Here is a 70,905-nt window from a genome sequence, read left to right on the forward strand (position 1 = left end):
GTAGGTCGATGAATGCGTACATTTAACTGACTAGTCAAGGATGGCAAGTTAATTGTTTTTAAATGTATCTGGTCAAAAAAACGAAATAAATTGCTCCACTCTAAGCATAGCTATAAACGTGATTTCCAATTCAATTGCAAGATAATTGAATAGCCGTTTTATAGTTAGCATTTTTGAATTTTTTAACAAATGCATTGCCAAATGTTGAATAAGATATGTGGTAAACTGTACTGGAACAGGGTATTGATTTGAGGTAGGTAAATTTAAAATATAACTTTTTGTTGCGTTATTATTAATATAAGAATGCCAATGTCAATACATAAGCAATGACCTTAATTTGTGTAATGCAGACTGAGCCCAGTAGGTGGCGCAGTCTGCAAACCTGGCCACCATTTGGAACCTTGCATTCACATGGCGTAACGATTCTCGGATCGTCATTATTTGTAACCATAGAGCATGAATTACCCCTTGAGGTCATCAGTGAGAATTTACGACTGGTCAACAAAAGCACGTGATTCCGACTCGCACCCCCCATATTTGGCCGCATACATAGAAGCGAACGAAGTACAGTCATTTCTATAATTCATTAATATATCATAAATCGTGCAGGACTGGGTTATAACGACTAACAACCACAAATCAACCCAAAAAAACCCAAATGAGCTCTTACTTTGTAAACTCATTCTCCGGTCGCTATCAAAATGGCCCGGATTATCAGTTACTTAATTATGGGACGAGCAGCTCCGAGAACGGACCATACAGGGATTCAGGCACCATGCATTCAGGCACTTACGGCTACAACTACAATGGTATGGACCTTAGCATCACCCGTTCAGCCTCATCTAACCACTTTGGAGTGGTTAATACAGAAAAGTCCAGAAGCTATCCTTCAGCTACAGAAACCAGGTTCAGACAAGCAGCGAGCTGCACCCTCTCATCTCCAGAACCCCTTCCTTGTTCCGGCAAAGACAGTCACGGAGTCAAGGGTTCCCCATCCGATCCGACTACCTCCTCTAGTTCAGCAAGTAATTTTACAGAAATGGACGAGGCCGGAGCATCCTCGGATGCCGAAGAGGGCACTCCAGCCAACAACAACAACCATCCCAGGGCACAGCAAGAATCAACACAAGCAACAACACCAGAACAGCAACCACAAATATTTCCTTGGATGAGAAAGCTGCACATTGGCCATGGTACACTTTCATTTTCTGTTTATCACCCTAAATATTGCTCTGTGGTCAGGTAATTCATGGCGTCCTATTGTGCAATCTGAGTGACACAAAATAGGAACAATTTGTATTTCTCTGCTTTACAGAAACTAAGCTAATGATTTTTCGGCAAATTTAATGCAACTCATTTAACAGCGATTTTATAACGTGCATGCAAAATAATATGCAATTCGACCAAAAAAAATCAGTAAATTTGAAAATCTGTTATATTTAAAGCAGATGGGCTGTAAATATTATATGATATCTATGATATTAGTGTATTGAAAGCTATGACTTTAACTGCACGGTCAGCATAATAACAAAGAGAACTGTGCACTAACCCTGGATAATCAATGTTGCTGTGATCCATTTTCTGTGGATCTGCTTGCAATTTCAGACAATTCTTTTTAAAAGAATGCATGTGTGTATAACTGTGCATGTCTGGTGTGTATGTGTGTGTGTGTGTCTGTGTATGTGTGTGTGCGCAGATAATTAGAAGCACAGCCGTCAAGACACAGGTTACATGCTCAGACAATGAAAAGGAAAATGATAATTAATAGCAATTCAAATTGGGACAATATACTTTCGTTTTGACATACGTGGCCGGAGAGGCCCAGGGAAGAGAATATTCCACTTTCAAGGTACAAAATTGTATTTTTTTTAAAAATGATGTTTTTCAAAGGAGATGGATAATTCAGCATGGTTAAAAAAAACTTCCTGTATTTATTAGCAGATGGCATGGGTGGACCCGACGGGAAAAGAGCCAGGACTGCTTATACTCGTTTTCAAACGTTGGAGTTGGAAAAAGAGTTCCACTTCAACAGATATCTAACCCGACGGCGGAGGATAGAGATTGCCCATGCGCTGTGTCTCTCAGAACGGCAGATCAAGATTTGGTTCCAGAACCGGAGGATGAAATGGAAAAAGGACAACAAGCTGAAAAGTATGAGCATGACGGCCGGAGCAAGCGCCTTTCAACCCTAACACATCAAATAGAAAAATAACAGACACCGTGCACCAGTACTGTACAGCGAGGCACATTTTCCCCGCGTGTTGTTAAATATTAAAGATGGATTAAACTTTTCTGTGGTATTGCTAACATTTTTCTTTTAACCTGTGTTGTTCTTTCGCTGTTAAATCTTGTTTCGATCTTACATATGTCTGTGTCAGTGAACTATTGGTGCTTTCTTGAAAAAGTAGCATGGTTTTTTGTGGATTGTAAATGGTATAACTTATTTATAATTGACGCAAGTTGTACAATTTGATCTTCCTCTCCCCCACCCCACCCATCCAATGCGCTGATTAAGTGCGAAAACCTTTGCTGTTACTCTATCTTCTCTCAAAAATATAACCACCTTCCTGTAGCTACTGTCCTTGATACTGTCGGTGAATTTAAGCAAAGTATGTATGTCGAAATACCATGTAGAATTCTAATCTTTCGTAATACATGTGGATAGATACTGAAATCAACGATGATTGTATACGATTATTTAGTGAGTTATAATGGTTGTAAATAATTCAAAAAAGTTTATAATGTTGCCTATAGCTAGACTGTAATGGGCAGGGTGATGAATGGCATATTTTCTGTGGGAAAGAATGACAACTATGTTTAGTCCCTACAGTATATTGCCACCAAGCTTTTTGTATTTGTTTGTAGCTTAATTCAAAATAAAGTTAAAGTTTCTCGTAACTACCCCTAATCTCCGTAGTGTAATATGTTGACTATAAACAAGCTGACATCCTATTACCTAGTGAAATGCGTTCTACTATATCTGGTGAATATACATCGTAGTATCTAGCACATAAAATATTATTAGCACTGACATATTTAAATATTGCTACGTGTTTGGTCGTAACTCCATGTATTGTGCATTTTGTAAAGACATATAAACGATGCACAGAAGGAATTTTTCATCGACATCTATTGATTAACTCTGGGTTTATCTTTCAAAAATAGTTCTATAAGATATGATTAGAACGTGACCTTACCTAGCTGTTTTAGTTAACCATTTATGCTAAGCGCTAAAGCTCATCTGTTACGCGCGGCTTTGAGTTGCTGGTTGATGTTTAAAGGCGATATTTATGTGATTTGAATTTTTGCATTTGGTGATTTCTGGATTTAACTAAACCCGCCATCTTCTTGTTAAACACTTTAAAAGGATTTTTTACTATTCACTTTTGTTGTGTATGTTCGAAAAAAACGTGTCTCGGACTTGATTTCTGCGCTGTGCCCCGAGAGATTTATACAGTAACAAGATGTGTTGTTCCGAAGTTTGTCTAAATAACAAACTACACGCATTTCTTTTGTAAATCTGGCTTCATTTTTGTGCAACAGGTAACTCTTAGTTTAGTTTAAACTCAACTTACCAAAAGAACGTCCAAGTGCTTATCGGTAGTTGATAAGTCACACAGCAAATGCTAGGTCTATCCTGCAAAGTGCATGCTCCCCTTGTGAATATAACAAACTACGTATACAAGAAGTCGGTATGACATGGGGATGTCAAATGAATTGGGTATTTATCTCAAAGTTAGATCGTAAAAATCGCCCATACCGCAGTCAGATACCCCTACTGGCTCTCAAAAGTCACGTGGGGTCGTTAAAGTTAGTTTTATGGTTCTGGGGAGTTGACAAGGTACAATATATTTCACATTCTGTATAATGTTAGTGACGCTGAACTTTATCTGACTGAGTTTGCAGACTGTAAGCGTATAATGTGACTAGTCTTCCAGAGGGATCGAACAGGACTCCTTTACCAGACCCGTAGGCTCCAAACTCTTTACTGACTACAGTTAAAAATCTGATGAAACTGTACTGCTCAAGGTAAGTTACGTCGAATTATACAACAGGACGCGTATGGCTGTCAGCAGGGCGCAGCGAAGATTTCAAAATGGGGGGGGGGGGAATCTTGATAAAATGCTTAATTAACAATAGTACAATAGTTTAATCTCTTCGAATATGTGTTTTACCTTTCCTTTAACTTGTGCAGTGGGCCCAAACTATAAAGAAATGTCAGCTACAATGCTCGAGATTAATAGGCCTCATTTCTGGCGACTGATTATCTTACTTAAATAGACTTAAATGTACTTCGTGTTTTATCGAGTTGACATTGAACTGGATTAGATTTTCCATATATAAGATACACTGGTGCTGTTTTTCTGGTAACCTAGCGTTTTGCCTTCTGCAAATTCATTGAGTGTTTGAGAATTCGTTTCCTCCGTCTATTTAATACAATTATAGCAAGCTTCTTTCATTTTTAGCGCTTGGTTTGTTAATCTATGATTCGGAGCAAAGATTAAAATAAATATGAATTTCAATTGTTTAACATTGAGCACGGGTGGGAGTAAGGGTACTCAAACATGTTCTAGTGGCCAGTCTTATGCAAAGTTTACACTCGTTAATAATCCAGATACCAAACATGGCTCATCGTGCATGCAGTTTCTTCGTTTCTACATTAACTTAATTTTATTTTTAAAATATTCAAAATGTTTTTGCAATTTCCTGAAAAAAAATCACTCTACAGGAAAACGGACAGTTCAACACTGTCCCGTGAAGATAAATGTCATTTATTTTGTTATCTATTTACATAAATGCTTTAAGGAGGAAATCGGCCTTTTTGAGGAAGGCCGTGTATAGTCAAGGACATCTTCATATTATTTTAAGCACTTCCTGGGACGATTAATTTTCCAAACCTTGACTCCCCCTCTAACTGAATGTCGAAAGAATGATCATTATATATCTTGCTAAATGAGGAGTCAAATTGGTTGCCATTGTTTCAATATTTAAGTTAAGGCACATCCAAATGTTTATTTGCAACTATATCGTAAGACTTTGCAAAGATTAAAGAAACGTAGGACGCGATTTAACATCAGACATGTTACAGTGGAATCTAATCTCAAATGACCCTCAATGATATTTTGTGATTCAATTATCACCCCTCTCGCGGTTTCCCCCACAATCTCACCTTCGGTATTTCGCACACTTGTTTTCAACACTCGGTCAGTTCGTTTGTTAATCTGAGGTACTGAACCTTTGCCCACCTGAACTATTTTAGAACTTAATGTTTTCAAGGTGAGCAAGGGGGCAGCAAAAACCTTAATGTCTCTTAAAAACCCCAAGTTATATGTCTAAAAGAAGACAGTGGCGTATTTTGCATTCATCACAATAGACTAGCACTAGGTGTGCCATGCTTTCCACTACAATTCAGAATTCAGGCGTGAGACCCAATGACTAATGTTAAATTGGAGATTTTAACTTTTCCCTCACTGCTGTCAGTTTTGAATTATAGTCTTTTAGCGTCTATAAATGTCATCGTTTTGAAATGTGACTCTTAAGTACAACTAATTGAACGTTTTGCAGAGTTTTATACGAAAATTTTTCCTTTGGGATTTCAAGTTGAAGTGAGAGACGGGGGAATAGGTGCTATTTGTTAGGCTAAACCATTCTTAACATAAGTAGATATCCTTTGAACCTACACGTAAAGTATCACTGAAAGAAAGTATAGACTGAAGTTTTATAATTTAGTGAGCATTTTATTTATATACTGCACTTACTGTTTATTACAGTACTTGAATATTGTTGCCATATGCCTTTATCAAGTAACGTTGGAAACAAATCTCCCTTACTGTAATGGACTTCCTGTCATGCTAATATGACGATTGTCTACATATTTTGATACCCATTGTAACGATTACTTGAGCAGTCACAAACCAGTCTAAGGAGAAATGTAGATATATAAGACGAAAATTATACTTTGACATTTCTCATCAGTAAATGTCAAGTTTCTCACCCGTTGATAATCATTTGTTGTGACACAGTCCTCGGATCCGTCAAGTTTTTAATTCTGGCCGCTTCCGGTGTGCAGTGTGAGGGGCTGGGGAGGGATCTTTTAAAATCATTGTTAGGAGTCAGTTTTTTTTCTCGCAGAATGCCGAAATGTTTCTGTCATCTTTTTTTTAATTGCCTTTCCGCGCTGATATCTGAGGAAATCCAATGTGTAAACAGGAAAACACATCCCTGATGGAGGAAGTACATTGTGGTCTTGCGTTTCGTTTCTCATTTTATTCAGAGTTTTCGGTGTAATTGAATGAATTTTCTTCAGTGTTCTGTAGTAAAATGGAAGATGGCAACAATTAATGCTATTCTTTTGTCTTCAATTCCTAAATACACGAGAGAGCATTAAAAGAAAATGGATCAATGTTTTCAGTTTAGAATGAGGCCGTCATTCCCAGAAAAATACTGATTTGCAATTTTTTCATCGTTTGTTTTCAGGAACAAAATAATCTGTCAATTGGCTTCAAAGCTAAAACCAACTTCTATTCTTTCAGCCTTGTTGGCTTCTACACTTGGCCCTTCACTTAGGTTCTTCAGTCTGATGTAAAGGATGGTCAGGAAATACGTTAGCTTGATAGTTTTTGATTAGAGTAAGAAATAAACTATTAGAGTATAAATAAATGCAGAAAGTGGCTACAATCTAAGGGCTGCTGGTAGATACTAGGACAAAAGTAAAATATACCAAAGCTGACTAAAAATGATAGAGTTAATGTAAGGAAGTGGATATTGAATCGCGCCATTTGATTAGAACGCTCCCTAATGTAGAAAAGTACTGATTGAATTCCAATTGGACTCAACTCTCCGAGGGAGAAAATTCATTGTAAATATTTCACAACTAACTGTAAAAACAAGTAACCATTCCGCTCATTCCCAATCTATTTAAGGCTACCTAACGGCCCGCCTTTGCTGTCTGTAAATCGACTCAGGCACAAATGTTTATGGTATGAATCAATAGCCAACTGTAACATTACTAATTTGGTTTCAGAGAAAGTGGTGTCGTTCCTTGCCCCTTCTAACACAGATGTATTTGCTCCTGATACTATCACGAGCGAATTATCTATTCCATGGAAAGGTTCGGGATCGATAACCATTCCTATCAGGTTAACGGCATGGTCTAAGGTGATGCATTTTCTTTGTTAAGGTTTTTAAGTGGTATACATCTGCTGCGCTTATAGGCTCTGGATGGATAGTAGGACTAGGTTCAGGTTGTAATTTAGGGGAAACGGGAACAAAAGGCGGTCACACAACGCGCGACGGAGTCATAAATATGTCAGATGATTATATCGCCATATTAAACACCTAGTTGCAGCCACATGGATAAAAGCATTTATATCTCATACGTTATAATTAACTCTTCCCCGTGGTTTCAACCGTCAGTAACTAGGATCACTTTAGGCCATAAACCGGCACCCTGTTCCAGAACATGCGACCTAAGTAAGGCCACTACACATATCATAGTCTAATTAAATGCAACACGGGCATAAGGTGAGATTTTAAATTACACTGCACTATTATTTTCGATGCATCTCCTCCTCTTAATATATTGTAAAATGAAAGAAAAACTATAAACCATAATATAATTGGTATCAGGCAACATTTTTTTATACTTCAAGAAAGGATTAACTTTTTTGATGGTGCACAGGACTTGCACATCTGTTAACCACCATTGACTTAAACAAAAACGGGTTGATAACTGATATTGCTGTGCAATTGAACCAGTTATTTTCACAACAGAAAACCCAGTTGGTGTAATTTGAAAGAGTAACACTAATATCCCAGACTGATTTATGCAGTGTTCGGTTTTTTTTAGCATTTACAATGCAATATTATAATTTAATTGAATTAAATTTGTTTAAGGTTCCGAAATTATTACATAATCTTATGACAAAGATAATATAAAACCCTTGTTAATGCCTCATTCCTTAAGGGATTCTTCTGATGACCTGCTTTCCTGTTTAAATTTACTCCGTTCTCATTAAATAAGACACGATTACTAACAGTCTAACGTCACCCGGAACGCACAGAACTGACAAACTGACAATGGTTTTGGAAATTAAACTTTTGCTATGAACATCTTAAGATACTTTTCGTAATAAAACCGAACTTAAAGCAGAATTTCAAACAAATACGAACATAATTTGGGGAGTTATTTTGCACGTGTAACGTGTCAAATCCGCCACCAGAGCCCGCTTCAGACCAAGTTCATAGTCATTATGCGTCTCCTTTCTGCCACATCCTCACAAGCTTTCCATTTCAGTTAATCTGGCAGGACAGAGTCGGAGGAGTCTGTTTGATATCTCCCCAAAATGTTCTACTTATGCACTATCAGCAGTTTCTAAGTGCTGTGGTCATTTGTCTCTTCAAAACTCACCCTTTCAGTTTGGACATTTTTCCTGACGAATAATGATATAAATTCATTCAAAACAGTGCCGGTTTAAAACAAATTGTTCTTGAAGATTTCAAACCAACTTTCAAGGTATTCCGGTGTCTCAATGAAATCTTTCCATTTCTAGATTATATGTCTTAATTGAAGCAGGACGAAGCTTGAAATAAAATCGAGCCTCGTGGGGGGAAAAGCAAAACTGTATAGCAATACTGTCTGAGGATGCGATGTTGAAACTGTTCATGAGGGCTTGTTAGTACAGCATTATAGCTAAGAGGTCAAAAAGTGGAGGGTCAAAAGTTTACGTCGTGCGTGACTTGGTGTTGTCTGCTTAGATAGACTCAGTTCGATGTCAATGGTAAAAGGGATGATCTTGGCTATCGGCACAGATGAGAAAATGATACCGAGGTAAGATGTGGAAGTGGAAGTAGGCTTTAGAGATTGTCAGCAATCTACAAAGTACGCAAAATAAAACAGGAGAGACAGAGGGAGACAGACATGGAGAAAGGTGGGGGAGGAATGGCTAACTATCCTGATCAGGATCTGCACAAAAACAGGGAGGATTAATTGATCCCTTTTATAGGACACACTGCACAATAAATAGAAATCAGCAAATCGCCGACGGAAGTAACTGTGGTGTCGGTTAAAAGAGACTTTGAAAACACAAATAGATGGGATAAATATTTCCCGCCAGATACAATCAGCTTTTAAAAATATTAATGAGTCAAGTAGTATGGACGTAGGAACGGTTATTTAAACTAGGTCGTACAGCGAAAAAGGATGAATAATAAATATCTGTATTATATCTGGACAAGAGGCCATGAGATAAGTTGAGTACAATATGACAATGGCATATAAAATAAGAGTTCACATATACATTTATCAGATTTTTAAACATAGTCGTGGCGTGAATAGGTGTAAATGGAGACAGCTGAGGAAAGGATTCAACAATAGAGAGTCTTTTCAAATTAATTGACGAATTACTGTGCTTTAAAGTATCAGGTTAAGCAAACAAATCGCGAGATACGGGAACGTGAGACTCCAAATTTATTTTCAATATCACAAAAAGGAATAGATCAACTTCTTCAAATTTTCTATGCATTAGTTTGAGGGGGCTCCTCCAGCAATCGGTTTATAGATTCTCAGAACATAAGTTTGTTTCTCAGCGCCCATTTAGGAAGATGGTTTTATTACATTTTTCAAAAGCGAGAAGAAAAATCTAACATTTTGCCAAAGATCTAAAATCTATTTCAAATTATCTGGATGTCAGTCTCATTTAATTACTATTAATGCTAGCTCAAGCTAAAGCACATTTTTTTAAAGTTGCCGCAAAAATCTGCAAACCATGGTCCCTAGTCTGACCACTTAAATAAAGTAAGACATTTAAATCTGTCTACGACGTAGTGCGTTCAGAGTCGTTCTGCGCACCGAACCCATTTTAAATCTGTTTATACTATTGGTACTCTGCATTAAATCTGTTTAAAGTAAATGTACAAGTTCTTAAATTTTGACTGTTTGCATGAACAATTTGTGTAGCACAACATTAAACGTATTGCGAAAAATGCATTTATAGACAGCAAGGAAGCTTTGCGGTTGACAACGCTTCAAATCACTAATTTTTTCATCCTTTAGCATTAGCATCAAAACAAATGCTTTTGTATAGTAAAATATAATAACTTAAGCATGAAATCAAAGTGCACATGGCAATTTTTCTTATTTTAACAAAGGCAGAGATGTACAGTTATTCTTTTCAATTGTCATAGCTGAAATTTTCACTAATCGAATTCAATAAACTTTTTCGTCATGGTTAGATTATGTTAACGTCTCACGTAACTTGCTTAATACTTATAAATATAAAAACACTTTGCATCATTACAACGTTTCCTATGTCCTCGGATCTTCCCAACTCTTTTTTTACATCCAGTGAAGCACTTTTGAAGAATGGTCATTATTATAGTGTAGGAATTAAATATTTAGTTTACACTCTGATGTAAAGTGAAATCAACGTTCCTTTTTTGCATATTAAATGCTTTGCCTCGGTTTAAATTTGGCAACAAACCAAGCAAATCTTCGCAACTGGTGAATTACATTCACCTTCTTTTGTTATTTTTCTAAAAGAAATTGATTGTTCGTACATTTTAGGTGTTTTACATAAAACGAATTCATTTTGTTCCTTGAAACCATTATTTCTAATCAGAGCGGCTTCTATAACGGGTGGGCTGGAAGGGGGTGGAGGCGTGGTGGGAGAAATCGTCAACACGATTTTTATGATGTTTATATCATTTAATGGCGACAACGACTGTGTTACAGTGTCCAAAACCTTTCACTTAAACAATGCAACGTCCCGAAAGTAGGCTTCGAGAAACTTGCAGTTTCCTCAAACTTGATTGAAACATTCACTCGAAAACAACAGCCATCAGGCCTTCGCATGAAATTAAAATTTCTGCTTTATATGCGAAACAGTATGTTGGAATTGGAAAATGTTTGTACCATTTTTATATTTATGTCTCAATATCGTACGAGGGTTGCCAAATAAAAATTCACAGGAGTCTTACAGTGAATATTTAATAGTGCACTGATACGTTTCACCATTGTGCAAAACTGTAGAGATTGCTTGGGGCGAAAATGGAGGAGAAATGAAATATAGTTTAAGCAAGTTTGAATATAAGTTTTTCGAGAATTTTGCTGACATTTGCCTGGAGGGGGTTATGTGGAGTGAGGGTATTCTCTTTAGTTTTAATTAGAAAATCCTCTGACGTGTTAAAACAATCGTTTTCAACAGATTAAATTAATTTGCTGTTACACACACATGCACACATATAAAATGTGCTGGGACTTGCTTTATCTCTTGATGTTATTCTCTAACTAAGCCAGTGTAATAACAGGTGAAATATGTTACTGTGAAAAAGATAACATTTTATATTAATGCAACTAAGCATGCACAAGAAAACAGATCAATTAATTACTTTTGTTATTCAAATTGGATCTGGGTGCATATCGGCCAATGGAAGACTAGAGCTGTGATTTCTATAATAAATATTTGATGCTAATGGAATCACAAGACATGCAATGCTTGAGAGAATTTCCAGAGCCTTAATGCTGTTTTGGGTAAACTCCTGCCTCGCTATGTTTCTCAAACGTAATGACCTGAGCAAAATTCAATATGACTGAGAGACCTATCCATACTATAGAACTTGTAGAGGGGGAGAGTCCAAGAGCGGGGTGAAACTCAGGTCAAAGCGTCTAACAAATATTAAAATGTACTCGGACGCACGGCACGCCTTGGTGTTTAACAAAGACTGTCAGTGTATGAGATTAATACGAAAACTGAAGGAGAAAACAAAATGTTCACCAGGCCGGTGCTTGGCCACTTCTTAAAAAGCTGCTAGGCATTTCGAATGAGGAAAAAAAGAGGGCTGCTGGAAAGCCTTACTCTAACTAGATGTTATCAGTTCAAGAACAGACAAAGGAGAACGAATATGTTTATGTTGAAGTTGGTACTTCGACCACTCGGTGCGATTTTATTTTTTTGCAAAGTCCAAACCGACGCGTCCTGTAATGTATAATTTGAGAATGTAGAGAAAGATATCACAAAGGGTTTTGTGTGTGCGTCTGTGCATGTGTATTTGATTTAACGTAATCGGAAAAACTATGCTAGGATGTAGGAGTAAGTTGGTGACATGTTTAGCCTTGAACTAACCTCAACATGTGTATGTAGCTGAACGGGTGGGAGCACGATGTCGAGAGAAGTGTATGTATGAAGTTACTTAATAGAGAACATTACATATTAACTTTGCAAAAAAAATCGGAATATGTAATTTAAATTCTAATAATGCAAAGTAACTGCAGTCTTTAACTATCACTGTGTTTCTAAAGGTACAAACAATGATGGCACTAATGTTAATAGTTGGGTTTTAAACGCTTCTGGTGGAGATAGTGATTGCATGTTCACTTGTTTACGTCCATATTATTGGCTGTGTTGTGTCCTATTCTACAGTAAGATTGAGGCCTGCTTTCACTTATCCTATGGCAAGCTCCAAACAGGAGGGGCAAAAGGCCTCCCCCCATCCCGCTGATGCTCGCATCCTCTGTTAGGATAGCAATCTATAGCGAGATTCTTTTGAAATGCAGAGCAGATAGGGGACAGTAAATATATTTATCTTCCAAACTTCCGAAATGTCGACATTTTTATTACAGCGAGTTAAACAAGGCACAAGGATTATCTTTTATGAAAAGGCGCCTTTGAACAGGCTCCATGTTTCCTTTTTAACTGTAGTAACAGTGAAAGCTTGTTAAAAAGATACAACTGTAAAGGCAAAGGATATTAGATAAGAGTTAACATTATACAAAATTCTGCTTCTGTTTGGGAGGTTGGAAAGATAGTGATCAACCTAACCGTAAAGTTAGAACTGTAAAAAAGTTTTTGCTAATAAAAAGCCATAAACTCAATTCACATACGGATGCTCTGCTGAGTGCAGCCTCTGCATCATTTTTATGCTTTGTTACTACCGGAAATAAGATTCTTTGGAACAGTTTACATGCCCGAAACAATACACTGTCCTCATTCATTAAATAATTGTATGCTGAAACCTTTTGATATTTCTAATTCATCGTTGTAAATGTATTTAGATTGGCAAAGCTTTTAATATATAATTTTATGGACAATTTATGGCAGTTACTCTATTTAAGAAAATACGTGTTGTTAAATAAGAAATTACAGAGGTCATTTTAGTTGGTCGTTCAGTTTCCACTCCAACCACATGTCACTTCAAATCAAATCAGCCAAATACATCACAGTAACGCTTTTTTATTTTAGGAGAATTATTCAGAATGGAGGATGCGTGATTTTCGCAATGGCTGCTACAAGATTCATGCAACCGCTGCGTGGAGGCTTGCCCACTGCTCTTGAATAAATTAAATATTAAGAAAAAAATCTTTGCTCTGTGCAGCTGGTGACAAACTTTTGGGAAAGCATCATATGTGAAGCGCCCTCTAAACTAGCTGAGTTATATAAACGTAAGGGTATTTATTTGGGCAATGGTTCAAAGTTGGCCCTGAAAATTGATTTAGTGTAATCCTGAATACTTTGATTCGAATTTACTGACATTGCTTTCGTTGCATTTTCGAAACTGCAGACTTCATAGTCCAATATCTTAAAAAAATGCACAGCTGCACTACAAATCACTGAAAGAAGTCGGAGTAAGGGTTTCTCAATAAAGTTGTGTAGCTACATTTAAAACACAGTTGGTTCAATGGTACATGGATGCTTTTGAACGTCTCTGAGCTACAAAAATGCTGAAATCTATGTCTGTCCTCTATATATACCCTGTAGATCCGAATTTGTGTTGACAAAGTTGTGGTCACAAATTCGTATCTAGGGGAGTATGTAGTCGACACAAACGCTACAACATTCACTCGGAAGACAGAAGAATGTATTCACGCCTAGAATTTTCTTCGTACAAATCGATAACATATCTGAATAAATAAAATCGAAGCGTAGTGTTCATCTACCTGATTCTGCGGGTCAGACTGCTGTCTGGAATGGCGAGCTGTCCTCCCCCTCTGCACACACCCCCCACCCCCCCCCCCCACCCCTCCCTTTTCAGTCTCGTTGTAAGAACTCTCAGCACTCTCTGGTGCTGTATTTGTTACGTCATTTAGATATGAAATGTAACTGTTACCTTTTTCGATAACCCGCGCATTCCTCCGTTAAAATGGTCAGTTTTTGAAGACTTGATATAACTTAGAAATTAATCAACCTGAACCCCCCTGCGCATGTCGTTTGCTGTCCATGACATTACAGTACATCAAACATTACGAGATTATGAGTACCTCCAATTATTTAAATCCAGTTATTTGTGGCATTTTCCTTTAATCTTATATGTATCATTTTTAATAAAACGTTGTAGTTATTTTTATCACTTTCTCAGGAATTGGTAAACATACGATTTCCAAATTACAAGGATGGTGCAGCCCGTTTGCATAAGGCGACTTTCTAATTAAAGTCAACGAATGCCATTCAATACAGCAAGAGGCAAACGTGCATTTACACTCCTCCCACAGTTTGCGAACATGCTTTTAATCGAACATGGGCAACTTCGTTTAGACCTGTGTGTGGTTGCTACCTGTGAAACGTTTTTATGTTGTAATTGTGGTATTCTGGATATGTTTGAAGTGGAGTCGTTTCACGAAGAGATATTCTGGGTGAATATCGCCCGTCTACTGCATTGCTAAATGTAATTTGTTGACTTAGGTGTCCTGAATTAGTTGATGAATTTTCTATTGATCCAAAGCAGCCCGATTTATCTTTGCCAGCCATAACGCCTGCCCCCTTCCCCAAGCTTTGCAAAGGCGTTAGCATCACGATTACAAAAAGATTTACAAGCCACGGACAGATTCCAATATATCGGATCTTATTTTATGCTTTTTAAAAAAATATAGGCTGACTCATTTTTGAGGTGATATCGACTAGCAGGACATCATTGATGCGTATAAGAGGAAAAAACTTGTAGACGAATTTAATCTTGTTTAACGGACTTAAATCAAAAATTGCCTATTTAAAAAAATATCAAGTTTTAAGAATGAAAAAAAGCAGCTCACTAAATTCTGCAATCAAAAACTGTTTGGAGGAAAAGCTTGGGAGCATTCAGCGTCCAATTCTATTTCCTTATCCGGGAATCGAACGGGACCTACCATTGGTTGTCAGTGTCACATGAACGCCTAACTTTGTTCACTTGACAGTAAAGTAGGAGGGTTTAGGTAACAGGAAAAACGGCTGGGTTAGAAAAAATTTTGAGTTATTTTGCATTTCAGATATTAAAGGTCATGAGTTCGTTTTTGATTAATTCTAACTATGTGGACCCTAAATTTCCACCGTGTGAAGAGTATTCACAGAACAATTACTTACCAAGCCATTCTCCGGAATACTTTACCCGGGCACGGGAGCCCGGGTTCCAGCATGAGGCGATGTACCCGCGGTCAGCGTACAGCGAGCAGCCCTACTCCTCTTGCAGCAACCTCCAGGGCTCGGGCGAGCAAGTCGTGGCGCCCAGGGGTCACGTACAATCGCAGACCGGCCTGCAGAACCACTTAGCCAAGCATGGCCACCAGTGTGTCTCGGTGACTCCAAGCCCACCGCCCTCTTGCAGCCAGAACTTCAGCAACCAAAACACTCCTTGTTCCAAAGAGCCCGTGGTTTATCCGTGGATGAAGAAATTGCATATAAACACCGGTGAGTCGTTTGCCTGGGCTTTTTACTACCTGAAAGTCCGGGATCTATTGCACCCACTGTAAATAGCCATTCTTTAGATTTACGATCGCCTATCTGGAGGTCAGTAATCACATCCTCCATAAATTTTTATTGCAGTACAATTACACTTCTGGCCATGTGCCTTTGATGTGTAGTGTCCTAGCCGCTCAGATTTCTTTGAACAGCAGTTAATGTTAGAAGTGAACGTTTACATTTTTCTGACTCTAATGCTTACTTTAAGTACACTAGTTCTATTCCTTGTGAGATTCGTGGTGTTCAGTCAGTTATTTCTGTGTTGTTGCTTTTTGTTCAGTGAACCCTAATTACAAAGGAGGGGAACCCAAACGCTCCCGTACTGCTTACACGAGGCAGCAAGTTCTAGAGCTGGAGAAGGAGTTCCATTTTAATCGGTACCTAACCCGGAGACGAAGGGTGGAAATAGCCCATTCTCTTTGCCTGTCAGAACGGCAAATTAAAATATGGTTCCAGAACAGGCGAATGAAATGGAAAAAGGACCACAAGTTGCCAAATACCAAAATCAGGTCTACTACTGGCTCTTCGTCCTCTGCAAGTCATCAATCGCAAGGAAGCTCTCAAAACCAGGATCCAAGTGGACCATCAGCCACATTATAGCTGCTCTTATGGGAGAGAAATTGGTAGACGCGCGCATAAGCATATAATTTTAACTGAAAGACTTTATTTATAATGGCAAAGTCTAAACTGTAAATACTCCGATTTTGCCCACTCCTCTTTCCCCTCCCCCATTAGTAATATTGTAGATTGCAGTTTTCAGAAGAGATTGGCAAAGATGAATCCTCGTTTCATCTTTAATCACGCCAAAGTCTCCCCATTTGTCATGTTTACTTGGTGGTACAAAGGATGAACTCTATGCCTACGATTACCTCGACAGCAAACGAACACTTTAATAAATGAGGCTCCGTTTCGCCAACCTGGGATGACAAACTGTCTTTTATTCACACAAAAACAAACCCACAACAAGAATGTTGAAGCATTTCAACAAGATGGCCCTTGTGGTTTTTAAGCTTGGAGTCATTTTCCGTTGGGGTTTACAAAAAGAAACATTTGGGGTATTTGCTTTGGAATATTACACCGACATGTACTCAAACGTTTTCCTCAGACGTTTTGAACCCAAATATATTGCTTTCGGTGCCAATAAAATGTATGTAGTTGAACTTTAAAGACAAACGTGTAAAAAATCATATGTAGGAATAAATTATGTCAACAAAGTTATTTAAAGTGATTATGAAAATATGTTGCATGTGACTTGTACAGCCACGATATAATACTTGCTTCTGGCCTCAGTATTAGCAGATTGTACATTAGCTGAAAGAAGTGGAAAGTTAGAGAGAGGTGAACTGTTTTAATTTCCTTACAATTCTTTATGACATTCCAAACTTTGAAGTTTAGCAGCTGCTTCGTTCGGGCCCACAGGAGGATGTATTTTCGTTAGCAGTCTGTGTCCTTGCATTGTTCTCTATGTATTGACTCTCATCCAGACCAAAATATGTGTAAATAGTAATAACTGAAATAAATTTTTTCAAGGTGTATCTTTTCCTTTGTTTATTTATATCTAGTCTGCTGGTCCATTTTCTGCAGAAATATGATCTGGTAGCATGACTTCAAATTTCTCTGTACTCATTCATCTGTATGAGTTGGCCAGGGTGATAACAAAGGACATAGGTCTTGGTGGAAAAAAATGCCAGTAAAGTACACCTCTAACCAAATGCAATGCTCATCCTGCCATTGTTAGAGGCCTTTACACCTGCTTGTGGATACAGATGAATTGTGCAATAATTTAATAGGAGTAATACGTTTGGAAAGCACTCCTTGATGAAGATTTGTTCATTCACGACAGTTGTCTGTTCTTTCTTGATTGTTTACGTTCATCACCATGCCCCCATTTTCCTTGTAGAACACTCAATCTTGTTAAGTTAAATCCATCTGTATCATTTTTACAGAACCTCTTAACATTTTCTTTCTTTGTGCATGTGTATTGGAAAGGGATTGGAAGGTGTAATGGTTCAAGCTTTGACAAGCAAATAGATAATCAAGAAGACAAATGACCTCTTTTGTCAGATGAAGCTTTGTATTAATTTTAATTTTCTTTCTTATAACACATTGCATATGCAACCTGGAATCTGAAACTTCACCATATACAGAAAGAACGTTAACTTCAGTGCACAGTATTGCGTAACACAATATTCAACATTTGAGTGTAATATTTGCTGATTCAATTGTTCAGTTTACTGATGCACGTGTTTTGTCTTAGAACTGTAATTTAATAGATGATGTTACAAAACTGCATTTAGATGTCATAACTAAACGAGATGGTGATCTCACTCTACTCTACCTCCATCGTTCAAAAATATTCACTTCAAACACAACCTGTAAAACATCATTGATTTGAAGACGATATAAAATGTCCTTTCTGATGATTCTTTGCAACGTGTTTTACAATATGATGAGATTTCACATATCCGGTTGTTACAAAAGAAACTCGAATAAAGTTTGATTTTCTTAAATCACGTATTGCTTTTGGAGACAGCAGAAAGATTTACAATTTGTCGCTTATACGAGAAAATCCTTTCTAACCAATGTATATGTGTTTTGTGCTTCCCCCACGGAGGTCTCACGAAACCGAGACGATTTGAAATGCAGCCTTTCCAAATGTAACATTTTCGTTTAGGTATATAATTCTGAAGTGTTTTGATGAGTAATTACTTTAGTTAATAATATAAGAATTATTCATTGAATCTCGCCAGTAGCTGTTCAATTTTCTCCATTCAAACACAGATAACAGGCCAGTCAGTCCTACACCCTCTGCCAGACTGTTGCCAAAGGCTCTGAATGCAAGCTATACAACTAAAGTTCACAGGCATTATTTGTACTCGGAGAGGTTCTGAAAATGCGAGAATTAACTTGAAATCATTAATCACTGCTTTCTTTAAATACTTCTCCCATTGTTGCTCAACAGCAAATCTGGATGGCTGGTCCCGGGGAAAAGTGGTGAGCGACCTGGAGAGTTCTTTAAAAATATGAACAGAGCGTGGAATTTTTCAGTCACATCGGAAGATTGTCTCTCAACCATGCTTAAAAATCGTAAAAATGTTCAGAATTGGAGAACGGAAAATGCTGAAAGGAAAGGTAATAGCAAACAAAGTCAATTGATTTCATCACTTTGAATCGCTTTGTTGTTCTTTTGACAATTAATTGGCAATGCATACTTGCTATGTGCAACTTGAAATACACACCGCCAACATTTTGGCTGTAGAATCTTCTTATGGTTTGTGTTTTGGTGTTTATCGTTTGTTAAGTTTTTAACCATATTTGAAGGTTACAGAATAAAATCAGCATGTCGGTTGGTCAGCAGGACAGCAGAAAGGGTTCACGGAAAGGACAACTTTTCTATCCGATTAGCTGTTTTTATACTAACAGTCTGACCTCTGAAACCCTTGACCTTTAAGACATGACTCTGTTCTATCTGAACATTCTCAATACTAAAGGATAAAAAAAATTCAGGGTTACCCCTCGTTCACTGAGTTTAAAATCTGTGGTACGTCGGTGAAACTGTCCGTTCTGTTAGCCTTGCTTGACTGTTCCAACTTGCATTAGTAAAGATAAACGATCTTGAATGTTTGTTTTGAAATCCTGTTTTTAATATTCAGCAATGGCTAAGAATAGGCCGTGGGATGAATCTTAGATGTATGCACACATGCCTGTGTCCGTGTATGTGTGCGTGCTGCTCTTTACAATTGCATATAAGGATGGTCTCTAAAACTCAACCATTGAGAAGAAAAACCATTGTTGTGTTATCAGGCTGCATTTTCTCTATACAAGATTCAATAAGATTCAAAACCATTCAAAATTGAATTGCCTTGCAAATTTATTGATACTTTTTTTTGTATTTGTGATAAGAAATAGATTTTAGCTTGACTTTTAAAAATTATGAAATGCGGTTTGCTTGCGGACAATGGACATCGAGCTAAACTGGGAGGTAGAGAGGGACAGAATAGAAAGACATTTCGTGCATGCAACGTGTTGGGCTTTGCAGACTAGCTTATTCTTATCATAGCTCCGCTAGATGCGGACGCCCTAATTCAAACCTTATTGTTATTCAGGGTCTTTCTTCGCTAAGAGCATAAAATCGATATCACCTTTTCACGATTGAAGAAACAACTACCATGTAATGCAAATTGTATTAAGAGTGCGTGAAACTGAAGCCCAATTTTTCCGCATCTTTTCTAACTCCAGTTTATTAGTGCAACGTGTTGTGTTTTTCAAGGCAATAAACACATGAACGCAATAATCCATCATGCACTTTAGAGGAAAAAAAAGTTTCAAATGCATGTTAAAAAGAAATAAACGAAAACGTTGCCTTTGTTGGTTGAGAAGTCCCGCCCCTCAATCCACGTTTTCCCCCCCAAATTATTTAGATGGCTCTTATAACGGAACATGCTTTGTTCTCTTTTATAAGCCTCTGGAATTTTCTAACATCATTTTAAAATGCAATAAATATGACGGATGAGCTTTATAAGGATATCATTAAATTATATCATTATAATTTCCTGAAAACGGTAGGGTTTCTGAAGAGAACAAAGGCTGAGTTGCAGGTAATATTCTGGGCCACTTAGGACGGATTCTTTAAACTTACAACGAAATAATCTCTGGTGCTATTTTAAATAAACCTACCGCAATGTACATTGCTGGTGTGCACGTGAGGAAGCACCCGCAGAGAGAATATCGAAGCAAGGCCAAGTTAGAAAGCTCTGTGTCAAATTGGTCTCCCGGAGCATGATTCTCCCTAAGGTTATTGTTATTTTAAAAAAAAACATCGCTGATACCAAAAGAAAGAGGGTCTCCCACCTTATCCACACCTCTTTGATAATAACTGAGATTCAGCATCCCTTAGCACAGATTTTATCCGAATCATTATCATGTCTCCAACGCAAAATACATTGGGTTGAATTTTTTTCAAAAAGGCGTATCATTCTTCTAGTTGCTCGAAATTTTTCGGAGGCGTTTATGTTGCTAGTAGCGACTGGTTGCCAGATTTATTGCAGGGGGAGTAAAATTGCCCTTGTGTAGTGAAAAGGGATCTTCCTTGAAAAATATATTTTGATTCCACAATAGTACAAAACCAACTGTGCGACAGAAAACATGGATATGAAAGATAAAATGGAGAGTTTGAAACTTAGAAAGACAATGCATGAGAGAAGTAAACTTGTGGTGAAATAAAACAGGCAGAGATGCATGATTCTGGCAACATGTCCCCATTGGAATATCTGTAATGAATAAAGAACGCCATTGAGAATGGACATGGTTCAAAGTCTAAGAAGCGTCCTAGAATGCAAAGGATGAGACTTAGAAAGCCCTGAATCCTTTGATATAGCCACACTTCCTTTTTATTCCCGCCCGATTGAAAACCTCTTGAATCCCACTTTTTAGCATGTGTTGTTAAGAATGCATGAATATCATTTTGAGAACAAAAATCATTTAGAATAGAAAGGAATATGAAATATTTTCTTCTCTCCCAGTGGAAGGTGACACTTCTCCTTGGAGTATGAATTTGAAATCCCCCCTTCCCCCTCGATCACGTGACTCATTAAATAATTAATGCAGCTGTTGCAGAATAGATATGTATTCGTCGGTAAATCGCCGACATGGTCTCCCTGTGTCTGACGTGAAATTCTACTGTCCTTTTAAAAACAAGCCTATAACTTGAGAGAGAGGCTGGAATAAAACAATTTGGGAAGAGACACACACCGTGGGTTGGATTATTGTAAGTACAGCTGCACTGCCTCGTGTCTCTCTATGTAAATATTATGTGTTATTTATGTTTTACAAGACTGTCATATAATTTGACAAATAGTGTCTTTCCTTCTATTTCTCAATTTACCACGGTGGTATATTTGTTTATTTCTCCATTTTCTTTGATTTTTGTGGGAATGTTTTCCTTCTTGCTTTCTTGATTTATTGCAAAATATGTCAGCAGCACTATGGATGCCATTGTGTGTAAGTTGTGTGTTGTTTATGTTCGTCTGTGTGATAAATCATGCTCTTTGAGAATGATGTGCAAGTGATGATATTCAGGAATGAGGAAGGCTGTAATCCTCTCCCCAGAGTTGATTATTGCGGGCCATTTGTAGCAATAGATCAGAGGATAATATGAAAGCTATAGCTGGGGGTCTTAAATTACAGCATCCGTGATTACCAATTATGGATAGTTTTGTATGAATTCTTTAAAACACAACGCCTCATTGGAATAAAAACCTAGTAAAGGAGGCGCTTTGGGTGACCAGAAATGAATTGCGAAACCCAATTTTGAAAATGAGCGAAGACTAACAGACTTCCACAACGCCTCGGTCCTTTTATTCTGCGATTGGACGCCAGCCAGTCAAATTGAAGCCATTAATAGCAGCGTAACATTTAACACCGATCGTTAGTGCAAACCTTTATGTAGTAAAATTAGAATAACTTAGTGATTGGCATTAAATATTAATGGTTGCAGCAGGCAAAGAACATCAGTATTGAAACACGCGTGCCTTTCAAAATACCATTATCTGTCAGTTGAATGGTAATCTTTTTCTTATTGAGAGATATTTAATGGTCGTTTTTAATTATGATTATGTGTAGTCCTTTTAAGTGTTTGTTTTGATAATTACACTCGGCGTTGGAATTACAGATTGTATATTCTATGTGGTAACCCAACAAAGATTTTAAAAATCTCAAAATACCCATTAACCATTTAACTATTTAATATGCAAGATGCAGAAATTAAAAAAATAGACACAATTGCACGACAAGGAACGCCAAGTACATGGAACAAATTTGGAATTTGTTTATGATTTAATACATTTCCTATATAAAAAAATACTACGTCCAGCTTTGTTCTTTTGTACTGGTTAGATTTATACATGTTCTATTCATATGCATTGTTATATGAACTAAGGGTAAAACGCCATGGAATAGTTTGACAAAGTTTATATGGCTTAAAAGAATGTGGCACATAATCTGTTTCCTTCATCTCTGAATATTGGTTCTATGCTTGTAAATGAAGAGGGGAAAGGACGAAAACTCGCAGTTGCTCTATGATTGGCAGGCCTTTGGGATGTCGATTTTCTTCATTTGCCAAAAAATGCTCCTGAGAGAAGAGAAAGGGGTAAGGCATTAGCAAATCGATATCAGAACACAATTGGATATTGCTTAGCTTCCACAGCAAAGATGTGTAAATTTCTTTGCAAGTCTGACCCTGGATTCAATTGAGGCTTTATTAATTGATAACTCCCAGCACCAAAATGGAAAAATAATGTGACTCTCTGCCCTCAACACACATGAATCATGCTCAATGGCACAGTGTTCGTTCAGAGGAGCTGAGAGCAATGTGTATTCTTTGAAAAAAATACCCGGAGAGGCAGAATAAACTCTTATATTCCAAAAAATGTTAAGGATTGAAGCCTATTTGTTTTATCTTTAAACATTACAGGCTCTTATTTACATATGATTATTGTGCTTTATAACCAAGCTGACAATGCCTTGCCGAATCACTCAACGAAAAGCCCCTCCTAAAGGCTTTGTTCGTGTGCCTGTCTTTAACAGCAGTGGCGACTTCAATAGAAAGCATCGCATCAAGACTAGGGTCACTGTATTTCAAAAATAAGAAAACGCCGAAAACACAGCATTCGATACCGTGCCGAGATATCGAACAACATTGTTTATCTTGATCCTTCCTGTTTTTGTTATTTGTTTTGTAAACCAAGTTGTCTAATTTTTCTCTGCTACAGATCGCATTCCACTGCATGAGTAACAACATTATGCAAACAAGAAGGAAAATTGCTCAGCTTTTCTGATTTCTGCACTCTCCTTCCACCCCCACTCTTTTTTTCTCCCTTTTTCTGTTCATCAGCTGACAGAATTAAGTTTGCGAACCAGTTTTTAGATTTATTTATGGTGTCTCATTTTATAATTGGTTTGATCTCTCGCTTATCTACATCGTTCAGTTGCGTTTACATCCTTCAAACTGAACAGATATAGTTTAAATAAAATCTTTTTAACGGAATGATAATATATTAGGGGTTATAAGGAAGTATTCCTACCTACTCCCAGAATAGCCGTTGCTCTTATAGGATGGCTATTTAATGTACAGGTAATTATACTACTCATAATAAATCATGTCTCTTCTCCCCGTTAATATATTGTGCTAGCCTGTATGTGGCTGTTTAAAATTACTGAAAAAAAATGATATTTCTCTGGAAGCGAGCGTGTCTGGGACAGCGCACAGAAGAGTGGGCGAGGATGGCAATGCATTTCCATTTCCTAGTATTTGCACAATGATAGGAAACAAAATGAAACAAACTAACGTTACAATGTATAAACAATTCACCTTTTTCAAAATAGTCAGATCGTTAAAGGATTTATATTTTGTTCATACACAGGATAGTTTACAAGATGTGTTTAATAGAAAATTAATATAAAGAATGGAGCAGAGTCAGACAATAAGATAATCGATCACAAATAAAATTCCACAAACATGCATCATTTCGCTGCTAATCTTTTGTAAAATAAATATGTAAGCATAATGCAACATCCGACAAAGATTGCGAAGCAAAGTGCGTCAAATATAAATGCACATAATTTCTTACATAAAGGATATATAATTAAACGGCAGCATTGTAGTAGGTATGTAAAGTTCCTGACTTTGCAACTAATGGCGTTTCAACGCATCTCAATAACCGATAAAATTAGCTCCCGTAAAAACAAGGTAATAAATTATATTGATGCTGTTCCATGCTCCCAGACTGGCTATTAGAAAAGTGAAAATGCAATAACTATAACCTCTGACCTTTCCCTGATAATACAAAACGAAACTAATTTTGAGATGCAATTTACTTGATGGCTCCGGTAGTATAAATTTCCCTGTTACGAACGGTGACGATTTTTGATTTTTCTTCTGTTCAGTGAAGGCGTCAAATCACCGAAAAGCTAATGTTTTTGGTGCTAAATTTTCCATGCCCCCCCCCCCCCCCCCCCCGCCCCCTCCATTTCTTTGTGTTGAAATGTGGTCGGTCTCTGAGGAGCAATTGTCCGAAATTGTTGCAACTGGAGGAACAAAAATAGGATAAGGTGATGCCCTGTTCACACTCCGTAGAGATTTGAGGTTTATTTGCTTGAAAGTAATGATTGTAATCATTTTATAAATCACATGGATATTGTTGGGGAATTGACATAGTCAGTCTGCAGCAGTGAACTCAGGAACTGGCATTGCTTCTTTTGGAATCTCTCTCACTAAGGCTTTCTCATATTCTGTGCGCATTTCTTTCACTCTATTTCCGCATCTCTTATTCACTCTCGACCACTGCTAAATATCACAGCACATTTAGCTGGCGGGTCCGGTATTTTAAGGAGTCCGCTAATGTTGCTCTGCGTATTCTCAGCGATTTCTGACATCCATCCACGAGACCAGTTCCCATTGGACACGTTACACGCATCTATATTTCATCTTCTGTTTATCATTCTGGCCTATATCTTGGCAATAGCCTATCCCTTAAATCGAGTTGAGTGTACATTTGTACTAGATTTTTTTTTAACAGCATGTGCCGATATAAGCTTCCGGTATAAATAAACTGCTCAGATTTTTGTAGAAAGTCCGTTCACTTATAAGGCTAGTTGGGAACCAGCCGTTTGTAACTTCACAGTCCAATTGCTATTGAATCCATTGCTGCCAAACGAATGCATGCATCTTTCGATGACGCTCCCGAGATCTTCTAGAATGCATTTCTTTTAAATCCACCAGGGTCCAATAAATATTTTTCCTCCCGTGGGGGGTATAACTGAGCTCCACCACCTGTGATTAAAGACCAGATTCAGTGATCGCTTTCCAAGTTCCATTGCTATAATCCAACAGGTAAACGAACCAAGTTAACTGCAGTTTAAACATTTTCCCTTTCTGCAGCTCTGAATTCCAGGCTGGATATAATTAATGGCCCATAGCTTGACCTGAGAGAAAGGTCCCCGGTTGGTTTCCGTGAACTATTGCTGACTTTTTGTGTGTAACGGATTAAGACAGACGTGGCCTCTCCCACACCAGGCAACCAACACCCCCCCCCCCACCCCACCCCCACCATCTCATCATCAGCATCCGCGCCCCCCAACCCCAAAGTGCTATTTTCCAAGAGGGCGGCAAAGATTTCTTCTGAAAATTCTTCTCCTCTTCAAACATCCTAAAGATCTAACAAACAGTTAAACGTTTGGTTTGGATCTACCTTTGATGGCCATTGACACCTCTGAATTCGTGCAAAAAGCTTCAAAAGCATTTTTAGATAGGGTGTTATCCTCAAGATGAATGTGCACATGATTTATGATCTGGGCAAACAGTGTTTAGCTATTATACTCGCGACTTTGAAAGTTTCCAAACTGAGGTCCATCCAATGTTGACTGCTTAAACTTCCTCAACTCAATCTCCTGGCATTCTCCTTGAAACCTTGAGAGAGAGAGAGACAGAAAGAGGTAAACACTTTACTTCTTTCAACTTTGCCGAATTGCTACATCCCTGTATTCATTCCCATCGAAAAATAATTTCGACATTACTCAACCTCCCGAGAACATAATCATAATTTGGGATACACAAGAACGCGGTTCTGGTAAAGGATCCACCACCTTAAAGTACTACAAAAAACATCACTGGAGCATTTTCTAATTCATGGGAGTACAATGTTCTGTTAAACGGAAAGTGTCTTAATAGGTTTTTATTTCCTTAGGCATTCGTAGCCAGATAGACGGCTAGCGATAAGGCGACGTTTGATGTTAGCAGAAAATGGGTTTGCATTAAATTCCTCTCCTTTTTTAACAAATCATTTTTATATGCTGCAGCCAGCCTCAGGCGAAATGAAAATGTACCAATTGTTTGATATGCTGAGGAAGATAGTTAGTACTGCAGGCGTCAGGATGGATCTAGGAATAATCAACTTGAATTTTATCGTTCTTGGCACATAAACAGAACTAACTGTTTTACAGCAGAGGTCTTTTTTTCTGAAATGAGAACCAAATGGAAAGCTCGAGTTTTATTTCATTTTTTTCTTGCTGGTGCCAAAACAGTTGCAGATTCCAAAGTGCTCTTTCTACGTTCTGGACTGCAAATTATTTGGTTAAAGGACAATAACATTAAAGGTATCCTTACTAAATATTAACTCTTTCTTGTTGGATAGTCCCTTCTCGTGCATTATCTTGCAAGCTAGGCGCAGAGTTTGTCACTGCAATTCTGGTTAGCCTCGCAGATCAAAGACCCTCTGTTCCAGTTGTACAGTAACCCTATTGATCTCCCTTTGACTCATGCCAGGCATTTCAACCACTCCTCTCCCCCCTCCCCCACCGACACACGTACACTTTACACCCCCAGCCCCCACCCTAACCATCAACGTTCTCGTTAATTTAAACCAATAACTTTATTTATCTTAGTTTGTCAGTGTTACGCTAACGTTAATTTCTCGACCGTTTGAGAAGTAAAATGAAAGGCCAGTGATACAAGGCAAGTTGCAGAGCACAAACCGCTGTAGCACGTCACTGTTCTACAGGTCAAATGTCACATTAAACACAAGTTATGCATTAATAGGTCAGATGAAAAGGTACATTTGGAAACGTGCCAATGTATACTGTGCAACGTGTTTTGTACGGCTGGCATTCACTTTTATATGTTAAAAGAGCATGCTTAAATATTAGAGAACACATTATCTAAGGAAAGCGATATCTTTATCTTTTACATTTAATATTGCGGCCTAAAATAAGACGCCTGACCACATTCCGATGAGTGCATAACGTACTTGTAAATTGCAATTTGATAAATAGCTCTTGCTTTAAACCAGCTTTTGTTTTCAAGTAACATGTACCTAAAATGCATCAAATACAAAATGTTCGGTAAAATTAGTACGCATGATGATATAATATATTTTATATTGAAATAACATGCAAATACTACAGGTTTTACGACAGCTTCATACATTTTGCTATGATTTATGCTAAAATGATTAAGTTTTAGTGTAACTTAACGCTAAATATGCCAAATGCGACTGTATAAGACTTCCTTATATCAAAGATATGCTGCTAATTTTGCTGTCGGATATATTACCATCTTGCTAAAGAATGTGGACTGCTGTGAACTAATTCTTTGCTTGTTGAGAATAAATAAGGCGTTTAATTTTGGAGTCCCACATTACTTTGACAGACCGTGCGTGGGTGTAAACCGAGCCCACTATCACAAGTATTCTACTAAACAAGAGGGGGAGACCACAACTTATGAGTTCTGATCCAAACCAGGAGTACCAGGCCTGCTCTAAAAAAAACCAAACTGCCGCTTTCCTTCAGCAGGGAAGCTGAAGAGGTGTAAAAAGGAACATAAAAGTTTCTCAATCTCTACTTTCCCTTGGGTTCTTCGAAGAAGCTAATTATATGAATGTATTTTGGTTTTTATTTAAGTAACGACTTACCTTTGCAAACAGCTTCTACGGGAGGAATAACGTGGAGTGCCCTTCGTCATCCACGAGAAAGCGACAAGTTTTTGAAATGCCCGAATTTCAACGTTCATGCACAAAAAAAGAAGAGTTCAATTAACAATTGCTAAAGTCTGTATAAAATGGGGAAACGTTGACGTACTGACCACGTGAATGCATAATCCAAGCGCATTTACTCTGGCATTTGGATGGAAGGCCTTCGCCTGTGTCTCCGGGCTGTGATCACCCAGTCAGTACTCTGATTATTTACAGCAGGCCATTTAAAAAACAAATCGGGTCAGGGGGAAGATATGTATGCCGTCCAATACCTCTTATAAAAGGATTATATGCGATCGCAGAGAAAGCCTGGGATAGTGGGACGGATTGTTATTTTGGATACATTTCAAACCTTCCCGCTGATTGATCATTAATGTGGTGAGTTATTACTATTCAAGGAAAGGTCATTCAGAGAGAGGCTTATATCTGTCACAATGAACTGAGTCATATTTTATTTCTTTTCCCTTTTTTTTATCCACTTAGCCCAACTGCAAATGTTTAAGTGTCCTCCTGATACTCAACGACTGTAAATTAGTTCACTGGAAGAATAATTCTCAATGTATTTTACTCTACAGTGAATGCGCGTGTGTGCGTGTATATGTGATTTCAGGAGTCCTAATTCAGACCCTCTCCATGCATCGATCTCAACGCTCTTTTCCGTCTTTTCTTTTCCTTTGGAATTCATATTAATTTAGCAAAAAGAAAACAAATTTTAACCATAGCCCATTATGGCAACCAATGATTCTTGAACATTTGTTTCCCAGACAAGGTAAATAATTTATGAGTTTAGCAGTCCGCAGCAAAGAACTAAGCCTTTTCGATTGCATTTGTCCCAGGAATGGAACCCTGCCGACGAATAAATATGCCGAAAACCAATTAAAGTTAACACAACTGTATAATTCAACTAATTTTAATGTTTTATATGAAAACACCGAAGACTTTCGTTTATTACAGCCAGCAGGTGAATTCCTGCATTAACCCGCACCCAGTTTTCCTTCTCCTTTGTTCTGCTGCGCTGCTGGCGTCTCGTCACACATAAGTGCGCAATCTTTATTATTAAGATTCGACGAAGAGTATTACTTTTCCATTTCTCACGTTTCGTATTTAACTATTTTAAATATTTACAATTCAATTCATTCGATAGGAAAGGTTAACGATTCAACGTGCGTAACTGTTGCAGCTTTCGGCCGTAGGGAAACATTTTATTCCGGGAGGTCAGAACGCTTTGTGTGTTTTATCTTTCCGGAATTGATGCCTTTTGGGGGTAAAGTGTAACGAATATATTACTCGGGACCAATAGCAGAATCATATGAAAGAACACAACAATTTTCATTATCAAAGATATCAGCTTCCCCACTTTTTATTGCAATCGAAGAGAACTTAGTTTCAATGAAATCACTGATTTTAAAATAAGAATGCAAATATTAAATAATTCAACGTAATGATCCTAATTTTGAATAGTTGTTCAAAGTGAAATAACAAAGATTCATTGTGGCAATGCAAACACTTTGCAAATATGTCTTAATGTAATTTTCATTGTTAAAAGCTCAAAGTTGAATTAAACGCCTACTTGATCCAAAAAACATATAAAACTGACTAAACATTGTGTGTTTTAAACTGAAAGATAGATTAACAACAGTTAGGAGGTAATAAAATCAGGCAAGTAAGTGGTTTAGGGTGGCAAAGATATTTAATTTATTGACCTCTTTTGGCAAGAATTCCACAAAGATGCACGAAATACAATGATTAAGCAGAAACAACATTTCAAGTGCAATTTCAAAAACATACACAGCATGTTATTTCAATTAAAAGAGTCAAAATGCTGGTTGGGTGAGCAGACCAATGTACATGTAACATATAAATGTATAAATTAAAGCATTGACAATTAATGTTTATATGCGAGTACAATAGGCTGCCATGTTAAACATTATTACTAATGCACAATCTACTCCTGATTCCTGACGCTCCACTTTTAGATGCTTCTTTTGTCACTTGTTCGAAAACACTCGATTTCTTCAAACGTCGTGTGCAACGAATTCGATTTTGTAACGATTTACTTGATCGAAGGTTTCTCTTTTTCTTTCTTTTTTTGCAGTCTTGGCTCTTTATAAAGACCCCGTCAGCAGCTGCACCTTGGATCGAGGACTAGCAGCACTATTGCGGTAAGTCATATTACGTTCATTCCATACCTGAACCATTTCCCAGAATTCAATGTTCTACTTATCTATCAGATAGAAAAAAAAGGATAGAAGGATAGGTGGACTAATTGAGTTAACATTAAATAAACTACATTATATCAAGTTATAGATTGCGCACATTGTTCAAGCTCTGTCACGTCCCATTATCCCGTTCCAAATTCCCAATCGACATATTATTAGAAATCTGATTTAGAATAATTCAAATATTTTGTTGACAATAATCAGGGAGTAACTTGTTCTACAAGAATAAAGGCAACTTTCGACATTACACCGGCATGTTCAAGTAAAATATCTTACCACCACGTGAGATTTTAATTTAAAATCGCTGAATTTCGAAATTGGTAGAGTTGTGGGATCCACGTTGAACCTAAAAAAAAGGTCCATTGTTGAAACCGACTTCTTTCCCAGACGCAGAGGTAGATCATAGGCAAAATAATATGTGCAAGAAAATGCAATTACCGAAAATCGTTCATTCAGAGAAGTTAGGGAGTTGCAAAGTTGTTTATTCAGCCAAAACGCTATTGAAAATAATATGCAATCGTGTATAAAGTTTCTAACCTGTCTTACTTATAAGCAGAATGAACACTTTTTTTAACGGCACGAATTTAGCCTTGCTTTATGAAGTTACTCCTTTGGCAGTGGAGCCCTGCGTTGTCGGAAATCACTGCACGTTAATAAAAATCAATCCGTTCGTCGCCTCTCTTAATCCAGCAGAAGTGGAGCGTTCACCTAATGAAGGCCACGGACTTCTGAGTTGCTTCTTTAACCTCTACCCACTTCACTTCCACGAACCCGCCTCCCCCCCCACGCCCACCACCTCCACCTCCCCCTCCCACCTCCCCCCTCCCCCCTCCCGCCCCCCACACGCCCCCCGAAAAATAAAGACAAACTTGGCGAAAAAAAATGCAAAATAGTTTGAAGGCTTAATGAAAGTTGCAGAGTTGTAGATTCTTTCGCTGGTCTTCCTCCTACGCCCTTCAGGCTCCCCTTTCATGTACCTAACCTCGTGCAACATCTATCCCTTTTACACTGTTTACAGCTCCGGTGTCATGAAGTCATAAATCTTACGTAGCCATAAACGACAGAAGCAGTGGCATGCATAAAAAAAAGCTTAAGTTCCAAATTCTTTTTTCATTGGCTTTCACTCAAATGACAATTCTTTCTCTGTCTCCATTTTCAAATGGGCATTTTTTTTAAAATGAAAAAAAACACCTTAAGTGTCCAAGCAAGTGCATGACACAGCTAACATTAAAAGTTTAGAGAGAGGCTGTTGCATCTTGCCCCTTACTACATATTCAACACGACAGAATTATCTAATCTATTCCCCCCCCACTCCGCCTACCCACTTCCCCACCCCCACTCCACCACCACCACTCCCCCCCCCCATCCCGCCCCACCGCCCCACGCCCCCACCCCGGCCGACCCTCACAATTTACGCTGAGTTCATTTTCTTTCTTTTTACACCGCGCCCAGTCGGACACTCGATTTTTTTTATATCATGAATACATTATTAATTATTGGTTCCGTCCACGAGTTCAATAAACAAGACGGTGGCACGGAATACAATTCTCCCTTGAGTTCTGCAATAGAAGTTCACTTTATTATTATAGGTTCCGGTAATATTATTTTGAAAGGCGAAATGCTTCACTTTACCCGAAAAATATAATACCATAAGCTGATACTTAATTGCCAAACACGTGAAGCAAACAGCGAGCTTGCCATCTCAGTCTAGGCCTTGTCCACCACGTCGCTAATTAGCATAATTTTTCACTTGTGACGCTGTGTTTCGAGGGGATTAACACTCGTTGCCTGCCCAGCATTCAAGAAAGAAATTGTTTTTTTCCCCTTAAACCGTGCTTCTAATATATATACGTATTCATAACAAACATACCGAATATATGGGTTTCCTTTCTAGTTCACTCTGCCCTGTAAAGCTGAGAAACCATTGTTATCTGTGAGTAGGGCGTACCAGTCTAGGGCTCAATAATATCAGGGCTGTCCATTCAAGCCTTGAGCTTTCTACAGTTCTTTGAAGCTGTACCATCTCGCCTTTCTTTGCCGTTACCTTCAACGGGTGAATTTCAGCGCCATAACCAGCTGTTTTATCCTTCCTTTTGTATATGTATATAAAAGAATTTGGAAACTCCTGCTTATCGATTGCGTGGTGAATCTGAAATATTATGTCTTGCTCTGCTTCTATCGTCAGTGGCTAAGGTAAGCTGGACTCAAATAGGCTATCACTCGTGAATGGCGGAGTATATGTCCCAGTGATTTATGACCATATGACTTCAATCTCGGTTCAAGAAGAGTTCACAAGCTATAGCTTCCTTTCACGCAGCGACTGTTTCACATTGCATCTGAATTCAACACGGAGCCCGTTCCTTGGGCCTGTTTTAGGGGCTAATTTGGAGCATTTTTCAAAACCAAGCTCTCAGTTGTGACTTAAGACACATTTACGTGGACGTCTTACAGTGCTCTATAATTTAAGGTGTATGACGACTTCCCCTATTGTTGTCCCATTAGCTAGGATGGTTGTTTTCTGAATATTTAACACATTTTGGACAATCAAATGGCCCTTCGCTTGTTTAGCTCTGTAATGCCTTGAGACCTGCAGGTACAGCGTGTCGGGATTGTGGAGAGTGAAATCTCAGGATATTACTCTTCCAGCCTCAGTGTTTCTCCGAAACATGGTGGCAGCCGGCGACTGGAACACGCCTGACTTTGCTGGCTCTGTTCTATATTTATCAGATCATCATTTGAAATGGAAACATTATTGAATTTTGCTGTAAAAATCCAGTTTTATTGGCTCGCTTAAACTCCGTTACAGCCTAGAGTTCATTCCGTGCAGCCGTGCACCCGGCTGAAGGCGGGTCATTTTGGTTCGAAATTATTATTTTGTGTGCATGCTTAACTAAATAAAACATTTCACCCTTTCTCGCTATTGGTGAATGATGCAAGAATATTGCTCTGCCGGCTTTGAATGCAAAGGTTGAAATTTTACTGTTTTTAAAAATCTAATTATAATGTATTAGGAACACTGGCCCTCTCTTAAAGAACAAAGATCATATCCGACAATCCTCGCGAAGTACAAATGAACAGAAGCGTAAACTTGCGCATTATAAAATTCGATTTTATCATTTCAAAGTGTACGTTTGAAAGCAGGTAGTCCGTGACGACGGAGTTTAATTTTGTAACAACCCCATGCCTCGAATGCTTTGTTTGGTTTTTAAATACATTTTCAACCCTTTTATTTGGATAGTTTATGCCAAAGACGTTAAATATAATTTTACCGCAAAACGTCAGGGCCTCATAAACATTCTATAAAGCAAAAAATGATTGTAGAAACATATTTTAATTCCTTCTTTCACGAAGAGTTTTAATTATATTTTCAATACCGAATCGTCTGACAAATAAACATTCCGCCGATTTAAACTGTAGAAAGCTTGAGGGTAATTTAAAAAATTAAATCATATCTAACATGACTGAGATGTACACTGCTTCCTGCGAGATAGATAAGCAGATGGCGTGCTGCTTAACTTCATCCGAATACTTTGACTTCACGTATACTTAGGCGATACCAAATACCAACATTGATATTTCGGAATGAATCGTTGGATAGAAAGAGAAGGAGGAGAGGAAGAGAGCGGGAGGGAAACTGTGCAAGTTTTGGAAAGAACTGACCGCTTCCCGTACATACTAGTCGGTTTTACACTATTGTTTGTAATTGCGGCTGGTATTGCGAATCTTAAAAAGTGTCAACCTGAAAATGTACTTCAAACAAAAACTGGAAAGCAATGTGCGAGTGTGGAGCCGACAAGAAATCTCTGCACATTTAAGCAGTGTGCGGATTATGCCGACCAAGCCTCGCCGTTGACTCTCCGCGTTCGAGCCGCTCCGGGAGACCTTGCACTTTTTTTTCACCCCAAAAAAATCTTTATTGGTCCGCTGACCCCTCATACATCAAATTATAGAGCACCTTCCAAGACAGCATCTATTATCCTTTTTGTTTCTTGGTTAAGAGAGAGGTTCAAATGCTGGTCATGCAGAATACAACCTCTTGTATTTCAGGTTTGAAATACTTTGCCGATCCATCATGAATAGTTAAAGCTGCGGCGGGGAAGAGGAAAAGGGTCCTAAAATATTGCCGCAAGGCCAAGCTATGAGACGTCCAAAAACATATCCAGTTTACACATGGACAGAGGGAGATAAGAACAAAATCACTTACTTCTCACCTTCACCATGGCAAAGTAACACGCTATAAACAGCCACATTAAATAGATACGTGTGTATTTTTAGAAAACAGTTGACCCAAATGGTTAATAGACTGTAATTCCTGTGTATATGAAATGAGAATGTTTTACTGTTTCTCGGTAGTATTTCATTGTGTTTTTTTTCTCCATGTAGCTTCTCATATTGTCAGTGCTGCCTAACAATAATGGAGTTAAGAGATATAAATTCTAGATCGCGGCATTAAACAAGAAATTATGGTGACTATAAAAGTATGTTTCGGATTAGGGTTTGAATACATAGCTACTGAAACATCAATAAGTTTCCTTCTATTTAAACCAGATGTTTTCAGGGGAAATCTTATCCCGCCATGAACGCTGTACATTTATAAATGTTGATACCTTGGCAGCTTCGCTTTATAACAATAGATGTAAACCTAATTTTAAGCGGTAGGTCAGATTTTTAATCTAGAATATTGACAGCATGACAATTAATCAAGCAAGGGGCAATGAAATGAAATGTAACGATGTTTTGTGCGTATTTTAACTGAACTCGTTGTCAAAGTTTATATAACTGCCTGTTAAGATACCAAACCCGAGTTCGTGTGAAGTGTTTTTTTTCATAAATAATGATCATTTTTGGAACATTGCCTAAACCAAAAGAATTTAGCAGTGAGCTAATGCCGAATCTGATCTCTATTAAAATAGTTTTGCAGATGGCTTTGTGGTTCTGTTTAGTTTTCTTCCAGGACTCAGTGCAAGTGAGTGTGTGTTTTTACGTGCCCCCCTCTCCAGTCCAAAATAGGCAGGAATCAAGACTAGCCATGGCATCTGCTGTGCTTGTTTGGTGAACGCTATTCATGTCATTTGCTTTTGAGTATGTAAGATGGATTCACACACGTTCCACTATTATTCTGTGGTTCTTCTAACCTTAGGTCAACTGCCAGGAGGCTATTGGAAGAAAACGTCACGTGAATCGGGGTGCCAATGTTATTCGATAAGGGTGACAGGACCCTGACAGTTTGTGAAATAAATATTGGGAAACTGCGAGATGCAAAAAACGACATACTACGACAACTGTACGCTATTCAGTGGATACACATACCAGGGAGCAAATGGCTTCAGCTACGAAGTGGCGCAGGAACCCTATCCACCATCTTCTCACGTTGAAAGTGATTTTCAGAGGTCGGCCTGTTCCCTTCAGCCAGCTGGCACTAGTGTTCCGCATCCCAAATCTAAAGACATCAATGGGAGCTGCATGCGTTCGAACCTCCCCGAGCACCGCCAACCTCCACCTGTCTCACCTCCCCAAAACCCCAGCAGCAACTCGACACAACCAGGCACCAGCAAGACTCTGCCCAAGTCTTCCCACACGTCCACTCCCAGCCTCACCAAGCAGATATTCCCGTGGATGAAAGAGTCACGGCAAAACTCCAAGCAAAAAAATAACAACTGTCCCAGTACAGGTACACCAACTTTCTTTTCGCAATTTTAGGGATCCAAACATCAAATTTAAAGGCTACGCTATTTTTAAAAATCAAAACATTAAAAACACGAATTTTAAGTATCTGTGTCACGTAAAGCTTTTGGCTATATATCGCTTTAACACTTTGATAGCCCACTGTTAAAATTTAAGATTATTGCCCTCAGCAATCTCCCCCACCCCACCATCTTCCGCCACTTCTCCAACTTTCTCAAATAATTCTTATTTTGATTTGAAACTAAAAGATATTTTACCATTTAATGCAAAAAAAAAATGCTGACTGGCCCAGTGCTCCGAAACAGCCCTGAATGCAGAAAGATCACATACTGGTGATTGTGAAGCCAGGAAGTTGACAATACATCAAAAAGTGAAGTAATAAAATGCAAGTAATTACAAATATGCTGCAAGCCTATAAATACTAATGCAGCTTTTACTAGTGTTCTTACTAATAACAGCAACATTAACCAAATCGTACCTTGCAGTTTTCCATTCTAAACCTGACTTTGAATGGGTCATAATAATATAATTAGGTTGGTTACGTTGCAAATCAGCATTTGCCCTGTCCTCTTTAGTGTATCACTTCAATTGTGGAATATATTGTTCTAAACATTGTGTCAATATGATTATGATTCAATTTTCTGAGCTCTGGGGATCCCACGTCATATTTCTGGTGTTGGGGGTATAGAACTTTTAATAACGTTTAATATGAAATGATAGGCCTTGATGTGTTAAGAAGGAGGACTCTGTTTTTCTTTCAAGACTTATTAAATTTATGTGGAGAATTTTCTTGTTCAGATCAGTGCACTTTTAAGAGGTGATTATCTTTATTTTATTGCTCACAGCTGAAAATGTCAGTGGGGACAAAAGCCCGCCGGGTTCTGCCTCGAAGCGAGCGCGCACTGCCTATACCAGCGCGCAGTTGGTGGAGCTGGAGAAAGAATTCCATTTTAACCGTTACCTTTGCAGACCTCGCCGAGTCGAGATGGCGAACCTGCTGAACCTCAGTGAACGACAGATCAAGATCTGGTTTCAGAACCGCCGAATGAAGTACAAAAAGGATCAAAAAACGAAAGGCATGGTGAGTTCTTCCGGAGGACAATCGCCCACGGGAAGTCCCCCGCTCCCCGTCCAGGCCCCTACCGGATTTGTCAACGCCATGCATCCGCTTGCGAACAACTCTGCCTATGACGCCCCTTCACCGCCGCCTTTCAATAAACCTCATCAGAACGCTTATGCTATGACCACAAGTTACCAAAACCCGATGAAAGGTTGCCCATCTCAGCAACAGAAAAGATATCCTGGGACAGCTCCTGAATACGAGCCCCATTCGCTACAGGGGAATGGCAATTATGGGACACCAAATTTGCAGGGTAGCCCTGTATACGTTGGCGGGAACTACGTGGATTCTATGTCCGCTTCGGGGCCCTCTCTCTTCGGCCTCAATCACCTTTCTCACCCTGCATCTTCAAACATGGACTACAATGGTGCTGCTCAGATGACTCCCAATCAGCACCATGGACCTTGTGACCCACATCCAACCTACACAGACCTTACATCTCATCATCCTTCTCAGGGAAGAATTCAGGAAGCTCCAAAGCTGACCCATCTGTAGCAGGCCCAAGCAGGAAGCTTTACTGAACAGAAGTAAACAAGTCACCCTTTCCTTTTCTCATGATAGGTTTTTGACCCATTCCCTATTGAAGTCTTCTCAACCATGTATGCTAACTTGTATTAATATATGTTGCTTATATTGTCCCTTTACAGAACTAACCCCTCCTATATAGAGGATACCTACTGCATTCCACAGTCCCTGCTCCCCACCCCACCCTTTCCATCCTCCCCTCTCCATTACAATCTTTAGGGTTCTTAAACTTTATAATGCAAAATCTTAAAGATTGTACATTTGTTTTTTGGACTCAACGTGAAACAGGGTAAATGAACAAATCTTCTGTCCTTTGAAAAAAAGCAAAAGTGAAGACATTTTGGGTATTTGCTGATGCTGAATTTCCTTTGGACACCTGTATTGCACTTATTGTTTACATTTCAATGGGTGAAACAACTCATAAGAGGCAAGCAATTCCAACCCAGCCTTGAAGGAATCTTAAAATTGAGTAGCTGGTGCGTCTTTCAATATGTGTCTATTCTGGTGAACATGCAGATATATTTATTGATTATGCCAGGAAAATATTTCTTCTTTTTTGTATTATTTATCCCCAACAATACGTATTTATATAAAAAAATAAAAATGTACTTTTTAGTATTTACCTGTCCACGCAGTTGTATTCATGTCACTGTAAACAAGTTTATTTTAGTTAATGTAAACTAGAACAAGAATGTAGTTTTCTGCTACCATTGTACCTACAAATAATGTAGTTATATTGAAGGCATGGGAACAGAATCGGGCAGTAATTGTATAGTCATGATTTAGAAAAATATAGCAAATCCTCTTTTTCTGACACTCCTTGCCTTCTTCGTAGTTATTTTCCTTGCTAAGAGTTGTCTGTCAAACAATTCTGGAATAAATCTCCTGTTAACAGAATTTGTTGTATGGTTTATATATCAAATATGAACATGAAGTAGACATAAAAACAAGTAATAGGCCGTTTACAGTAGTGCCTATTTCAGAAATAGACAACAGTGATTGCAAAACTATTCAGATCATAAGTTGTAAGCTCTTTGTCTGCATCTCTCCCACACAGATATTTCACACATTGGTACCAGCTCAATCTCGTTTATAGTTTATTGCCCAATAACTTACAAGTCTTGTCTATTTTAATACTAATGTGGGGGAGGGGATGCGTGCAAAAGAGAGTGGTCTCAGATAAGGCCGCGTACAAAGCTAAAGAATGAAGCACTTTTCCAGCTTGTAAATGTCTTTATTACCAAACAAGGTCCAGAGACTTACACAAACATTCAGGAATTAAGGGGTAAAAAGTTTCCATCCGGTGTAAGGAGACACCACGTGCTGTCTGGGCAAACCAGTCATTGGATCTGCAAGAGAAACAAAGACCAAAGCATGAACAGGCTGCCAAAGTACACATACATTTTCAGAAAATTCCATTCCAAATGAGATATTTTCCTTGGTCTGGCAATCGATTCATTTGATAAAGTGACGTTATAAGACTAGAATGTGTATAAGGATGGATTTTGATTTCAAGATTTCTGTAAACTCTAAAGCCTACCAAATAATTGAGAAAATAGCATTAACCACCATGAAAATGGAACTTGACACCCCAATTATTCAGGTTTTGATACTAAACTGCAGAATGAAAGTAGCTGAGAAGTTTATTACTCTAACAAAACTTCTATTGTACTTTTAAAAACTCAGTTTATTAGGTGCTCCATGCCCTAAAACAGTACAAAACAAACGTATTGTTGTAATCACGTCAAGCACTAAAGTCATAATCACACATTGTAACAATTGCTTTAACCTATCAGAAATATAGGGAAAGAAAGGCGCAGAGTGATTAAAGTTATCTAATCATATAAACACACATTTGCTTCTAACAACGGCTATCAACATTACATTAATTGTTTAAGCATTTTCTTTCTTAGTCAGGTAAATTATGGAATATAATAATAACATAATTAATTTGCTTTATTTTATATATTACTTATTTCTTAATGCTAAAGGTCACGGATATTCTTATTTCTGCACTACCAGTTTCAAAAGATCAACAAGAGTTATAGTGGGCATCAGTTATAATTTCATAAACAAAGTCAGAAGTATTAATTATCATGCTTGATGTTTTCCTAAGTAATGCTCTCCATTTTAAAACGCAATCCAGATCATTTGACCCTTTTCTTTGATTTTCGCTAAACCTGAATTTAAAAGGAAATTTATTATTCTGTTCTTGTGAAATCAACATGAAAGGCAATGCTCAATCAGTTCCTAATCATATGCGCAGTGATATGGACATTTAAAAGCCACGGATCTGTGTGAAAGTTTTCCTGAGATCGTATAACAATTCTCCAGGGTTTTCCAAATACAATTTTGCAGCTGATGTCAACCAGAGCTAAAACGATTCGGCGCCATATTGTTCGATTTTCGACCTCTCGCCGCCCAGATGCAAACATCCCCCAACAAAAAAACAACTAAATACATTTTGCTTGTGAAGGCGATCTTTAGAAAGGCTTCAATCATTTCACGATCTTCAGAGCACAAGAGGAAATAAAACTATCACCAACTAGAAGCCAATTTTATTTTTGGCATCATTGGGTGTTATTTAATTCATTACAATAATCTTTATATCAACTTCTATTTAAGATATCATAAATTTGTTTTCCAGTGCCAAGAATTTTATTGCTCTCTTTGTATTGCAATCGTTTAGACACATGTAGAGTTAGAGAGGGACTGAGTCCAAAACCACAACAAAACAGTGTTTAACTTTATCGCATTTAACTCGTAAATCCTTCCAATTTATAACATTTTAAACATCAAAGATTCTTAGAACTCTGAATAAGATATATAATTCTAAAATACGCGCACGATGAAAATAAATCGTTTCTACCAATTCAAAACAAAATCACACGCCATGTTACATACAGGCTTTCCTCACGTCACGTTTTAACCAATTATTCCTCAGTCAATACTCCCGGCTCAAGCTTCACACTCAGTGAATCAGGGTTGAACAATTAAAACAGTTGATAAATTTAGTAGCTGAATTAAACGTGTTTTAAACATATAATTAAAATTCTAATGTTGGAATAACTTTCGAGTATATACAGGGATAGAGTTCTTCTGTTCTGAAATGTTTTAGTATTTCAGAGGCCTGCCGGGGCCCGCAGTTAAATACTTGCACCCACACACGTTTGAACAAACAAAGGTTTCTAGGACCCCATCGCACGAAGTCATTTACACGTCCCACACAATATTTTACCACGAGGGATTACAAACTGAGCCAAGGCAATGTCTAATACTTCTCCCCGTCAAAACTTAATAATGCTCTAATGTAACTGTATGTTTGCATTTTTGGTCTCTCGGTTCTCATTAGTCAATGATTCACTATGAATCTCTGTGTTTTGGACCGTTTTATTTTAAAATAAATGTATTTCGCCACTTTCTTAAAAAAAGAATGATGGTCAAAAAGGAAGGCCAATCTCGCTTCCTGGCAATTGATATGGGGAGGCGAGTTCTTCAGTGTTTGCTCCCAAGGCTTAGCTGTCAAGCTCTTCTGTGGGGAAAGATTGATCGAGGCCGCCTTCAGTTCTTTCTTGGGTTCAGATTTTTTAAAAAAATTCTGTTGTAACTCTCACGCTAGCCAAACTCTACAACAACATTTTCAAAAATAAAAATATCTCAATTTTACACAGCCTCGAGTTTTTGCAAATCAAGCAAACAGGGAAAACAAGTTCTCAATTAACTCGCATACTTCTAAGTAAGTTTTTAAATGAAAACATTTCTAAAATCCCCTTAAAATCTGGTTAGAACGGTTGCATAGGGATGGAGGAATTACTGGATCGTTTGGTAAATAAATTGATTTTAAAAAAGTTGCAGCAACTTTCTTCTGAATAGATAGATCAAATAAGTAAAAATAGTTATTCAATACTTTCTCACAATTTCGAGGCGTCCTCAAATTAAAATCGGATACTTACCTGGTTTCAGAAACCTCTTCACTGCTTTGTAAACTACTTTAATAGCATTTATTTCCGTTCGATAATTAGAAAAAGCACATTTAGTGAATTGTGTCCAATGATACAACCATTTAAAGGGTTTAGAACTTTCCTACAGGCAAATTGCAACTGCCTGGCTGGTCTTGTGAAAGTTCTATTTTGTTACTGGCCCTCTTGTCAAAACTTTGAAGATTAATGAGGTACCTTGTTAATTACTCAAGCCGCCAGATTTTAGGTGCAAATCGTCTTCACTTGAATTGCAAAATACTCTGATATAATTGGCAGAATTCTTTTGCAAAAATCAACATTCAGGTTTCTTAAAAACGAAGAAATATCACAAGACTGATCGGAAAAATTCTGAAATCAAACTTAAAATTCTGACGGCAAAATAAAGTGGAATCATTTGTTTCTTCACTTTTTGGATCAATTGCAGAGATAATGATTTCTTTTCATAGACAACAAATTGCTATTGGGCAACGCCAATCATGTGACAACGAATTTGGTCCAATTTCAATCTAGTCCACAGTTTAATAGAGTCGGTCTCCATACGCCTTGTAATATCTGAGATACAGAATTAAAGCCTGAAAATATTATTTTTCTCGATATTCATAACTTTTTTTTTCCATTTGGGATTAAGAAGGCCATGAATTTCGAATTGGAGCGAGAGATAGGTTTTATTAACAGCCAGCCTTCGCTCGCCGAATGCCTGACGTCCTTCCCTGCTGTCGCTGATACATTTCAAAGTTCATCAATCAAGAACTCGACGCTTTCACACTCGACACTAATTCCTCCTCCTTTTGAGCAGACTATCCCGAGCTTGAATCCCAGCAGCAACCAGCCGCGGCCAAGTCGCGAAAAGCGGCCTCCAAATGGCCTATTCCCATCTGCTGCCGCGGCCGAGTTCCCGTGGATGAAAGAGAAAAAGTCGAAAAAAAACAACGAGACACCTCTGTCATTGTCAGCTCCGATCCCTGGGTCCTCTCAGACAGCGGAGACTCCGACAGGTCTGCCCCAAAGCCCAGACTTTCTCTGCATCGTTTAGATAAGCATTGTAATTTGCAAAACTCAAACTTTCGCTTATAGTATCTACACTAATTAGAGCGGAGATTACAACATGCAGCAAAGCACAGATTAGTCTGGAATTTTGTTGTTGATTAATTTATGAAAAGCATTTCTAATTGAACGATCTAGCACTTGTCATTAAAATGCTTATTCATTGTAATATTTAATGTGATGTTTCAATACGCGATTAACGTTGTCTAAGTATTTCGACATATTATAGATTTTGATATTTGCATTCTCGGCGGCCATGTTGCTCAAACTCTTAAAAGCTCCAGCAACTCGTGAAAGGAAAACGATCTGTTCTGCTGCACGAATGCGTCAACGCTGAGATTATTTCTGTAAAGTGTAAAGCATTTTATCGACGTTTGCAAGAAAGAAGCTTCCACAAAGCTACTTTCAATCTAATTTGTAAAAGAATGGCGTCTGCCGAATAGAAGCTATTGCAAATCTTTTCAATGTTAAACATTCACTTTCACTCCTCCTCATTTTCTTTCTTTCTCGCTTTTTCTCGTTGCCCATCTCTTGGTAGACGGCCAGTGTGAACAGGAAAACAGCAACAGCTCCCGGAGACTGAGGACAGCGTACACGAACACGCAGCTCTTGGAACTAGAAAAAGAATTTCACTTCAACAAATATCTGTGCAGGCCACGCAGAGTGGAGATCGCGGCCCTCCTCGACCTAACCGAGAGGCAAGTTAAAGTATGGTTCCAGAACCGACGCATGAAGCACAAGAGGCAATCACAGTATAAAGAAAATCAAGACGGAGAAGTTAGTTTTTCTATCAGTTCGCTTCCAGAGGACAAAGGCGAGGAGTCATCACCATTTACCCAACCCGTAGAAGCATCAGGGACTTATTTAGAGAGTAAAAACTGCGCCGAGCAAGCAAGGAAACAAATTCAACACACACTTAGCAAAGAACTCCAAAACCTGCAGGACCTGACTGTATGCGGCGGCGACGGAAAAGCCAAGAGCCCCTTCTACGTGACAGCCAATGCTGAAAACGGGTTTACAATAGGCCAGACTTGTAGCTCTGGTCTGGACACTCTTAGTTCAGAGGCCCTCGAATTGGTCCCCCTCGCAGATTTAAACATGTTTTCTTCGGATTCCTATCTGCCGTTCTCCGATGGATTATCTCCCAGCTTGCAGGGTTCCATCGACAGTCCTGTGGATATCCCCGAGGACAGCTTTGATTTTTTCCCCAGCGCTCTCTGCACAATAGACTTGCAACACCTTAATTATCAATAGCAATTCTCAAGCTCTAGGGCCCGTGTACAAATTCAGCCATGTTTAAAAATATGTTCAGTATTTCCTATTTAAATTACAATAATGTGGAATATTAAAGAAAAATATAGAATTTATCTCACAGTAAATAATTTATCCATCAGCCTTGACCTGGAGTCTACAAGAATTGCTGTCTTTATTGCACAGGTATTTAAACAAATACAATTTTATTCAGTTTCAGTTTCCTAAACTATGTTAAAATCGTGAAAAAAAATTGTAGATTCCCCTTATTCACTAACTCAGGAAAACTTAAACGGGAATTGTATTTATGGCAAAACTGCTTTATCTAATAGGTCCCAAAACAATACCTGATTTATTTTATGTTTTAGAAGTAGCCTATTTATTATAAGCTCCGATATAGTGAATTTTAAATTATTTATTGTACATTATTTTCATAGTTTAAATAAAACGACTTAATTCTTTAATGAAACTTTACTGTCTGTGTTTCAAGGTTGCTGTTAGTGTTAATATTATTACTTTCGAAATTTCTGCATCAAGAATCAGATCAAAAATAGCGCATACAGAATATGTTTGCTGTTAGCTGACAAAAAAAAGACGTAAAACGCGTGCGTTTGAAAGAAGTAAATCATCGAATTTATATCTACGGGAAGGTACCTACGCGAATTGGCCATGCCGGATTTGCGGTAGTAAAATGGCAGGTGTTATATAATCTAGTTTTTGTACCAACCCTATCGCTTTAAGCATCAAACAGGATGGATAACCAAATGTTTTAATATCCTTCGAAATTCCTCTCTAAGCAACATTTTTTCTAAATTGATGTGTGCTGTATACTATATTATACAAGGGTCGTTTTACGCTGGAAGATGATTCAGTGAAACGAGTAAACCAAATGGAAGTCTTAAAAGCTAATCGCATTTTAGATGGCTAATGCAATTTCTCTCTGTTTTTGACGTCCTGTCCCCGCCCCCACCCATTCGTGAATCAAAGTGATCACCCATTATTCATGAGCTCCCCAATCGAGCTCAGAGGGGTGAAGTTTCCAGCCCTTGATGCCGCCAGTTTCTAGGAAAACAAAACACTCAACCTTCTAATGTTGCAACTTAATTCAATAGAAAATTACTTGAAGAAGTAGCTGATAAGGGAAATTGGATTTAGTAGATATCGCCAACATGGAGCATGAACGATTGCAGGCTTGATGGGCAGAGTGGTCACCTTATTTTGAAACTGATTTTATTATGCAGAATAGCCAATTAGAATTTAGCTTAAACTCTACTGGAATATCTTAGAAGACAAAACTGGCCACCAAAATGTCAAGACATACAAAGCATATTACAAACACGGAGGTCGGTGTTGGGGGGAGGGAGCGTCAGAGTGATTCCGATTCTATCCGTCCAAATGGATTCGCTTCGTTGCTCTGTCTGGAGGCATTTAAATCCCACTGTTAAAAGAAATCAGCTATCGGGTCTCTTGATGCGCTGTTTTTAATGTCCCATCCCCATCAGCTTCTCGAATGTTGAATAGAATGGCCTCAGTGTTGCTCACCCTTCGCATCAAGCAGCACAGTATTTTGAGGGGAGGGGGTGTTCCTTTCAGCCGGGTATCCTTCCCGTGCCTACTTCTTTCTATTTATTGGACTGGGACTGGCACTGATAGTCTCTGAGTTTGGGGGCACCAATATATCTGGGATTGAATGCAATTGGTGCAATTCCCACCTTCTCTCTGATGTTTAATAATATCGCGAAACAATTAATGGCGAGTGGGAAATATGACGAGGAAATTAAAATCTAAACTTTGGAGCACGAGAAAATACACTTTAAAATAAAAATGGAAATGAAAGCCAGAGGAATAGCTGAGACAGTATAAGGGGTGGCGGCCAAATGGTAGCTTATGATGAGAAAAACATTGCTCGATAAAAAGAGCGTGAAGAGGAAAAGGCTTTGTGCAAATGGTCAGAAAATAACTAACAACATCGATCAAGACTTCATCTTTATTCGCAATTGTGCTCCACTTTTTCGCCCCCGCCCCTTGCGCTCTGCCAAGGGAGGTTTATTTACAAGATGTAATTTTTTTGTTTAAACTCATACATCAAGCTGCTTTATGAATGAGGGGGGTCATCTTGAGAAATCAATCGGAGTGACATAAAAAATAAATCATATTGCGCGTTTGCCTAGTCACGGTATTTCCCAAGAAAGGCAGGAATTTGGTAGGGCCTCGGAAATGCTCCACAGAAAATGTTGCAAGTATCAGGATGGCAAGGTCCGCCTTCTGCAGCCTCAAAATGGCGCCGTGAGAGCGCAAAACGCAAAACACTCTCACTGTCTGCTAATGATTATTCTATCAATTTTTATCGGCACTTTTTCCCATTCTTTGTTCAATTTCATTTTAAAATCCCAAGTTTTGTTTCGGAATGCTTTACAAAAAGCCTTGCAATGCCTACAAAATCAAGTCATTTCTTAACTCTCCACCGCCTTCGTCCTTTGTCTGTGGCTCCTTTAGGTAATCTATTCGTTTATTACGCTGTACTTCATCTTTTAGGCATAGCCCCTATTGGAACAAGCAGGCGTCCTATTCAAAGCTACTTGTCGCACGCATTGCAGTTCAGCACTTTTGCTCGTTGAGTTCGCAATGGAATATTCGACAGAAAAGTACAAATCACACGAGAAAATATCCTGGTTTGAGGACAAGAAACATAACAGTATTACATTATTTTAACAACAACAAATTTCGTCCTTTACTGTATGACGTGGTGAGGCAAGGTAACAAAAAGATAGGAGACCACTGAGAGAAAACAAAAAAAAACAAAGTATGAATAAGTAAGCAAAAGAGAAAATGCTGGAAAATCTCAGCAGGTCTGGCAGCATCTGTAAGGAGAGAAAAGAGCAGACGTTTCGAGTCTAACTGACCCTTTGTCAAAGCTCTAACGAGCCAGACCTGCTGAGATTTTCCAGCATTTTCTCTTTTGGTTTCAGATTCCAGCATCCGCAGTAATTTACTTTTATTATGAATAAGTAACATTGCAATGGTCTTAGAAGAGCTGGAAGAATAGGAAAGTTTGAGATCAGAACGTGCAGGATAACTAAAGAGAAGAGATACGAAGAGTGAAGAGGAAGAAAAAGGGCAAACACAGATACATTGGGAGGGCAAATGGAAATATTAGTAGAATGAGAATTAGAATTTCATTATTTATCAAACAATTCTAAGACCACATTGAAAGATCAGTTCCCTTGGACAATTCTGATTATGTATTCAATGTAGTTTAAGGGCGGAGACTCTAAGAAATTCTAAGATTCAATCTTGCTATAGAGTTATGTGCTCTGCTTTATTCCAATATAAATGCATGACAGTTTAATTGAGTACAAACTCCGTCAACTTACATGTGCAAACCTTGACGTGTTATCAATACAAATCTCTAACGAGCACCTCTTTACATAGCATAATGACCAGTAAAACTTGCTTCACGTCCAGGGAACACGCCAGTGACAATTACAAATCAATTCTATGCCCACACAACAGCTTTAATAAATGGGAACTAACCACTCAATCCGACCTTCCCTAAACACATATTGTATCCCTTTTTCCTCCTCCTACTTGTCAATTTCTGATCAATTTCATAAATTTAAAATCAATCTTTCAGACATATTTCTCCAAGTACTCTGATTGGTTCAAATCTGGGAAGCCAATAAATAGATGGTTGAAATAAAAGTTAAATATTATTTAAGAAAACAAATACTGTAATAAATTTAACAATTAAACAGTAAATGTCAATAATAAAACGATTACATAAGTCAAAATGACAAATGCCAGACATTGGATTTGTATATTACTAGTCGCTAAATTAAACCCTTAAAAGCCTAGGGATATGCTGAGTTGTGCTTTAAAGAGCTTTTCTCCTGTTCATACAGAAATCTACAAATCATTGCCTGGGAGTGATGGACTCCTATCGTCTGTGCATAATGAACTGCCCAGTGACCGTGGCTAAAACATTATAGCCGACAACAGACCGCATGGTTTCGCGTTTTTGAAATGTTCCATTTCTTTTCTGCCCACAGCTTCTTCACTTCCCGCCATACACAGAGTGTGAGGTACTAACCTAGCGTAGGGGTATTTCTGCACACATGCTATCCCATCAGACCCTTGAAAACGGACAACTGCAGCCAGCACACATGTCGCTATGGCAACTGAAGTGAGCGAAGCTTTTGGCTGAAAATAACGCATTACAGCCGACTTTGTAAAATACATCAACTTCAGCAGGGCAGTTTTTCCCATTTCTCGTTATCAAACCCACTTCTCCCGGGTTTTTTTTTAACGCAATCATTGCCAAGGTCTCAAAACTGCAGAGCTCTTTCTCGATCTTGGCTTTCCTTTATAGTCCAGTGCCCTTTTGCTCTCAAATTCTAAACTGCTTGTTCCTTTATCTCACATTCATTCATCAGCTATCTTGTTGTTTACTAACTTCTCCTATTTTGTTGTCTGACTAAAACGTTTCTGATATTTTAACCCAGTGAGACTTCACATCTGGTTCATATTGGAGCCTTGGGAAGACCAGAGTACGGAAGAAGAGTTTCAGATGAAGTCTGACCACTATGCTTAACTTTGCTGTGTGATTAGAAGCACTCTTACCGCCTATTTAGTCGGGCAGCTGGACATCATGTGGTACCCCTTTAAAACGGGATTAGTGTATCAGTATCAAGTCGATGCCCTGACGAGGAGATATAATTCACACTTTACAAAACCAGAATGAAGTATTTCATACTTTTGTTTTATTTCTCAAGGAAGGCATTTCTTACATCTTTGAGAAATATATGTGTTCGAAATATTCTTCCCCCTCCCCCCGCCTCAATCGAGAGGTGATATTAATCTGAAATAAAGATTCAAAGCATAAAGAGGGGTGTAGGTAAAGGAGATAAAGAAACAGGCATCAGTTTTCCTCAGCAAGTTGAATCCAACACGACAGCTGTGGTGGGCACTGGGATTGGATGAATCACAGAGAAATAATTCTGTAACCATATTGCTGAAGGAAGCTGACATCAGAAAGTGATCGACATGAAGAATTGCTTCACTGTTGGGAGAATCACCTTCAACTGAAATGCAGAATATTGGCTGAGAAGTTTGCAGTCTTGCTAATTATTGTGTACGTGATTTATCCTCTGTGATACTGGCAAATCAAATTTGCAACCTCTCGTTAAAAAGAGGAACTCCAATCCCGAACAAATCCAGGTTTTATGTATCTGCTAGATTGAAAGTAAAGTACGTTCGCATTGAATGAGTGAAAACGGGTTCTAAACAGATAGTTGCACTTGTGACCAGAGAAAGCTCACCTCCTTACAGTGTACAATAGACATCATTTACGAATTTTTACCTTTCATGAAAGATTAGAATATGGGTCAGTGAAAATGATCGTATTTTAGCTCAGTTCAGTTAAATACTTGTGGCCAATATTGCACTATATGGTATCAAATGCATCATGGCCACGTCCCAACTATCCTGATCAATAAAGGAATCCAGTATGGATTGAAGGTACGATTCATTTCTGTCAACCATCTTCTTTCCATTTACACGGAGCTTAAATGGAAATTGCTAGATTATTAAATAATCCGTGTCAGTACAGTTATTTTCCAGTGATTAATTAAATGTCTTTCATACAAGGCGTAAGGTTATACGTGGTTACATAGTCAGCTACAAATCTATTTTCACGAAATACAACAAATATAGAACAAGGATACTGCTTCACAGGTTGTGCAGGTTTACTGGCTCAGAAGTTTTACCAGAGGTCCAATTCTTTATTTGGCCAACATTGGCTACATCTGGCACCCTGCAAAAGCAGCTGGTAGATGAACAACATTTATGGCTCTCGGTCACACTCTTGTGTCACCACGTGGTACATCATTAGTCCAGTGAAATTGCAGCAAGTGGCAACGTTTGGGACCCTACTACAATAAAACTTGGCTGCGTTACTTAAAGATTATATTGCAATCCAAAGATTCGTTTTTTTTTGTACATCATCATTTAGTATTGAGGATTTCTATTCGTTAGAATGACGTCTGCAGGTCTCTCCTAATGAAAATTCAATTATGGTTATGTGATTTTTAAAAAAAAAATGTTTGTTTCTCTCTCCCTGACTCACTTCGTGCACCCACAGTGTGCTTTCTTTTTCTTTTGTACTTTTCAACTGTTCCCTCTGTTTCACATTTTTCTGGACACCTTTGTCTTTATCAGTTACTTGCTTATTCGCCTGCACTTCTCGATTACTATCTCTTTCCTTTTCTTTTCCTGTTATCCTCCCTTTGTATTTCAACTTATCCATCTTTATCCGTATTTCTTTCTCTCTTTCCACCCCATCCATCCCTGAAGGGAAGAATGCAATAATAAGCAGCAGCAAAATGGAGCTGACATCAAACATTTAAATTGCTCGCTGCCAGAGCTGCCTTTGACATATGGATCCACCGACTGAATGAGTGAAGGCAAAAATAATGTTTCTTGAATTCAGTGACAGTGATAAGGTATCATTATGTAGAAAATATAAGCTCTCCATGAACCTAGCAGATGGCGGACGACGAACAGCTCGAATGTCTAGGTGCAACAGTGACACATCACATACTGTACAATTAATCTTTTTCTGTTAACTGAGTAAATTAGTATAATTGTAGGCCCCGGGCTTTTAGCTAATCACCACTAAACTGTGTGTATATATGTGATAACCCAGAATATAAAGGGAAAAGCATCTTATTATGTCAAACATATTAAACGTGCTTAAATGTTGAGTTAATAGTACATATCTTGACAGCTAACGAAACTCAACTGTGAAGGACATTGTTTGAGATGCCTTCAATTCCGCCAAAATATGAATAATCACCATGCACTTTGTCAGGCTTTTCTGCCACTTCTAGTTAACTTGAGTTTGCTGACTTAGGTAAGATGCATTTCAAAACTTTAAACGAGGAAATATTTATGATCCATAGAATCACACCCCTCCCCCTCTGCTTCCTCGTGTAAAGTCGTCAAAACTTCAGTCTCAGTGTTGGAAAGTAATGTACGGCACCCGCTGAGAAACTAGATGACTGATTTCTCCGCTAGTGCTGTCAGCTGTGCATCTATTACAGGTACCCTTAAACTTTGGTCAGTCTCAATTCTATAAGATAAATATTTCGTGGTATTTTAATGTTAACAATCGAAATCATATAATCAACTTGACTTACTTTCTTGAAACTATTACAATGTTGATGAATTAACGGGATGCATGAGTTTCGCAAGACAACCATTTTCAAACCATTGAAATAGACCTCTTAAATATATATTGTCTTTGTTTTAATGGTATAACCAGGCTGAACTCTCAAATTATGGGAAATATTCTATCAGATTGACATCATATTTTTAATGTTTCGTATTTCATTGTATTCCCTGTGCAGTTTCACTGAAGGAACAGAAATGACAGCATGGGTATGGTTTATTACAATCTACTTCTAAATTTAACCCATGGTTTTATGACTCTACAGCATATCCCAGCGAATTACAAAATTGGGATATAAAAAACGGTAATTAAGCAACATGCAATTCTAACAGGGTAATACTCATCTATATTACATTTGTTACGAGACCTTTTATCAAACATCCCATGAGGAACATTACATTTCCAAAAATCATATGGACATCTCATAGCGTTTAATCCACTGCAGCAATCGCCAAAAGATCATTGCAATTCATTTCAAACGGATACTTTATTTTATAACCATTCCTCCACATATTTTTTCAGTGTTCATACTTTGATGTTTGATTCATTCCCATCTACTCTAGTATTTCAAGACTTAGGTACGTGAAATACTAACCAGCCTTCATACGACTTATTCTTTTAAAAAAAAACAGATTATTCAAATTGACTATAACGCAACTCTTTTTATCCTTGCAATGCAATATTATTCAAATGAACATTAAAATTGATATTAAGTTACCTACTTGAGTTCTGCTGTGCTTCAGTAAGATAATATGCCCAGGTTTGTAAGCAGCTGGTGTTCTTGCTTTGACCAAATCTTTTTTAACACTTTAAAGCCAATCTTGAATAATTCTAACTTTCTCCCCACTCTCCCCACCACTACCCCTGCCCCCACGACTTTTTTTTGAAGACCGATTTGACGTTTAAGTGTTGCTATCAGATTGATGTGGTAACTTTGATTGAAGGCTTTTGTGATGTAAATGTCACCGCGGTGATGGATCACCTCATGCAGTTCACTAACATCAGGAGGCCCCTTGCCATTGGTGACTCGGGGTCACGTGAACGTCCCCTTGAGTGATATCGTTTGATTGCCAGCAAGCCATGGAGGAAGTTTACTGGGTGACATAGTGCTTGGGGTTTCAGGGGCAGGGAGAATCCCGAACAGGTTGACCGTCCATCACTGGCAGATGGACAATACCAGGATGAACTCCTTCTTAGAGTACGCAATTTGTAATCGTGGGACGAGCGCCTACTCATCCAAGGGTTACCACCATTCAGAACAAGGGATAACAGCTTTCGCTCCTTGTGCAGGTAACGTTGACAATTGCAATGGTGATGGACGATTCTTAGTAGGAGGAAACGCACACAATGCATTTCAGCATCAGCACCAGTCAGCCAGTTCCTCGCATCATTCCAGTTTGGGGAACCCATACGCCAGTTCAGGCCCCAACAACTACACGACCCAAACTTGCAACTCGGGTTACAATCACCATTACTTTTTCAATCAAGAAACGGATGGGGCATACTTTCAAAGCTCGGGGTACACTGCCAATATAGCGTCCAATGTCAATCCGCTTTCAGACGGTTATTGTGGTGTCTCAGGGCCGGGTCAGTATCAGCATTCCTACGGCCAAGAGCAACAGGGTTTGGCGTATGGGATTTGTGCTAATCTGTCTCCATCTCAAGAGGTGGAGAAGGAACCTCCCGGCACCTCTGATTCATCCTCTTCGGGCCAGACGTTTGACTGGATGAAAGTGAAAAGAAATCCTCCTAAAACAGGTTAGTATGAGAAATGCTCTAATCCTTTCCTTACCTGTACAGGGAGTCAAAGAACTGGCTAAAACCCAATTCGTTTGCTTTCTACTTTTTTTGCAATTTAATTTCTTCAAATGGCAAAAGTATGGTGACGTTAACATCCGTTTGTTTCCCAACAAACGTCCAAAGTAATGAAAAATACTTTTGCCCTCTGTTTGAACTTTGCTAATTAAGACCTACAGTATTCAAGTGGAGTTCCACCGTCACCCATTCTCTCGGCACTCCCCCTTCCGGGAATCAACTGGATTAAATAACAGTTAAATGTTCGGTTGATTCTTAATTTATGAAACCGACCTGAAAATGACAGACAGATCTTTGTAGGAAGCTGAACTGCGGCTTTAAGTGTGATGTCCCTTAAGATCTGACTCTGTAATTAAACCTTGTGAAGAAGCTGTTGCACATGTTGCTATTTTAATATTTAAGATTTAGTTTGGTTTAGTGTACTTTATATTAAAGAAGATACTTAGAAAAATACCAACGGGAGGGTGAGCAAGTATTTGCAGTCACGTTATACTGCTTCATTGGAAGTTTAAGTGTTCTGTTTTTGGAATCTTGTCGTTTAATGAGATGAAGTAAATTCAGTCTAAAAGCCTCGCGCTGTGTTTTATCTCTTCCCTCTATCAAGTTCCGGGACACTAAGTGCTGAAGTTGTTGGTTAATGCTGAGGAATGGGGGATGGGTGGGAGCTGCTCACGTAGGGCCGGTCTAATTGTTTCCTTTTTTCGTTTTTGCAGCCAGAATTGCTGATTACGGTTTAGGTGGTCAGACGAATACAATGCGGACCAATTTCACCACCAAGCAATTAACAGAACTGGAGAAAGAATTCCATTTTAACAAGTACCTGACCCGCGCCAGGAGAGTGGAGATAGCTGCCACGCTTGAGCTGAATGAGACCCAAGTAAAAATCTGGTTCCAGAACCGCAGGATGAAACAGAAGAAGCGAGAGAAGGAGGGATTCGCACCCCACTTCTCCGTTTACTCTGCAAAAGAGACCGGAGACGGTTCAGACAAATCATCCACTACCTCTCCATCCACATCGCCCAGGTCGTCCACATCAGAAAACCTCCAGACCTCTTAACTCGGGCTATATATATAACGAAACTAACAAAAAGAGAATATGACTTTAAATTCTTTCATTACTGGTGTTAATTGCCCTTTCTTTTATTGTTAACATTGTTAGAAGCTCAGGGAAATTACCAAAAAAAACATTGCACTTTTCCCATGTTTACAACGTCAGAATCCCACATTTTGATACCTATGATTGCAATACTGTAACATCACATTGACCGGCTGCTTGTATATTATATAGATATATTTAGCTTGCGATTTCGACTGCTCGCCTTAAGTCATTGTTAACTTCATAGGGAGTCACACAGCCTTGACGTCTATGCATAGATGTAGATCTCAGTTTATTTTGTATTTAAGAAATGTGATTTTAAACGAAAGTGTTTGTATATATCGGAAATTGAGAGAGGAAAAAAAACACACTGTTATTCTGCAGTTTGATGCGTTTTATGAAATCTGTGGTACTTCTTTGATTGCACTAAGAATACTGTAACAGGGTCAGCCATTAAAAATATACATGATAGGGTTAGAAAGGAGATGCAGATTGGAAGAAATTGAATGAAAAATGTAGCAGGCGCGAGTTAAATGTCAACATATAAATACTAATCTCATTATTTTATTTTTATGGCTTTTTCGTTTGTTTTATTATTAAGAGATCAAAGCTGGTTGTTTCTTAGTTCAAAAACTGTTACAACCGTCAAATATTTCCCGAAAGAAATGATAATTCGGAAAATATTTGAAGTTTCAACTGACTTTAAGCCTCAGAATCAGGTATTTGTTAATATCAATGTGAGCAATGTTGGAGTGGATCTGCCCAAAAAAGTCTTAAAAATGCATCCACAAAAATTTTCCTCAGCAATTGCTAGCTGAGATTACAATTTCTCTAGAAAAACCGACGATACGATTTTGTTTTTAGAAAAGGGGCATTTTCCATGTCACTAAGCCAGACGATTGGAGTAATTCTACCTCAAGTGGTTATGCTATCATATAATTGTTTCACTGAGTTTTATCAGTGTAGTTTTCCCAGCCCGTTTAGCAGCTCTTCCAACATGCTCAATCTCGTTCAAATTACAACCCTTCTGCTCAGCTACCTCATTCCAATAAATTCGATTTATTTCTTGTAACACAATTTGTTTCTCGACTATTTCCATTTCTCTCAGTTTTCTTTCTTAAGACAACACAAATTATGAGAGGACTCTTTCTGCGGAAGTCTATGATCAAGCTTTAATAACGATGACAATATGATGATCTGGACCTATGTTTTATTTCCTGTAGTTATTGCACTTTGACCACTATGAGATATTCCAATCCATAGCCAGTAATCTATCTGCTGGCAGCCCATAAATAAACCAATACACATAACCAGGTCAGCTGAATGGTGGGATTTTAACACATGAAGTTCCTCTTGTTTCAAACAAAGTACAAGAACTTGAAGATATACAATTACAAACAAGCAGCTGGACAGACCAACCCCTGTGTGTGCAAACATGGATCATTTCAGAAAAGATTTAATTCAAAGTATGAACCACGACGAAATCTTAAAGGAAATAGTCCTCTCAGGTTGAATCTCGTTGCTGAATGATGTTAAACAAACACTCATCGGCCGCGTCTTTAAAATAAATGTATAGGCGAAGCGAGGAATGCAAGAGCAAACTCCGGATGTACCAGTGACCTTTTTACCTCCAAACGCCTCTGGGATTAACAAACAAGTCAACAAAGCCGCTTGAGGATGACACCATTGTCCATCTCAGGCAGATAATTCTAACTTGTGAGATGTGCAGGTATATCTTATATATCTACTGGTGGCTCTGCATGCAGTGCGGACCTAGCTACATAAACCTTGAGACATTTGTTCAAAGTAAAATACTTCTCTGCACCGCTCACTGTCCCGAACGAGCTGGTGACTGGAAAGGCCAGATTCCGATATCGAAAATAGAACATAATGCAATAATAACTGAAGTGCGAACTAAATCGGACCGCTCAATATTCAGACTGCGATCTATAAAATTACAGATATGATTCAATTGAGAGCGTCGAGGCTGATTGGGAGATTTAGTCCCCTTCTCGCACGCAGACATACCTACACCCTGGCACACAAGACAGTTTTTATACAAGTTGCACATATTCATAGATGAGCCCAAACACGTCCATACGCGGTTATTTACACATGTGCACATTTATGCAGAAATAACAATCAGATGTATAATATCACACGTACACACAAAACCGTACACTCACACATGACGTACTCTTGTCACAAATGCTCTGACATTTTACGCTTGAAACGTTTTCATTCTATGTTTCTGTAAAAAAAACGATTTAAATATTTCTCATTAAAAGAATACGGGCGCAGCCGTCACTTTAATTGGAGCTTATTTTATAGGAAACCCGTATATGAAAAGTTAGACCAGATACGGCTTGACCCGGGTTAGTTGTAAACTCTTTACTCTCAGAAAAAAGGCTGCTAAATTTGAGAAGTCCAACAAACAGTGTTTAAAAACGCAGAGGAGATAAAATATATTGCTAGGCCTGGGGTTGACAATTCCTGAGATCAAAGCCATTTTGCCTTTTGGGACAGAGTTGTTTAGTGCAAGCATTTTTCTCCTTATTCAGTCATTTTTATTCCATTGCCAATCATTTGCAATGAGTGTTAAAGATTTAGAATTAACTTCACCCAAACCAGCAGACTGTACGAAACCTCATGGGCGCACAATACATTTCAACTGAATACATGTGCGGCAAACAATGATGTAACCAGGACTCCTTCTGATCTGGCTTGTGTTGTGGAGCCTAACAAAAGACAAGTGTAGCCTTCTACGGAAATCGGGAATTGTTAAGAGAAAATCGTTGCAAATCACCCGGTCCCTCCATGCAACGAGGTTTTTTTGTTGTTTGGCGCATTGTTACTGAAAACATCTAAGGAATTCACCGACTGTAAAACGCAATAAATACTGTTTAGCCGTGTTTTATGTACGGTGCTCCTTTGGTCAACATTTTATTTTCACTGGCAACCACACACCCCTTTGACCCTTCTAAATGCAAACTCTGCTGCGAATCACATACTTCTCATGTCACACTTCTCTCAAACCTGCCTTTGAAATGCATTGAATGAAAGAACTATTCGGAGTGTGTGACTTCAGCAAAAGCTGTGCCTGCCCTCACATCACCCCCACCCCCCTCCCAGTAAATACATAAATAAAGAAATGACTCTGGTCTTCAGTCCCAAATCATCCCGAGAAAGCTGAAAATCAATAAAAGCCAAGGTCCGAACGCCTTTTCTGCTTGATGGCTGTAGGGGATGCTTTTTAGAAAAAGTAATTTCAAAGTGACTAACTGAGCGCTAAGGCCATAGCCATCTGCTCCTGACGACTTTGTGTTAATTGCACTTGTGTTTTTGGGAGCTTTTACCCTCACTATGTGATGTCTTTTGATGTAAAGGAAACCGCACTCATAAAATTTATGACGGTTCCCTTTGAACTCTTAACGGTCCTTTGTCATTCGTGTTTTTTCTCCCTTACAAGGTCCGCTCTTCAATTGGCTGCAACTTCACGCGGTTTAAAGTGAAATACTTCTTGCGTTTAACGAAAAACAGTGAAGATGCAAATAGCTTTAAACAGATAGCAAGGGGCATAAGTTTCGTATCTTGTACTGTTTCAGCTCCTCTGCATTGACGTTAAGCCTATGACATTGCTGTTTCTTCATTTTCTAATGACACGTTTCTATCTATTTAACGTATTATCGTTTCCATGAAAACATTACATCATGTTTTGAGAGGAAGGCTCTACCACAGCCCTGGTTACTCCAACCTGTGCAGTGTCAGAGAAACCGCACATAGAAGTGATTGAAGTGAGATTAAGAGTGCATCAAGCAGAGCAAAGAGACTGTCCCTCCCACCGGCGTATGCATCTTGATTTCAGAATGGTCCAAAGCAGTTGGCAAAATGATTCCACGCTCTTTATTATCTTACCCTCATATGTGTTTCATTTCAAGTAATTCAAGCGATTAAGGTGCAGGAAATAGCAAGTTGGTGATTAAGGTAAACAAACAAATTGTTTCACCCCCTTCCATTGAGGCAGAAAAACTAAAGTCATGGCAAATGCACATTAAAAAAAACAGCATTTTCTCAGGATGGATAACGTTCATCAGGATCTTTTGTGGCTATGTGTGTCTCAGATCATTAAAATACTTGCCTGCAGACAAATCAGATTGTTCATTTACCAAATCAGATCAGAATAGCGACTTATGAAACTTTCAATCGTCTCAAACACCACAGAAATTAAAGTTGTAATATTCATATATGCAAGTTATTACATTTGTGAAGGACGCAGGGTTTTTCTTCCTATCCCCAGTTAAAAACGATATTTCAGAGTGTTATAAAAACAGAAAGTTCTGGAGAAATTTAGCAGGTCTGGCAGCAACTATGGAGAGAAACAAGAGTTAACGTTTGGAGTCCAAATGACACAACTTCGAAATACTTTGATCTTATTTGCTTTATTTTACTTCTAGTTTTATTGAAATCTGTAATTGAGAATCGGGAGACGCATTTGTCAGCACTTGCCTCTTTTCCATTTAATTACTGATCACCTCCGTGTGTCTTTACTTAACAGGCAGGTGAGGGAGAATTTGACCCGAACCGAAAACAATAAGGACGTGGCCATATAATTTTCAGCTCCTTGTGGTATACCCTCTTTAAGTTTACTTTTGCCTGACAGGGCCGTTTCATTTCGACCATCAGATGGAATCGTTCAATATTTACTCAGGCTGAAAGGTTTGCCCAGAGCCAGCCGCAAGAAACCAGCTCTCCTTCACTAGTCTTCGGTTCACGGAGAGTTCACGCCGAAATTAATTCAGCAGTCTGGGTCACTGTTGATTAAGCGTTCGTAGCTCCTCGCTTAGGGTCAACTTTAGACTAGAAGGGACATTCACTCTTCTCTCCCTGTAGTCCAAGGGCAATGCAGTTTTAAAACAAAAAAAAATAAAATGACTTGCTCAAAACTGTCTTAAAATGATTTTGTTAAACTTAAAAGTGTCAAGATAGGGAATATAATCACAACTCATTTAGATTTGGGAAGGTCAAAGGTCGCATCTACACTGAATAAATGAATAGTTAATGATAGTTTATGGATGACGTTGGCCACGCCTGTCGCGAGCTCTTGATGTGTAGTTGGGATATTACAATCCTAACAAAAAGACACCTTTTTAAAAATCTGATAATGTATACAAACAGATCGCTCATTTGATGTGAACGGGTTTGATCACTAGGGTCCAAAAACAGACACTTTACAAATAAGGGAAAATTGGAAGCTAATTCTTGAAGTTTCCAATGCTTTACTTGCCATATTTCGAATAATTTCGCCCTTTTATGTGTGGCGCAATCAGTTTAATTATTTAAACGTTACCTACCATATTATATCAAAATCCATCAATATTTGATATTACTCAACACCACGGCGCAAAGTCGGCCTCAGATGAATCTTTATTGCATTAATGAATGTTCTCATTTGGCTTATTTTTTTTGTACCGGGGTCACAAAAGCTTAGTTCTCATCTATCAAGGAAACAAGACGTTACGGTAATAACACAGCGGCGATGAACTGCTCCAGCAATGTATTATTACAGCTATAAATTCTTATTCATTACGTTAGGAAAAACAGGAGGAGCAAGGAAATTGCTGTGGAAAATGCAGCAACTGGAATTTAAACATTATTTATCACAAACGATGACTATTTTCTTTTTTATACGAAACAGGAGCACCAATACGATTCATATACAGGATACATGAAAAAGTTATGCCACGTTCCAAATTCTGACGGAATTATTTAATTCCTTTTTTGGGCAAGAGTATAACGGCTAAAATTAGGCTGAGTGGATTTTTGTTAAATTCCGGAAACATCTGACAACAGGAGCGAATTCAAGCCTCCCCGCCTCTATCAACAGTTAAACTCGGAAACTAAATTCGGGTGAAAACAAAGTTAAAAGTTTCCGTTCATTAATTGAAGCAAAATCCAAACTAAACTTTTGGCTTGGTGTCGTATTTAAGACACACTATCCCATTCTAATAGAAAACTCCGAGTAATCCATTCATAACAGATTGATTATTTTCTTTGAAAAATAGAAAGGAATTTTTTTATTGCTCAGTAAATGGCATCAAGGAACAAAGGGGAGAATGCATTAAGGATGCTTTGAGAATTACAGTAGATACTTTTTAAAAAGCTCATTTACTGTGTGCTTATTTTTGTTCAGCAGAGTGTTAGTAAGATATTTAAACGATTTTGCTGTCAACTGTTCAAATTCATGTCCTTACACAATATGGACTTCAAAAAGGAACAAATTAAGCCACATTCTACTGAAAGTAATTAAATTAGGTCATCGTTTTAGGTGCTTAGATCTATTTATCCATTGAGGTATATAAACTGTGGATAGATAGCATGTTTAAAACTATTATGTTACACACATAGGCGCGTCTATATAATGTAAAATTGCATAGGTGCAGCACAAGCATGTTTCCAAACATGAGATCCCATTAAAGTCACAAAAATAAATCCAGTCGGGGATTTAGGAAATATCACAATTGAGAGTGTGAAACCCCCCGACAAACAGAATACTTGAGGCAAGTTGGGTAAATGAATCTAAGGGGAACTAGATATAAATACGATGGATCCCAGGGTCTCTCGTCGGGACCCTATCTTTGAGGGTTCAAGTCCAACCTGCTCCAGAGGTGAGCAGAGATGTGTGTGTGTGCAATTACATCCTGATCGGGAAAATACCTGTAAGCACCAAGGTTGAAGGAATAGCTGGACATGTTGATAAACTGAGATTGATTCGGGTTCGAAGATGCCCCTATACATCATAAATACCAGCATGGGTATGGTGGACCGAGTGGCCGATCGCTGTACATAACGTGTTTTACATACAAGCCATTCGGCCCAACTGGTCCCTGCTGGTGTTTATGCTGCACGCGAGTTGTTTCGCACATTACAATTTGTATAAACACGTCTTGCATTCCCACACGTATATTTGTTCAGGCCCTAACAGTATAGATTGGAACTAATTCATTAATTGATTTCCTTTTATTTTTCTATCAGATGCCTTTTTACATCGCTATCCTTTGTGAATTAATTCATCTTAGGTCCAATCTATGTTACATCAGAAATTTGCGAACCAAATCCGTGTCCCTTGCACACGTTGTCACGAGCTATGTTTTTATGAATGCAACATGTCAGCTCCTTGTCTGAGGAGACCATCCAGTTGACATCTCTCACAGAGTGTCCGGTCGCTCCCAACTCCGTTGTTCTCGTAAACATATAAACTTGCAAAACAAACACGCGCCTCCAGAAGGAAGCCTCATTGCACTCCCGACCAAAGCAACAAAGCGCCAATGAGCTGGACACACATCAGTAAACTGTATCTTTTTTTCTTCCAAACGTCAAACCCAGGAATTTTCAAGAAATGTTCAGATATAAGCAAAATACTGCGTGTGCTGGAAGTCTGAAACAAGTAGAGAGAATGTTGGAGAAACTCAGCAAGTCTGTCAACATCTTCGAATCTGCATTCTGAAGAAGAGTCTGGACTCGAAACGTTAACTCTTTTTTTTCTCTTAAGAGATGCTACCAGACCTGCTGAGTTCCTCCAACATTTTCTCTGCTTGAGTCTATAAATGTTGAATGGCAATTAAGTAGACACATACATCGCCTATTCTGGCGAGCTGTCGCTTAACCGAGAAATATACCACTATATATAGTGATGGAAGATAGATTCATATTTCTGTTCTATTTCATTGGTTGAGGTGATTCAACATAACCTAACTAGATGAACGGTGAGGGTATGTTTAAAGAATTGGTTGGACCATTGCATATCTGTGTTATTAGTTTGAGTGAGTGCATACACTGGTTAAACACATCTCCAGGAATTGATAGGGCACCTTGTACATGGAAATCCATTTTGTTGCACCGTCCGTTTCAAGTTGATCGCAGTGATTATGATACACGGCCCAGGGAGTTCCCAGGGAGTGACAGCTGCCTGGGAAACAGACCCGCATCAACCCCTGGTGGTGGAGATCCAAGGTGGAAGTCACCTACCGTCTCTGTCAAGGAGTGGGGAGAGCGCAAAAAATTCTCAGAATCTTTCAATTTTCTGTGGACCTGGGCATTTCATTGCAATGAGCCACTCCCCCCCCACCCACCACCACATTCTGTAATAAGCCGAAAACTATGTCCACCCACATTCACATATCTCACGAGAATATCTTGAAAGTAACATTCCACAGATTTGTTGCAAATGTTGAGTTCCATAATCTATCCCGAATGTCATATTCCATAACGAAACTGTGAGAACAGGGAGTTCATAATGCTAGAAAAAAATCCATAACTCGAGTTATTATGTTATATTTATGTTTTTCTTAAGCAGCCGATACAAATAACACACTCTAAGTCCTTTTCCGTTTTATTCATGCATTTATTGGCTTAAATTCGCGCTGGATCTTTTGGATAAGGTTCTAGTGTCCACACAGACACCTACAGCACAAAAGGCTGCCAATGATTTTAAAAAATCTTCGGGATCATTATTTTAGTGAATTTGTTTCCATTTAATCGTGTCCTCCCAACAGTTAAAGAAGTCAATACATTTTTATACTCTTATGCTGAACCAATTCGACAAAACGTATCTCCCAAAATGTTGGTGGACTTTAATACACAACCACCTGATAGAGGAGCGGCGCTCTGAAAGCTAGTGCTTCCAAATAAACCTGTTGCACTATAACCTGGTATTGCGTGATTTTTAACTTAGACTAAAGTAGAGAAGACACTTTTCAGCTCATCGGGTCTGTCCTGTCGAAATACACTGTTACCTTCACTAGCCCCCACTTTTCAGCACTAATCTCATAGCCTTGAATGTTAATGACACTTCAAGATCTGATCCAAGTACTTTTTCATAGGTTGTGAGGTTTCCCGCCTCATACCCACCGCCCCAGACAGTGCATTCCAGACCCCCACTAACCCCTGGGCGATTTTTCTCCAAGTCTTCTCTAAACTGCCTGTCTTTTACTTAAAATGTGTGTCCTTATTTAATATGTCACAGACTAATCCCAGTTACATAATACGGGAAAGAACTGCGAATCATGAACGGAGATTTATCAATACATTTCTGTCTATATGCTTGTTTATAACTAAATACATCACCGAAATAAGTTGGGACGGTAGAGGTGCAGTGGCAATATCACGGCAGTGGTCAAACAGATACAACAGCTGTTCGATTTCCGCCATGGCAGATGGTGAAATTTGAATTTGATACAAATCTGGATTTTTTTTAATAAAGAAAAGCTATCAAGTGCAAAAGGAAGAGGTTTTGCTGAATTTCTCTATGATACTATGAATATATTCTCTATGAATATTGCGAATAGTTTGGGGTCGTTCATGGAAGGTGTAGCAGTGGAGACAATCCAGAGAAGATTCACTGGGCTGATGCTATATATGGAGGGATTGTTGTAGGAGGAGAGGTTGAGGCGGCTGGGCCTATACTCATCTGAATTTAGAATAATGAGAGGAAACTTTATCGAAAATAGAACATTCTTCGTGTAGTTGACAGGGTGTTTCCCTTTGCGGGAGTGTCTAAGACCAGAGGAATACTCTCAGAATAAAGATCCCCCATTTTAAAACAGATGGGAAAGAAACTCTTCTCTCTGAGAGTAGTAAACCTGTGGCATTCTTTACCACGGAGGGCAATTGATGCTGGGGCATTAAACATGTTCAAGGCTGAGGTGGACAGATTTATAATGAGCACAGTAATCAAGAGTTATGAGGAAAGGGCAGGAAAGTGAAATTGGGGATTATCAGATCAGTCATGATTTCATTGATGGAACAGACTCGATGGGCTGAACGGCCTATTTCCGCTCCTGCGTCTTATGTTCCTATCCTTAAGCGGTCAGATCTACCTGTGACTCCAAACCCACGGAAAATGGATGGGTGCTAAATGCTGGACCATGAATAAAAAGGGCATTTACCCAGAAGTGTGCGGTAAACAGATCACAAGCTCAGAATAACTGAACTCGCAGGTGGTCTCGGCAGAGGTAAAGTTTAATATTTTATATATAAATACACACAAACTTCACGCAGTTTCCTCATCAAAAAGATCCTTTCAAGGCAGGAAATTAAACGTCAAATCATTGCATGATTTATTTGGAAACGAGAAGTGAGAAGAAGGTGAATAAATGTTAATAGGAACATAGGTTGCAACATAAAATGAATACAAAAACAATGGAACTGGAGGAAAAATAAGTTTAATCCAATAATTAATTCATGTGGGTGTCTGGGCGCGGTATTTACAACCAATGAGATGATTGTTTTGCAAACAAATAAGCAAAGATTGTGCAATTATATTGGAACATGAGGGAGTTCCTTCAGGTACAAATATTCCCAGTGGCAATCTTGAAACTTTTATTCGTTTTCAGTCGAACTTCAGAACCTTAACTTTATAACAAGGCACATTTTCTGGAGGTGTGAACACACAAGAAAATTGAGTTTCTATTAGTTAACAAGTTCACCTGAGTTTCAACATTGAAATAGTTTGTTCCGAAATACAGTCTTATTGCACACACCACAGTTCTCATCCCAGCGAAATCATCACTTAAACATTTAAACAATAGCCAAAATCATATTAAACCAGTCTTAAAATTGTGAAATGTTAAAAGAGACTTTGGTTCGCATTTGATGTTTTAGGTCTTCCTGTTCCAATGTTATTATGAGTAAGAGATTTCGAACGGTGATAAGATCCAAAGTCTGCTATAACTACGCAGCTGAGCGACGATTTTAATTTGGTTCCTTTCCACTGTCAATATTCTCGACTGTTTTCAACAGGAAAGCAATATCTCAGCCCGAGTGGATGTGTATTCCGCAACCAATGTATCCCGTGTACAACCAGCCGCGTTTTACTCGTGACCCCCACTTCACGATCCACATGAAAATTAAACCTGTACTATTTAATCATCATTGACAGGACCAGTGAGATTTGTCCATTACTACCGCTACCATTGGCCCTGATGACCGCGTTTGAGAATTCCCAGATTCTCTACAATCAGGCGTATCGCCACAAACTTAAAACATGTAGCATTTCTCCTGATGTTCCCGTCAGAAACTAATTTCTCGCTTGTAAGCAGAAAGTGATCTAACTCTGATTTTTCCTCTGTACTGGAGCAACCACTGCCTGTCCCAATTATTTGATCTTTTTAGTCAATTTTATTCGCCTTCATTAAGAATTCGCTAAACCGTCACCACTGAATATTAAGACGAAATGTTTACATGATGTTGTTTACAAGCGCAGCTGGTGTACAATCCCCGAATAGGTGTAACTGCAGAAAATAAGATAATGGATAGAATTTCTTTCTATCCATAGATATATTGGAATATCAATCATTATACATTATTTACTTAATTATTTATGCATCCAATCTATAAATTAAAATTATTAGTTATCTGCCTAAATTGAGGATGCTTTCTCCCGCCTTTATGTGTTCCCCGGGAAAATGATAGCTACAACTACAGCTCATGTTTCTTTACTGTACGCTATGTAGTCACTTATCCTTACATATCTACTCACTTCACTAATATTTGAATAATTTTACAACACGTGGGTATAAGGCATCACTGAGCAACTACAGCTAAAAATCGAATGATATAGAATAGGTAACCAAGTCAAAATGCGACATCCTATGAAGGGTCCATATTGGATGCTGGAACGCAATATTTCACTTTGATTTCCTCAAACCTCCAGACCACGTCCAAGTTGATAAACTCAACAGGGGCTGGGACCAAGAGGTAGATCTACAAGTAATGACATCGGTTTTGCATCAACAGTTCTCAGCGAAATTACAGAAAATATAGGCAGCACATGCAGGAAATAAATTATTGTTAATATCGAGGAGAAACGGTATCGAAAAAAAAACCTGTATAAGTGTTTAGAAGTGTGTGTAAGTTCACGAATAAAGTTTGTGACAAACCTGATGGGGTCCATTCAGACTCGGCCTTTGTCGCCTGAGGACGTACATCGAAAAAATTCAAAGCGTAATGAAATTATAAATCGTAAACTTTTAATCAATAAATATTTTTATTTGGACAATAGACCCAGCGAATGCAGGGGCAAAGAACTAACGAAATGTCTACGTTGCATTTAAAAAAAACACACACATTTCAATTTTTTTTAACGAAACTGGGGTCTCAGGATGTGACTATTCTTTGTGTTTGTCTCAATTATTTTGACTCCAGTTTCAAATCTATTCACACTAGCTTTTTTTATTTTCGCAGTGAAAATACAACCCAACCCTTTTGTGGACGCGTTGTGTTAAAAGGTTATCACTGTGTCAATTCCTGGGCTCAGTATAACCTATCTGAAGGAAAACAGATGTGATCCGCAGTATATCTGGAGATGTGCGCCCTGGACGTGTGCACACACTATTAAAATCACATCAGGCACTTGGAAGCGAAGATTTGAAAGCTAACAGCGATTAAGTCACTTCACTTCACTGGGTTTTACCAGTAAGGCAAAAATCTAGAACCAACACCAAAAAAATAAATCTTTTTGTTCGACAAACGATGATTCTCGATAACGAGCTAGAAATTATATTTGCTGAATGCAATCTAATTCTTGATTAACATTTAGGTTTCTGAGAAATTAATGTCACGACCTTTCTTAAGTAATGCGACTAATATTTATTACAATATCATGTAGTCCGTTATAATATATAGGGGGTGTAGAATTTCCCAGTAATATACAGCAGATGATTTCCTGGTAATACTGCACTAATGATGTCACCAAAGAGGTTAATTACAGAATAAAGAATGTGAGACCCTTATAGTGGGGTTTAACATGTCACTGATTACTATGGGATCAAGCCAATGACAGACACTGCCTGAATCACTGCCTTGGTTAAACATACACCACATATTGAAAATTGTGCATTTGAGGCAGCAGTTCAAGTGAGCAAATATGTCTGAACATTTGTATTGGTTGGCAATGTTAATATATTACAAGAATCTTCAAAATATTACATTTTAACAATTACTCTCAGGGTGTGGGCATCCTGGGACATGAATAGAACACTTTCTTGAAATTGTACAGAATTAATTTTATACCTTTTGGAAGACATTTCACAAGGCAGCTTGTGAACAGAATCATTTGTAGGCCACATTGGTCATAACAACAAGTTTCATTACCTGATAGACAGAAGGGAACCAACTGCATTTTTTGACAATTCAACATCTTTATGGTCAAATTTTCTGATAACAAATTGCTACTTTCTGATAGTTTTAAAATCAGAATTCAAATTCTCAAAACTGTCATGGCAGGGTTTGGATTTATGCTCCTATTAACTCAGAGAAATCTCAAGTGCTAACACTGACATATGTGGCCTGATTTACAAATTCAAAACCATTTGGCCCAACTGGTCCATGTTCATGTTTATGGTCCATTCAAATCTCCTTCCATTTCCTTTTAGCTTACTTTAATAGTGTCTATTCTCTTTCACTTACTTATCTAACTTGCCTTTAAATCTATGATGTTTGCATCAGCTACTTTTATGCAGTAGTGAGTTCTATATTCACATGACTCTATGTGTAAAGAAGCTTCTCCTGACTTTTCTGTGGATTTACTACTGACTATCTTACATATGTGGCTCTTAATTTTGGATTCCTTCCATAAATTGAAATATCTTCTCCATGTCTATCCTATTAGACTGCTATTTCTCAGTGAAACTGTTTTTACAAAGAGCTTTTCACAATCTTTTTAGATTACTTACAGTGTGGAAACAGGCCCTTCGGCCCAACAAGTCCACACCGACCCACCGAAGCGCAACCCACCCATACCCCTACATTTTACCCCTTACCTAACACTAGGGGCAATTTAGCATGGCCAATCCACCTGATCCGCACATCTTTGGACTGTGGGAGGAAACCGGAGCACCCGGAGGAAACCCACGCAGACAAGGGGAGAACGTGCAAACTCCACACAGTCAGTCACCTGAGTCAGGAATTGAACCCGGGTCTCAGGCGCTGTGAGGCAGCAGTGCTAACCACTGTGCGACCGTGCCGCCCATGTGCCACCGTGCTGCCCATTAATCTGCAAGATTAAAACAAATCAGAAATACAGTCATAGAGATGCATAGCATGGAAACAAACCCTTCTGTCTGACTTGTCCATGCCATCCAGGCATACTAAATTAATCTAGTCCCATTTGCCATGACTTAGCCCATATCCGTCTAAACCATTCCTATTCGTATAACCATCTAGATATGTTTAAATGTTGCCATTGTACCAGCCTCCACCATTTCTTCTGGCAGCTCATTCCATACACGCATCACCCTCTGTATGAAAAAGTTGCCCCTTAGGTGCCTTTTAAATCCTGAATCATTGATAAACATGAACAGGCCTCGTGGGCTTCAGAAACTGGCTGAACAGGTCTTAGGCTGAAAACCTCATTTCATTCCTACCATTGGTTCATCAACCTGACACTAATTTTAATTTACAATAGAAACCCGAGAGAAATTTACTTCACTGCTGGGCTAACGGAGGCTTTAGTTCATTTAAAAGGTTAATACCTTTGATATAATATCAAGTGGGAAATTGTATAATAGGAGACATCCCACATCTCTACAGTTATATCAGACAACACCTCTTTCCACTAGTATCTAAAACCAGCACCAAAGATAGAAATTTGCATTTGTTTGGAGCCATTTATGATCTTAACAGCATTTTTAACAACCTATTTGCAGGAAATATGGCAGCAAATTTATACAGAGGAAACTCTCACAAAACAACAATGAATTATATGATGAAATTGCTTGTTATTGATTGGCTGATAAAAGTTACCAAGAAAATTCTCTATTCTTCCTCTCTTATGTTTACTTAAAAGGACAGATGGAAACTTAGCTTAATATGTATGGGTACGGGTCGGTGTGGACTTGTTGGGCCGAAGGGCCTGTTTCCACACTGTAAGTAATCTGAATCTGATCTGATAAACTCACCCAAAATCCAGCACACTGCATGCACAGTGCTCTTTCAATTTTACATTGATATTAGACCTGATCCTAGGCTCAAGTGTGTGGTGTGAGACCTGAACCCTTAATCTCCTGACTCAGAGGTGAGACTGCTACTCACTGAACAATGAAGCAGAGCAGGGAATGTTTCTCAGACATACTGTAAAACCTCAAGTAACATGAGAGAAACAGATGATCTGGTCATTATTGCAGTGTAGTTTGTGAGATTTTGTGTTAAAAAAATGGCTGCTCTTTTCACACATTACAACAGTAACTACACTTTATTAATTATAATTTGCTTTGGACAGCCCGAGCTGTGAAATGTGCTGTGTAAGTGCAATTTATTTTCTGCCTTTTTTGCAGGACTTACACCATGTATTCTATTTGCTCTGATAGTATTTCTTTAAATATAATCACAAGGAGTTCTGCTTTGTGTCTGATGGTAATTTAACACAGAGATGGCTGTGTTAAGCAGGATTGCCATTGGCCAATATTGCAAAAGCAAATACAGACATCAAACTATTACCTGCAGTACAAAGACAAACAGAAACATATAAATCAATGACATGGCTTTTAAATCCATGATAGCTCTGACTGGCAATTCTGCACATAACATTTACGGAGATTTAAATAAACTATAATTATGCCATCTAAATGTGACAAACATTATGAATGTACATGTAGTCACACGATTCTTATCACCAACTCAGTGATCTGAGACTCTGTCAATATAATTGCTTTGCAGTACTATATCAGGTAGGAGGTTCCTAACTTTGAAAATTTAGGCACTATATGCCTATGCACAAATTTGTTCCTCTGAGACAGGGAAGAAGGAGTAAGATTAAGGAACCTTGGATGATGAGAACAGAGGAACTTCTCGTCAAAAGGAAGAAGGCAGCTTACGTAAGGTGGAGGAAGCAAGGATCTAGCACAGCTTTAGAGGATTACAGGCTTGCTAGAAAGGAGCTCAGAAATGGACTGAGGAGAGCCAGGAGGGGGCACGGAAAATACTTGGCAAGAAGGATTAGGGAGAATGCAAAGGCATTTTACTCCCTTGTGAGGAATAAGAGAATGATCAGGGAGAAGGTAGGGCCAATCAGGGAGAGCGGAGGGAACTTGTGCATGGAGTCTGGGCAGATAGTGGAAGCCTGAAATGAGTTTTTTGCTTCAGTTTTCACCAATGAAAGAGAACTTGTTGTAAATGAAAACTTTGAGGAGCTGGGATACAGTCTTGACTTGATCAAGTTTGATGAAGTTGATGTGCTAGAAATTTTGGAAAACATTAAGATTGATAAATCCCCAGGGCCAGACTAGATTTATACCAGGCTGCTCCGGGAAGCAAGAAAGGAGGTTGCTAAGCCACAGGCGAGGATATTTGTCTCCTCACTCTCCACAGGAGTTGTACCAGAGGATTGGAAGGAGGCAAATGTTGTTCCTCTTTTCAAGAAGAGTAATAGGGAAATCCCTGGCAACTACAGACCAGTCAGTCTTATGTCTGTGGTCAGCAAAATTTTGGAAAGAATTCTGAGGGACAGGATTTATGACTATTTGGCAAAGCATAGTGTGATTAAAGACAGTCAGCATGGCTTTGTGAGGGGCAGGTCGTGCCTCACAAATCTTATTGAGTTCTTTGAGGAGGTGTAAGACAGGCTGATGATGGTTGAGCAGTGGATGTAGTGTATATAGACTTCAGCAAGGCATTTGATGGGGTTCCCCACAGTAGGCTCATTCATAAAGTCAGGAAGTAT

The 70,905-nt window shown here is 38.5% G+C and overlaps 5 protein-coding genes and 4 long non-coding RNA genes across 15 annotated transcripts; 5 read left to right on the top strand and 4 right to left on the bottom strand.

Moving 5' to 3' along the window:
• The first annotated feature begins 550 nt into the window (after positions 1-550).
• On the top strand, positions 551-2,888 carry hoxb5a (homeobox B5a). Of its 2 annotated transcripts, none has more exons than XM_060849022.1 (2): positions 551-1,193; positions 1,939-2,888. In XM_060849022.1, exons 1-2 carry the CDS (start codon positions 659-661, stop codon positions 2,190-2,192), a joined length of 789 nt encoding a protein of 262 aa, XP_060705005.1. In that variant the 5' UTR covers positions 551-658; the 3' UTR covers positions 2,193-2,888. The 2 variants fall into 2 exon arrangements, with proteins under 2 accessions (XP_060705005.1, XP_060705007.1); XM_060849024.1 differs by having other exon boundaries at positions 1,942-2,888.
• A 2,829-nt stretch (positions 2,889-5,717) lies between these two features.
• LOC132831009 (uncharacterized) lies at positions 5,718-13,978 on the bottom strand. The gene is made up of 2 exons (XR_009646465.1): positions 13,934-13,978; positions 5,718-6,311 (listed from the first exon to the last, which is right to left on the bottom strand). It is a non-coding gene; the product is annotated as an uncharacterized LOC132831009 (long non-coding RNA).
• Positions 13,979-15,193: 1,215 nt separating this feature from the next.
• On the top strand, positions 15,194-17,196 carry hoxb4a (homeobox B4a). The gene is made up of 2 exons (XM_060849025.1): positions 15,194-15,653; positions 15,985-17,196. Exons 1-2 carry the CDS (start codon positions 15,248-15,250, stop codon positions 16,302-16,304), a joined length of 726 nt encoding a protein of 241 aa, XP_060705008.1. The 5' UTR covers positions 15,194-15,247; the 3' UTR covers positions 16,305-17,196.
• Positions 17,197-22,555: 5,359 nt separating this feature from the next.
• LOC132830969 (uncharacterized) lies at positions 22,556-28,495 on the bottom strand. Of its 2 annotated transcripts, XR_009646459.1 has the most exons (4): positions 28,169-28,495; positions 27,506-27,571; positions 25,952-26,169; positions 22,556-22,833 (listed from the first exon to the last, which is right to left on the bottom strand). It is a non-coding gene; the product is annotated as an uncharacterized LOC132830969 (long non-coding RNA). The 2 variants fall into 2 exon arrangements; XR_009646460.1 differs by lacking the exon at positions 27,506-27,571.
• Positions 28,496-29,899: 1,404 nt separating this feature from the next.
• On the bottom strand, positions 29,900-31,235 carry LOC132831012 (uncharacterized). Of its 2 annotated transcripts, none has more exons than XR_009646467.1 (3): positions 30,985-31,235; positions 30,724-30,793; positions 29,900-30,452 (listed from the first exon to the last, which is right to left on the bottom strand). It is a non-coding gene; the product is annotated as an uncharacterized LOC132831012 (long non-coding RNA). The 2 variants fall into 2 exon arrangements; XR_009646466.1 differs by having other exon boundaries at positions 30,886-31,235.
• Positions 31,236-32,330: 1,095 nt separating this feature from the next.
• Positions 32,331-38,674, top strand: hoxb3a (homeobox B3a). Of its 4 annotated transcripts, none has more exons than XM_060849034.1 (3): positions 32,331-32,640; positions 35,588-36,118; positions 36,978-38,674. In XM_060849034.1, the coding sequence occupies exons 2-3, from the start codon at positions 35,704-35,706 to the stop codon at positions 37,745-37,747; spliced, it is 1,185 nt and encodes a 394-aa protein (XP_060705017.1). In that variant the 5' UTR covers positions 32,331-32,640; positions 35,588-35,703; the 3' UTR covers positions 37,748-38,674. The 4 variants fall into 4 exon arrangements, with proteins under 4 accessions (XP_060705017.1, XP_060705018.1, XP_060705019.1 ...); XM_060849035.1 differs by lacking the exon at positions 32,331-32,640 and adding an exon at positions 34,109-34,125; XM_060849036.1 differs by lacking the exon at positions 32,331-32,640 and adding an exon at positions 34,657-34,673.
• A 316-nt stretch (positions 38,675-38,990) lies between these two features.
• On the bottom strand, positions 38,991-41,946 carry LOC132830978 (uncharacterized). Its single transcript, XR_009646464.1, has 2 exons — positions 41,731-41,946; positions 38,991-39,126 (listed from the first exon to the last, which is right to left on the bottom strand). It is a non-coding gene; the product is annotated as an uncharacterized LOC132830978 (long non-coding RNA).
• A 318-nt stretch (positions 41,947-42,264) lies between these two features.
• LOC132830976 (homeobox protein Hox-A2-like) lies at positions 42,265-44,521 on the top strand. The gene is made up of 2 exons (XM_060848943.1): positions 42,265-42,752; positions 43,340-44,521. The coding sequence occupies exons 1-2, from the start codon at positions 42,392-42,394 to the stop codon at positions 44,053-44,055; spliced, it is 1,077 nt and encodes a 358-aa protein (XP_060704926.1). The 5' UTR covers positions 42,265-42,391; the 3' UTR covers positions 44,056-44,521.
• A 7,847-nt stretch (positions 44,522-52,368) lies between these two features.
• hoxb1a (homeobox B1a) lies at positions 52,369-54,810 on the top strand. Its single transcript, XM_060848944.1, has 2 exons — positions 52,369-53,038; positions 53,809-54,810. The coding sequence occupies exons 1-2, from the start codon at positions 52,447-52,449 to the stop codon at positions 54,150-54,152; spliced, it is 936 nt and encodes a 311-aa protein (XP_060704927.1). The 5' UTR covers positions 52,369-52,446; the 3' UTR covers positions 54,153-54,810.
• Positions 54,811-70,905: the final 16,095 nt, after the last annotated feature.

Source organism: Hemiscyllium ocellatum, chromosome 32 (assembly GCF_020745735.1).
Source record: "Hemiscyllium ocellatum isolate sHemOce1 chromosome 32, sHemOce1.pat.X.cur, whole genome shotgun sequence".
NCBI classification, from domain to species: Eukaryota; Metazoa; Chordata; class Chondrichthyes; order Orectolobiformes; family Hemiscylliidae; genus Hemiscyllium; species Hemiscyllium ocellatum.

What these genes read in the sequence shown, in the direction of transcription:
- hoxb5a (XM_060849022.1), top strand. Translation starts at nt 659, where the DNA reads ATGAGCTCTTACTTTGTAAACTCATTCTCCGGTCGCTATCAAAATGGC. An exon ending in AAAGCTGCACATTGGCCATG is followed by an intron (nt 1,194 to 1,938) that starts GTACACTTTCAT and finishes TGTATTTATTAG; the next exon opens with CAGATGGCATGGGTGGACCC.
- hoxb4a (XM_060849025.1), top strand. Translation starts at nt 15,248, where the DNA reads ATGAGTTCGTTTTTGATTAATTCTAACTATGTGGACCCTAAATTTCCA. An exon ending in GAAATTGCATATAAACACCG is followed by an intron (nt 15,654 to 15,984) that starts GTGAGTCGTTTG and finishes CTTTTTGTTCAG; the next exon opens with TGAACCCTAATTACAAAGGA.
- hoxb3a (XM_060849034.1), top strand. Translation starts at nt 35,704, where the DNA reads ATGCAAAAAACGACATACTACGACAACTGTACGCTATTCAGTGGATAC. An exon ending in TAACAACTGTCCCAGTACAG is followed by an intron (nt 36,119 to 36,977) that starts GTACACCAACTT and finishes TATTGCTCACAG; the next exon opens with CTGAAAATGTCAGTGGGGAC.
- LOC132830976 (XM_060848943.1), top strand. Translation starts at nt 42,392, where the DNA reads ATGAATTTCGAATTGGAGCGAGAGATAGGTTTTATTAACAGCCAGCCT. An exon ending in GACAGCGGAGACTCCGACAG is followed by an intron (nt 42,753 to 43,339) that starts GTCTGCCCCAAA and finishes ATCTCTTGGTAG; the next exon opens with ACGGCCAGTGTGAACAGGAA.
- hoxb1a (XM_060848944.1), top strand. Translation starts at nt 52,447, where the DNA reads ATGGACAATACCAGGATGAACTCCTTCTTAGAGTACGCAATTTGTAAT. An exon ending in AAGAAATCCTCCTAAAACAG is followed by an intron (nt 53,039 to 53,808) that starts GTTAGTATGAGA and finishes TCGTTTTTGCAG; the next exon opens with CCAGAATTGCTGATTACGGT.